The sequence below is a fragment of the Trachemys scripta genome, chromosome 2, assembly GCF_013100865.1.
Source record: "Trachemys scripta elegans isolate TJP31775 chromosome 2, CAS_Tse_1.0, whole genome shotgun sequence".
Classification (NCBI taxonomy): domain Eukaryota; kingdom Metazoa; phylum Chordata; order Testudines; family Emydidae; genus Trachemys; species Trachemys scripta.
In genome coordinates this window covers 207,513,095-207,585,183 of record NC_048299.1, presented here as the reverse complement: position 1 = coordinate 207,585,183, position 72,089 = coordinate 207,513,095, and the positions used below count along the sequence as shown (strand labels likewise).

Below are 72,089 nucleotides of genomic sequence, written 5' to 3'. Positions count from 1 at the left end.
AGCAGCAGGAAGGCAGTGGGACACTACACTACTAAACATAGCAGTGAAGATGTGGGAGGCACCACTCGGGCATGTAGAGAGCTGTGTAGAGTATATACCAGGGTTCTGTGTGTCTGTACTTTTCTCATCTAAGCAGTGCCTCAACATCTACACCGCTATTTATACCATTGCTAGCGGGGTGAGCAGTGCCTTACTCTGCATGCCACCGTAAGTGTAGACATACCTTAACAGTCTGGTTAAACCTGGACGCTCAAATGACTTATTCCTGTATCTTCCTTTTCTACCCGTCTCTCTCTCTCTCACTCACACACACACATATGTGCGTGCGTGCTTTTGGTATTGCTATTCTAAGTTTGCTGATGAGTCATGTCTGCTGGTCCGCATCTTTTAAAATGGTCATTAAATAGGAAAGATTCTGCATTAAATCTTTCTCCCTACACATATAGAAAAGCCACATGAAATTAACTGTAGCTCTCCCACAATGTTGCTATAAGAGTCCAGCTGAGGAGAACCCAATTAGCCAAGTAGACAGCTCTGACCAGAGAGAACACATAGCAAGTTGGCAGCCTCCATTAGCTTCTAAGCAGCTTCAATCACAATTTGAAACTGTCCTCTCCTGGTGGAACTCCAAGGGAAACATGAGGTGTCCCCTTCTAGGGTGGATCCTTCTGCGGCACAGCGACTCCTGCTGGCTCAGGCAAATGCAGCCTGCACCTCCTGCCACCAGCAGGGTGCCTCAAACGCCATCCTTTGTTGAGAATTACATTAACCTTGCAAACTAGTATGAGAATAAAACAGTTGGGTCAACATTTGAGCATTAATAATCCTTAGTTCAAGCCTCAGCTCTGGCCAAAATATGATCTGTTCTGCAGGAAGGTAGGATGGTAGATGAAGCTGTCTCTAGGCCTGTGACAGAGTGAAGGGAGTTAGCAGGTGAGCCTTTACTCTGATCCCTCTGACACCCATTAGTTCCCCCAGGGTAAACTGATTAGCTAATTACCTTTAATTTCCACACTCAGGCTGGAGGGCAGGGTGAGTGAATGAGCCAATTAGCCCATCAGCTCCAGACGGATAAGAGGCACAGGAAAGAACTGCAGAGGGAGCAGGTAATAGTGTGAGAGGGACCCAGTCTCACGGAAGCCTCTTCTCCTCGCAGGTCCTGAGGAGAGGGCTGAAAGCATGGGACCGTGAATGTGTCAGTGGAGGAAACTCAAATAAATGGCACAAAGAATACAAAGCCAGTAGAGCCTAAGCTGGTTTCTGAGGTGTGAAAAAGGGAGGAGCAGAGAGGACCCTGCTACAAGGCTACATTTATGTTCTCTAGATCCTGGGATTGTCTGGGGGCTATTCCAATATCCAGTGTAAACTGGGGCAGCCTCAGGGCTGTGTATAGTATGCCCAGATACCCATGGCAACTAGGGGGATGTTCTAACAGCTGCTGGAATTCTCCAACCATGCCCCATCTCCTGGGAACTCTCCCGCTTGGCCTGGTGCCCTCAGTGAAGTGGTCTGAAGTAGAACTACTTTGCTAAGTCTATGGATTACTTTGCTAAATCTAAAGGATTCCTCCTTTTACCCAAATGTGGTCTTCAGACAGCTGGATAAGATGGCTTTCTAGCTGCTTTGCACCACTGAAAGGTACAAAGCAACAAAAGTGTGCCTAAGACAGTTCCTATTCATAGACATTCTACATGTGTGTTTGCTCACATCTTTCACCTAAAGAAACAGTTTCCTATGTGTTTACTTTGGAAACCATCAGATACCAGCACACACACACAAAGTGCATTGAGCGCTAAATAAACAGAACAAGTTTTTGATAAACAGGAATTTAAACACACACTTACAGTTATAGTATTTGTCACTCATTCTGAATCTCTGCTTCCACCCACATGTCCTACTATTATGTATGTCATTCACTTACTCTGGTTATAATGGTTACTGGATAAACTGGACAAAAGTTAGGTGGATGGATTATAAATCAGAATGAACTGTATCAATTTTCTGCACAGTACAAGCCTTCTGCTATTTTTATAGCAGATGGGAATTCTACCTAGAGTATACTATTTAAGATCAGGCAGCATCCAGAGACTGATTCTTGACTTCTGTACCAAGGATTGCTAGAACCTTATAACACCATCTCTGTTGACAATGGAAAAGATGTAATGTATGTGCATAAGCTGAATCTTTAAATAAAATTTTACTGTAAACTATAGCAAAAACATTTGGTAACATTCATTTCTGGTATACCTGCATTGAATGTAATGGTATTACACCAAGCATGATTTTGACCTTTTAATTTTGTCTATATTAACTATTCAGAATTGGGCATTGAATATATTTGCATATCTGTTTTCTAACTAGACAGTCCTCTAATAGAAAGTCCTAGAAGAATATGAAACTGTTCCATATAACTAGGCTTTGTTATAAAAGTAACATCTGTTGCAGTTTTAGGTTTGCTAAGAAAAAATCAATACAGTGAAGATTTGACAGGTATGGATTTAATTAGACTGCTGTCATGCACTTGGCCATAACAGGAATTAATTATGGTGAACAACAATGAATACTGCAAAATGATGCTTGTTACAACAGAACAGTGTCCTTTATTCCAGAATGTGGAGGTTTGGGTTTTTTATACCAAGAATAGCACAATAAGTCAGACATAAGCTCATTATTGTACATCAGAGCTTTGTGTTGCAGAATTGCCCCATTTTCTCCTCTTTATTTTCTAATACTACCCTTGAGACTCTGCTTTGTTGTTGTAACACTGTTGAGAGGCACCAGATGGCACTATTGCAGTAACCTGGCTTACTCAATGGATAAGGAAGTAGCTCATGGGAAAATATTTTGTCGGTGGTGATGCACTTTTTAGATTTACTGGTGAGACACTCTACGATCTTTGATGGCTGAATCTATGACAATCATTTTCTTAAGTGCAGAGCTACTCTCTATTGGTAATACCCACATAAACAACCAAAATATTACATGTTGCCAAAACATTATAGTGGTGACCACACCCCTCCCTCCTCAGAGGCTTGTCCACATCTTTCTTATTAGACAGTCATCAGTCCTCCCAGGATGCTAAACCCACTGCTGGATTTGAAGACACCCTAGTAGTGATATTTGGCACCACGGTTTCCATTTATTTAATCTGTGAGCTGCAGCACCAGAAAAAAACTATGGGGTCTTGTTTGTGTCAGTTGACTTAAAGAATCACCTTTATATCACTCTAACTGAGCCTTCTCACTTCTTTATTGTGAGGCACTCTACAACACAAAATGCTGTCATAACAGCCTAGAAGTCACTCCTTAGGGACTCAACATACTGGTTCTACTGCACACCCAAATACAGAAGTGATGTCTGAGCTTTAAATAAAATTTTACTTCCCCTGACTGCTACTAGGTCACCAAGTCAGCCACTCTGCAAGATTTATTTTTTAACATGTTTGGGGCCCAGATCCTCGTGTGGAGTAAGAGTGTAGCTCAATTAATGATAATGGAAAACACTGATTGTAGCACCATTATTTAACTGTACATTTATTCTAGCTAAGGATCTGCCTAAAGCCTTTTCTTGTATTTGCAGAACAGCCAGCTATGGGTAAGATGTGTGACATAAAAGAATTCCAACCCAATTGTCAATGTAGCATCTCAGCATCTCTGAGGCAAAGACTTAACATTCTAGACCTCTTCAATAAGCCAACCACAAGTGTTCAAAAGTCATTAATTGGGCCCCAAAAAGTTTGGCTTAAATCATGAGGTTGTTTAAAGTGTTCTTTGTTTAAATGCCTTCTGCTTTTTGAGCCTTTTGGGTGCTCTCACTGTGTTGGTAAGCTTTTCTCATCAACCAAACGACTTGTTTCAATTAAATGTTTTCAGGCAATCTCTGGATTCAAGCAGCTGGGTCTTTAACAAAGATACCAACCACCATGAGACTGGCAACAAAATAGTGAATTGGCAAAACTATTTTGACTAATTGTCCCCAAGTTTATTAGCAAATGCAAATGGAGATGTGGTGTTTGAGAGGCTTTGATCTGACTCAATGGCATAGGTTTGAAAACCAACCCAGGAAAATTTGTATGAGTGGGGGTGTGATTGAAATCAATTCAATTCAATGTCTTTTTCCCCTCCATTATACAGGGAGAGGCTTTTCAATTTCCTGGTGCAAGCCAGAATGGAGCCAGGATCAGTGGAGGCTGTACATGAACTCATTGTCATTTTATAAGAGTCCATGAGTCAGGATCATGATGTGCAGGGCCGGCTCCAGCATTTCTGCCGCCCCCCAAAAAAAAAAAAAAAAAAAGCCGCGATCACAATCGGCGGCGGCAATTGGAAAAAAAAAAAAAGCCGCGATTGGCGGCGGCAGTTCAGCGGCAGGTCCTTCGCTCCTAGAGGGAGTGAGGGACCTTCCGCCCCCGAATTGCCGCAGGTGCCACCCCTCTCCCTTGGCCACCCCAAGCACCTGCTTGTTAGGCTGGTGCCTGGAGCTGGCCCTGATGATGTAGATGGTGGAGAACCAGTGTGACACCTTCTACCATGCAAGCATGGCGGTCCTGAGGATCTGCCAGGGTGTATGGAACTCCTTTGAATGATTATAAAGGGTTTACACCATTTGGTTCCTTGTGTCTGCTGTTTAATTCTAAGACACAGTAATAGAGGACAGAGGGAAGATAACCCAGCTTTGATACAGTTTTTCCTTGCAAGGAAAACATCAATATCCCTTGTTTCAGTCAGTTTTCCCCAAAGATACTGCCATGGTTACAGCAATTGAAAAGATGCAATGCATTAGAATTGTGAAATTCTAAAACTGGATAATGCAATATGCACTTGAAGGCCTCTCATTTCTTTGTGCCTATTCTTGCTTTGAACCTGAGATACAGTATCATAAGCTTTCTACTCTGGATTTCTCATTTGTGACACATTAGTCGTACCACTTTACATTTTCTATTAGCCACACACACGTATTTGTATTATATGTACTGTAATCATGTCCTTCTACAGTCACAATCCACAGAGTAACTCAGGTTAGAGACCTACAGCACAATATTGCTACACTCCTATTGAGTCTCACTGAAATCCACTTACTCATGCTACGTGACTAAGTATCTCATCCCACCATTCCCCTCAGTTTCATTTATAGACACACTCACCTATTAGTTTGCATATATAAAAACAAACCTAAACAATGGCAGTATGTATGAACTGTTGTCTTAAGTCTAAAACCTTTAATAACAGAACAGCACAAGCAGTACATAAGAGCACCAGCAGCTACCCATAGCTAACTGTACTGAATGTGTTCGCATTTGGTTCAACCAAAAAGTGTTATGATTCACACAGATGAAAGTGTGTGCTGTCCTTAAGGATATTTGAAATAAATAATTGCATGAAGGTATAGAGTTAGATGGGACACTCATATTACAGGTGCAAGTACATTACGGAACCTTTTGTTTCCTACCAAACATCGCTCCTCACTTCTAATCCCTCACTGCTTCCTGCTAGCAGTGCATTGTTAGCCACACAAAGGCAGAAACTGAGCCACTAAGCTTCTTACATATGTCACTCGTGTAGATACATCTCTGCAAATGAGCCCAAGCAAAAGCATGTACAGTCTTCGGTTGACATCTCTGAAATCCCAACTATGTTAATGACATTTAAAAAAAAAATTCACTCCATTTCATGTGTTAACTTATACTACACCCACTCGTTGTATAACATAGTCTCACTCTGAGCACTTGAAACTACCGCCTCCCCACCAATACCAAAAAACAAACACTTAAAGCAGTTCTCTTTCCCTTACTACCAAAAGCTATCAGAGGTCCAGGCTATCTATATTTGATACAGAGCATTCCAGAAGGCTTTATTTGGCACATATCCTCATGGAAATACAATTGCTTCCAATTGGATATAGTTTTTCACTCCAATACATTGTCTTGAGGCGAAGTCAATGAAGATGAGAGAGTTACAAATCCAATCTTTCATTATTGGTCATTTCCAACAGTTTGCTTCTGCCTCTTAGAATTCTCCTAGTAATGTTGGGGTTTCTATATAAGTCATGCTCACCTGCAAGTTACACTTTACAACATTACGACATCATTAGCACTGCCCACATCACATCCTCCTTTTTTATTTTTAAGGGGAAATGAATTCTCTGCCTCACATTTTTTGTGTGCCCAAACTAGACAACTATTATAGTATTGTTCATATGGGCTGAGGCTAAATGCTACAATCAAAGAATCTCTGATGAGGTACTGAACACAGACGCACACACACAGCCCACCCAGACTTCAGTTGGAGATGTGGGTGCTCAGCACTTTGGAAGTGAGACTTTATGTATTGCTTTTCCACAATTTCCCTTTTTCCCTGGTTTTTCATCCCCTCCTTTCCTTCCTCCAGCATGTTCCATGATGTTTGACATAATGAGCCAAATTCATCCATCATGTAACCACGTTAAAGTTAGTGGAGCTACACGGGCAATGAACTTAAACTTCTCTAATTTAGTTGCCAATCCTTAATGGGATCCAATAAGTCAGACACTTACATCTTAAATGATCCTTTGCGATGCAAATGCGTCAGCATTAAGGGGTCCTCATAAGGTACAATTCTCATGGTAGGCACCATGGACAGAACACAACCTGCACCAGTGCTAGAACCAGTAAAAGCACTGGGAAGAGGAACATTGGGCCTATTCCATTCTGCAGCTGATCAGGACTCTGGGGCCTGCACCATTGCTGTAGTGACTCCAGGACCACTGCAGGAGTGCAGAATCACTGGGGAGTAAGAACACCAATGGCCGGTCACTGCCCCAAAACAACACTTCCGCTTCCTGCCTGAAAATGCCCCCTATGTTAGAGCACCCTGAGGGCAGGAGTCAGGCAGGGAGCTGAAAGATAAGGCTCTTGCTCAATACAGGGAATTTCTATTCTGGGGGAGAGTTTGACACCTAGCCTACAGTATAGTTGGCACAAAAGGGACTGTAGGACAAGTATGAACACCATTTTTTTCTTACTTGTGGTGCAATAAATAATTTTATTAGATTATTGAAGCCTTAACAGACCTAGTCACATATCAGAAAAGCATATTTGTCCAATAAGCTTATTCAACAAACATTACTATTATCCCTGAATAATTCATTCACTCAGTAGTATTCAGTCAGCTACAGAGTTTATTGAGCATTAAAAAAATAGTTGAGTAAATTAGTCAATGAAAATTTTTTGTTGAAAACTGGCCAAACTCTACTTACAAATCATCTTACAATAAAGATCTGAACTCTATTAGGATACATTTTGTCAGACAAATAGATACAACATATTAAATATCTGGGGCTCAAAGTATACTTGTTTGTGACTTTAAAAATACTAGTTGTGCTTCTCCTAAAATATATTACCGAACAGAATTTATACCTAGTATTAAAACAATATTTTACACTGAAAGAGAACAACTCCTTTGAGAATATCATTCCCATATAAGCAAACACATCCTTTCAAAGTCAGTTTCTAGCCACTTACTAGCTCAGAAAAGACAGAAAATAGTTTCCATTCTAAAAGTGAACAAGGGCATCTCTCACCCAGGGTCATAATAACTCACAGACCAATTGCTTTCACGAATTCCTTGTAAATGCACAAAGGGTATGTCTACACTGTAATTAGACACCCATGGCTGGTCCATGCCAGCTACCTCAAGCTCGCGGAGCTGTTTAATTGTAGTGTAGATGTCCCAGCTTGGACTGCAGCCTCAGCTCTGGGACCCTCCAACCTCACAGGGTCCTAGAGCCTGGGCTCCAGCCTAAACCCAGACATCTACTCTGCAATCAAACAGCCCCATAGCCCAACCCCTGGGAGTCAGAGTCAGCTGGCATGGACCAGCTGCAGGTTTTTAATTAGAGTATAGACATACCCATAGCCACTGCCTGCATTTGGGATGGAATGTGTGAAATGGCACTAAACTGAATGCTGGCACCAACTCCCCACAAAGGCAGCACCAAGTAACTCCTTTTAAGCTGTGCTGTCTCCCACCCGCTGAGCCAGGTGGTTGAAGGGCTCAGGCCACGACTGTTCTCTCACTCTACTAGAACTAGTAAATTTTCCTATCAGAAAAAGATTGATTAAGATTAAAATTCTGTGTGAAAGTGATTTCAACATTTTTCAATTTTCTAACAGGAAAATTCTAAACTTAATTTTTTTTGACGTGTTCCAAAAGTTTTCTGTGCAAAACCAAGATTTTTCAACTGAAATTTTTTGAACTGGGTGTTTTTCCTCCTCCCTCCCAGTACAGGAAACATTAGGGGGTTTCAAACAGCTTTTCCTGGTACACTCTGGGAATCTAGCATTGCTAATTTGTGCTAGAGCATTATGTCCTTGTGTGCCAGGCCTCTGGCAAGATCCCTTGCGGCTTGATCCCTTCCTCATTAGTTCATCCACACAGGATAAGGAATGATCTAATCATATAGAAGAAACAAAATGAATAAAGATCAAGCCCTGAGAAAGTAAATGGAAGTACTGGGTTTTTAATAGTTTTTTTCCTAAATGAACACCCCAAAAATCAAAGTTTTATTGATTATAAATTTCCTCTTTTTACTACAGAGGACTGAGTTTGATGGAGGTTATTTCCCTATTTTGTGTTTTATATTTAGTAGAAGGCTTAATCTTTTGGGCTGTCAGGGGACAAGCTTCTGGATAGTTTGAATTTTATTTTGGTTTTTCTAACTGGTGTTCAGGGTGCCTAGGACATTTGGATAGGTGGCTCTTTTTTATTATTATAAAAAATAAAAATAAATCATCCATATTTTTAGCAACATCAACAGGAACATTACATCAGCAGAATTTGGAAAGCTTAAAATGATTTACCTTGATATCTGTCCAAAAATGAGCCCCAGCTATTTTTAATGTTGGTTCTTTTCCGCATCTGTTTTGTAGGCACGAATTATCAATTTTTTAGCTTCAGTATTATTATACCGTATATTTGCCCCAGGGTATCAACTGAGCTCTCAGGAATTAGCTTTTAGTGAAGCAGAGTGTTGTACATCACTAACATGCATACAATATAGAAAATAAAAAACATGAAATAAAAGCTTCTTTTTGGTGCCACTGAGAATACTAGCCACCATAAAAGGGGCAGGGAGAGGTGGGATCATGGTCCCTTTCTCTCAACACACTAAACATCAGAGTTGGCTAGCTGTAGAAGTGAGCACACATTGCAGCACTTAAAGGAGCATAACAGCAGGCAGTGCTCTCACTATGCACTAGGCAGGTCTGAATGGTGTTACTGCTTACCTGAGGCACCCTGCCTCCCAGAGCTCCTACTTCAGAAGTAAAAAACAACAGAGGGTCCTGTGGCACCTTTAAGACTAACAGAAGTATTGGGAGCATAAGCTTTCGTGGGTAAGAACCTCACTTCTTCAGACTTGCATCTGAAGAAGTGAGGTTCTTACCCACGAAAGCTTATGCTCCCAATACTTCTGTTAGTCTTAAAGGTGCCATAGGACCCTCTGTTGCTTTTTACAGATTCAGACTAACACAGCTACCCCTCTGATACTTCAGAAGTGAAGCTCCACACCACCTCTAGCATAGGCCAGTGCCTTAAAGGCACAACTGAGTGGAGGAGGCACAAAGACTGAAGGGGGAAAAAACAAAACAACCCACAACTGAGCTCTTCTTTGGTGTTGACTTGTTTAAAAATAAATGGTTTAAAAAGCCCTACGGGAAAGTGGAGCTTCAAAGTCAGACAAGATATTTTCTAAAAAGCATAATGAACAAAAACACAGCTTCTTTAGCTAGATCTCCTCCCTGGTTTCACTGGAAATGTTAAAGATCTGTTACATGAAAAAAAAAAAAAAAAAAAAAAAAAAAAAAAAAAACCTCGGTCAGCTCAGCTCTTGCACAGTTAAGAAATAAACTACAAGAGATAAAAATCTCCAGGGGGAGAAATAAACTGGATGAGAAGAGGGGAAAAAAAGAAATCAAGTCTCTTCTAAAAGCCAAAGGCCATACAAAGACTCTGTAGGACCTGGGAAGAGCCTAGTAACAGAGACCCTTAAAGTAAATAAGCAGATCCTATTCTTTACAGAAAAGGGTTGATTCAATTTGGTATTCAAAATCTTGGCATATCCTGCAGGCAACAAAATTGATCTAAAACTAAGTGTTTTAAATACTCACTTATGGTTAATGTTACAACTAGAGCTGGGAGAAGTTTTTCGGACACATAGTTTATTTGCTGAAAAATGCAGTTTCGGGTTGATCGAAAATATTCACCAGATTGATAGAAACTAGTTACAAATTTTGGGTTCAAAATGAAAAAAACCCCAAACAGACAGAAGAGTTGAAGTGAGACATTTCGGCATTGATTTTAGGGGTTAGAGAATGTAGGCAAAAAAACCCATCAGAAGTAGGAGGTAGTACTACTCTTATACTCAGCAGCTCAGGGGTTAGGGCATTCCAGGAACTGGAACCCAGGTGAGTGCCTTAACCACAGGGCTACTGGGCAGCTCTTCTGGGGTGAGTCTCATTTGTTCATGATTTTTTTTAAAGGGCTCATATTTGTTGCAATGAAGAATACAAATAAATTTTGAAACCTAAAAATTGGTCATAACACATAATTGCTGCATTCCAGCCAGCACTACTCTTGAGCAGACAATGCAGTTGGAAAGGTCGTGTCAGAATTCTGATCACTACTCTGGGGCCGTCCTGGTCTCTTGCACAGCTAATGCAGTTGCATATTATTTCTGCACTGGCGAGTGCCAAACATTTCACTTTGGCATCCATACCCTCTCTGCCATCTTGTGTTTAAAAACATGAATGAATGGATGTATGCAAAAGCTTCCATACAGGGACTATGTAGTTTAGAAAAAGTGCTAGGCCTATGTAGTTTAGAAAGAAAGATAGATAAGTAGTAAAGGCATAGAAAATGACTGGTTTACTTTCTCTACATCAGGTTACTCCTTTTTATGCTCTCCCCCAATTCAAGAACAAGGGGCATATAAATTGAAAGACAACAAATTTTAAAATTAAAAATGGAAATACAATTTTTACCATGTATAGTTAACCTGTAGAGTTCCCTGCAGTTACACTAGTTAGAATAAAGTTGATAAATATAATCCCTCATCTTTCACATAAACCCTGGCTTCCTGGGGTTATATTTCCTTGGTACATTCCATTGATTGCAGTGTGGAGGACAATGTGCACCATCCCTGCCCCCCTACATCAAACATGCATCGTCTCCTGGGAATTGTTGCATCAGCCAGTGACCACAGTTGATGGCATCACACTAAGAATCATATAATGAAATTCCTGGATCTGGCTCAATCCTGCGAATCCATGAATTGGTGGGGTGGCCCATGGGTGACATCAGGGAAGATCAGGATGTGCGCCTCTTTGCGCATCAATGGAGAGTTTGAGGGAATGGTGTGCTGGGGTGTTTTTGTCCATCCTGTCAACATGACTGAAGAGCATGCAACCTTGCTTGTGAATATAATGAGTGATTGAAGGAAGGATGGACAGATTTTTGTGAGACTGAGACATTTGGCACAAAGTCAAATCACTTTATGCTCAGGATTTGACACTGACAGGACATATGGTATGCCTATAGCCATTCCAAGTCTGCCTATAAGAGGGTCCAGGCTTCTAACTCATATAGCAATATAGGTAGTACATAGGTTTGACAGATCCTTAACTTTGTCCTAGCAGAAAGACATTACCCTGGCCTACTATCCCCCAAGCCAATCAAGTCCTGGTCCTTTTCAATCTCTTACTTGCAGAGGACCCTTGAGATCTGGGAAAGGAAGGGAGCTGTCACCCTTTGTTGCAGAGTAAAGCTCTTATCAAGATTATGGCCCAGATTCTCTGATTTAGGGAAATGGACTGAAAATACAGGAACAGAATTTGATCCTTTCTGGTCAGAAGTGGATCTTCCCAGGATGTGTGCTTATGAGGGGAAGGGGAATTGGGTTAGAATACACTATTTTCAGATAGATGCCATGTGTGTAAGAATCTGTTTGCCAAACTTGGGATAATATATTTTTTTAATCTTAATAAAACAGTGGCATAGCCCTTCTTAAAAACAGGTCTTTCTTAAAGCTCTTTATCATTCAGGGCTCTCTTTCAAGCCACAGAAATGAACATTGCGGACTGACAAGTCATCCTCTCTTACCGAGTATACTGAAAAAAATAAAGAGGTTTCCAAGCAGAGTGGTTTTTGGATGAGCAGTTCGTGAAGTGGTTACTATTTCTGATCATTATAGCTCTCAGTTTTGCAAAGAATCCAAACTGAGAAACTTTGCAGATCTCCTGTTCCTCCACGGTAGTTTCAAATTGCAGATCTCTGTGTTCAGACAATATTTTCACAAGCTGAAAAAGAATTTTACAGGAGTGCTTATTTCCTTGAGAAAAGTGGATGTACACCTCAATGCTAACCCCTTTACCTTCTCATTGAACAGGTAACCAGATGCTGCTTTCCCCTCTGCCCCTCCTTCTCCACACACACTGCAGGCTCAGATGCTCTTGAACTTTGTTTTTATTATTCCTTCTGTACTATTTGCAAACCCTAGGATTGACATTCTAATTTACGGACCAAATGAGATTCTCAGTATAGTACAAGCAAAAAAGTTTCAGGTTTGTGTTTGACCAGCCTCACAAAGCTTTCTTAATACTTAATTACTTTTCTGTTCCTTTCAATTCTCTGCATACAGCAAATAATTATTTAAACAAACCCTATCTTAATAAACCAAGTACCTTGTATTCATGTAACATTAAAATACCAATTAGATTCAGCATATAAAGCAGAAGGCAAAAGAAGAGACATAAATAAGGAGTGAATCTGAAACTACTCTTTAATAAGTTTTATGAAGAGTATTTTCCCCCTCTAGAGTGGTCAGGACTCCAGAAGTATTGACATGATACAGTCTGTCTCCCCATATGTGATTGTAACGAACTTTTGCCCATGTGTCGGGTCCTGGGAGATACAAGTAAATCCAAGTGTCAAATAGATCGGACACTTTTTAAGGCCATTCAGCCATCGCACAGACTGAAGATGGATATTGTACACTATTTCTGACTAGTGTCAAATCAACTCTTGCATTTATAATTCCCATCATCAATGCAATATTTTTAGAATTATACTTGAATATATCTGGACTAAGTTTCTGACAGCAAATGACATGAGCTACTCTAAGGTTCGGTACACACATATTAAATCAAAGTGGAAGTCTCCAATTTTGCTTCTGTCATTGGAAGATGCATCTGCACAATTTATTGCATTTAATCAATTCTACCAAGGGCAGAGCAGAATAGCAACAGTTTACTGAAGTGGGAACACCACTGAACAATACATTCTCTCTGTGCGCCAGCAGCCATGACTAGCTACCACAATATGAATATCTTTCTAGTATTGAAGTTAGATTAGCCATGTCTATTTTAGCTGTTCAAATCACTGAGCTCTAGGATGCATCTCTACAGCAATGTATGTTTATTGATCTTATTTGCAATCTCACCATGGAGTCTCTGAAAAGATTATAACATACTGTTCCAAACCAGATGAGAAAGGGAAAATCTGTAATCAAAATGTAGTAATCATAATTCATTTTTTCCTGGTGAAGTGGTATGCAATCGTCCATTTTACATTATTAATATTTTCTTGTGTAAACTTTGTTTTGTTTAACCAAATTCAAATAGAGCAGATTTCTTTAACTGAAATCAAAACTTTCTTCCCTGACCTATAACTACATGGAATTCTGTTGGTAGATTAATATTTTCCCTTTGTGAAGAAAGAATAAGAACATAAGGTCAGCTGGTGTAAACTCAGTATGGCTTCATTGAAATCAATAGTCCATTTACACCAAATGAGAATCTGGTCCTTTTTTTTATGCATGGTGTATATTAATGCCATTGAATATAAACTGGAGTTTGAGGAGCACAGACCAAAGAACCACATACGCCCTTCTAACTTTAACCTCTAGTTTAGCTATAGTGTATTTAAATGTTTAGCTGGTGTTTAGACTGCGTTAGGTGTCAAACAGTGGTTAGGTTAGACTAGTTTAACCAGTAGATGGCAATATTGCTTATTGCAGTCTTTCCTACTTTATGTTTGGCCGGAATTTGTGAGAAGTATTTCTCTAGTAATGAGAGCAGATACCACCTCAGCCTTAGGAGCAAGCTTAAACTTTTAGCATTGTTCTGCAATGCAAACTTGTCTCATTATCCTATTATATGTACATCAAGGTGCTGCATCACAATATTGCATGTCATGATGCAATGTGATAATGTTCCATAGAAACCTTGTCATGTTGCAGATCAATGCCACATTTTCATGATACTGTTTTGCTACACAATGATGTTGACCCATCCCAAAAGACTTCAAGACACTTCAGGTGATCTTGCTTGCACTACACAGAAATGGCAGTCACTGTGCTGAAACTGACATAACCCTGCACAACTCAGTCAGAGGAAACCCTACTCTATATGCTTCCTAAATGACAGTATCTTTGGTGTATTTATTACTAAAAGGATAATCCCACATAATTAAAAATGTGACACTGACCCAAACATCAAAGATCTGCAAAAGGTTGGGACTCAGACATTGTTTTAATCTTCATATGTCCAACATTTCATATTCATTTACAGCAGCAGTTCACAGCCTGTCAGTTGTGACACTTAAGGTGTTTAAGCAGTTATCTGTGGGTCATGAACCTGCTCCCTTTCCCTGCCTCCAACTTTCTGCTTAAGTAGATTTATTTGACACTTGTAACCAGTCCTGTAAGGCCAAAAGCACCCCAAGAGCCATTGTGCCAATTACTGTGGTGCTTCCTTTAAAGAAAACAGAGGGTCATGGTATTAAAAAAAAGTTGAGAAACTATGATTTAGGGATTCATTTTCATGAGTGCCACTTTATCTTTTCTGAAGGTCAGAAAAATAATAAAAAGCTTCTACGGTATTAGGCTATGAGCTAGCACTTATCTACTCTGGAGACAGTGATGGAAGGAGAGAGGGGAGATAAATCAACTCCAAAATGTTTTCTCTTCTGAATTTTATAGTTAAAAAACAGTGTTTGATCATTTGTGCTACTTTGCCTTTCACTGAACCTTTTTGTACTTGCAGTTCTTTCATTGTGTGGCAAGCAATGCACAGGAGTTTAGCAGCTAGAAGTGCAGTACATAGATTTTTCATGTAAATTACACAGAGATCAGCTGCAGGCAGGTTGTAAATCATTAGTGAATAGAGCATCTGATACTATAAGCAACAATTTGATGACCTCCTCTTGTTTCCTATCTTTGTCACTGAATATATGTAGCACAAGGAACTTCAATAGGTGTCAGACATGCCAGAAAAGAATCATCTAAGGAAGTTTAAGTGGAGGTCAGTTATAATAGAACTTCCAAGATCTCATGAGAGCTTCTAAAATACCAATTACAGTAGTTCACTAGAATTAGCAATACCACAAAAATGCACAGTGAACTGATTCATAGTTGCCAGACACTGTCTTGAAGTTCATGTGTTCTTGAATATGAATTTCCTACCAAACCAGTTTAGTAATGCTTTAATACCCTTGATTGCTCATTACTGGGTACTTTTTCATTCTTCTCCTTCCCAAGGCCCTTTAAAATGAGCTGGAGGAAAAGGATGGGGCCAGACATTCTGTCTAGGTCCTCACAACCAGGCTGTCTAAACTTTGCAGATTCTTTCTGCACGGTATCTCTAAGATACAGTGTTTCCTATCCCTCCACTCGGCTAAAACTCAAGTTATCATCATTATGATACTTTTCTAATGGGAAAAAAACTACCCTGTTTTCATACCATTGTTTCAAACAGAACTATGCTAGTGTGCACTGGGTAGCTTTTAGTTTATGCCAGCAGAGTCTACATGGAGTAGTTATAGCGCAACATGTTAGAGCACTCTACAACTCACACAACTCTTATTCACACTGTGGCACCATGTCGACTAGCCCTTAGCCTGAGATATGTCTAATAGAACCTGGAAAATCTAACTGAAAGAGATAATACATATATTAAATACTGTTCTTTTTAACAATGCATCAATTATTAAAGATCTTCAGAATTTCTATGCCAACAGCATACTTAACATTATATTATTCCCAGATGAATTTATTAAGGGGAGCTGCTGTTTCTCTGTTATACATTAACTAACAATGACTGGACATTTAAAATTACACTACTGGAATTTAAAAATCTAACATACACATTTACTTGCAGAAATAGAATAATAAGAGATATTGTATATCCTGGTTTCAGAGTAGCAGCCGTGTTAGTCTGTATCCGCAAAAAGAAGAACAGGAGTACTTGTGGCACCTTAGAGACTAACAAATTTATTAGAGCATAAGCTTTCGTGGACTACAGCCCACTTCTTCGGATGCATATAGATGTATATCCTGGGAATCTTCATTTAGAAGCCAAACATTAACCATTTCATTTTTGGCCCTCTTTATCAGCCAAACCATTGTCATGAATGTTTAGAATTACAAGCTACAGGGGAATTACACTCAAATGCCACCTAAGTTTTAATGCATCCTCTTTTATAAAGAGAATAGCGTTATCCTACAATGAAAGTTCTGAAACACTACTGTTGATAGTAGTGTTACAAGTAGTGTTGGACCCTTAGTGAAGAACATTATAGTATTTTTCATAATAACCAACGTAAAACACAGTAGGTAGTAACTGAAGATGAGAAATCAAGAACTCGGAAGTTGTTACTCAATTACTGCACTGCCAGATCTTTTGAATGAAATGTTCTTTTTTTTTTAAAAGGAGCGAGTAAGATTGGACAGGAGAGCTTGTAATTTCTATGAGGTTCAATGCTTCCAGGATGCTATCTATTTAAATGAGGCTAATTGAAGCCCACAGGCAAACAGAAACACAGTGCTCTTAATTGAAGCCACTAAGCCCTACCCTCTTTGAATGAGACGTTCTGAGTTGCCTGGATAATGTGCCCCTAGGACTGTAATGCTGGAAACTTGGGTATTAGAAGACCAGAGCTTGTTTTACACTCAATGCTTCCTAGTGCTCCCTCAGCAGCTCCACAGAGTCACTTACTCTACCCTGTGCCTAACAGGTATGATCTAACCCATAGTGACGCTTACATTCATTGGTCTCTGTTTAGGTAATGAAACATAAGCAAAACATTCCAAAAAACCAAAATAATAAACAAACAATCACCTTACTCCTCCTGTGCAAATGAGAAAAATTTTCAAGACAAGAGCTTTCAAAAACTTTGAAGCCCAATTGCTTAAAAATGTCATTGTTATGAATCAAGGAAGTGTCCAAAATAAACCACTTTTCTAGGTCAAACTTTTTGAGGTCTTCATAGGATAAATATGATATAACATGAATAAATTGAGCAACCAAAGAAACTTTCTGAAGGCACTCAACATTCAGTTTCTATGCAACATGGGAGGCTAAGAGGGACATTAACATTCTTAACCTGAATTGCTGCCTTCAAACAAATCTTTTTAATGGGCCTGAACCTAAGACCATTGAAGTCAATGGAAAGACTTATTTACTTTGATGTTCTTCAGATTACAGTCAATTAGTGGGCACAGGAAGGAAAACAGAGGTTCCTCATCATAACTATGACTTGCTCATCCTTAGCAAGATATTTGATTTCCTGGGAGCACAGCCAAGGTACCTTTAATGGCAAAGTCATCCAGATATCTCTTTAAATCAGAGTTCGAGGCTGTGGAGAAGTGTGTGAAGTGATGAGATGCCAATATTTTAAAGAGGACACCAATACAATGTTCCCCCTTGGCCTGCAACGGAAACCTCATATCCCAGGAACATACATCAGTTTGTTATTGCAGTAAAAATATTGGGTCAGGTTCACAGAGCTTGCAGTCAAACAGTAAAGAGAAACCAGCTCAGAGTGAATCTAGGCTTATCAATATCAAAAGGTAACAAACCAATCAAAGCAATTCGTGGAAAGGAACAACAGAGTGAGACACGATCTTCAAGAGCTGAGCTATATGGTTCCTTGTGATATTGAGGAGAATTAAATCACCACTTGCCTTGTCTACACTACAGGGAAAAGTCGATCTAAGCTATGCAATTTGAGTCAAGTGAATAGCATAACTCAGGTCAACTCAGATTTACTTACTACTGGGTTCACACTATGCAATGTCGACGGGAGACGCTTTCCAGTCAACTCCCCTTACTCTTCTCGATCCAGTGGCGTACAGGAGTCAATGGGAGAATGATCTGTGGTCAATTTAGTAGGTCTTCACTAGACTCGCTAAATTGACTGCTGAGGCATCGATCACCATGTGTCGATCCCCCAGTAAGGTTAGACAAGCCCTGTGTCTCACTTGCATAGAGGCAGGAGTTCTGATTTCCAGTTTTCTCACATTGCCCCAATCACTGCTGCATCACAGTGGCATCCAGGCACAAGAGACAACTAGACCCCTGAGAAGAACTGAAGAACTCCTCCATCAGCTGGGTGACATTCACCTGGTTAGCTGATCAATACTCAGGTTAGAACAAGGTGGGGATCAGACATTAAGCACCAGTTAGGAAACCACCAAAATCAGTAGCATTCAATAGTCTCCTGTTATCTTATTTAAAACTACTTTTTATACAGATTATAGTTTCACTAGACAAAAATTTGCTCAGCTTTATCTCCAAACAATACTAGGATCCTTACAAATAGAATTAGTAACTATTGTATTCATTCCTTTATGTTAAAAAGTGGAGAAAATCCTTGCTGAGAAAGTAAAAATTACTTTTTACAATGAATTTTATTTTTCTCCCTGAGTTCCCACATTTCCTCCACCAGCATCAGCCCATTTCATTAAGTTGCCTGCTGCACTCTCTTTGGTGGGAAGAAATAGGTTCACTTGAATGTACAGTCCTAACTGCAGATCACGCACCTAATTAGCCATTCCCACAGGGAATATGTTCAGGCAAGTAGATGCAACAGTTAGCCAGCAATAAAATGATTTCCAAAGCGTTCTCAGCATCTCTGCTGCAGGAATCAATCAAAAAATGTTTCAGAAGAAAGTGTAATTGCTTTCAAGGATTAAAATTTTAATCATGAGTATTCAACTAGCAGTTAATGTTCAGATTCACAGTTTAGATTTTTATGCAAATGTGCCCATTCTTATACAAAGACTTAAAGATAAAGGCAGTTCATAGGAAATGCAACTCTATGTTTCCGCTCAGCAAGTCACTGATAATTTACTTTGTGGAATATTTTGCACCTATGATGACATATGAAATTGTGGAAATAGTTCATTTATGTCTCTTCTACTGAAAGTAATCTGCTTTGCATTAGCTGTGTGAAGCAACTCATAGAACCAGACTGACTGCAACAAGTTGCCTGGTATGAAGTACAGGATTTCTTTTCTTTCTTTCTTTTTTTTTTTTTTTTTTTTTTTTAAAAGTTACCTTAAAAAAATTAGATTTGATAACATTTCACATTTTAAAAAATCCTGCTTTTACTGATGTAAATTTCTCCCATTGCTGTTGGTGATTTCAATGGGAGCAGGATCGGACCACTATAATGTATATTTTTCTACAGTCTCTCCAATCTCAAAGCAATGTGCGCCAGAACCTCAGCTAGTTTAAACTGGTATAGCACCATTGGTTTCAATGGAGATATGCTGGTTTACACCATCAACCAAGGATCTGGCTCTATGCATAGATTGAAACCAACGGGAGTTATGCTATTAACCGCAATAGCAGCAAGATCAGGCCCTAATTCTTCCCATACTACAGAGTTACAGTCAAGAAGAATGACATAAAATAATGAATAGTAATACAGCACCATAAATACCTTCCTCACTTTCTCAAAACTTCTTTGTTGGCTAAGACTAAGGGCTAGATTATGATTTCATTTGTACATTGATATATTTGGAGCTATTCCAGAATTACACTGCTGTAACTGAGATCAAAATACAGCCTTATGTCACGTGATATGACTGAGCTCATGAAAAGATCTACTTTTCCTTTTGTTGTCTTTTTAATTAGCAAAGTTTCCATGTATATTTGCATATTTTATACTTGACAATAGATTAAAAATCTACTAATAAAAATCACCCAGTAGGATGTATAAGTTTACCAGACTGTGTTTTCTAGCTTCCAGGCAGTTCTTTGATTTCCTGATTTATCTTTATATATAACATACTGTGTGTGTGCACGTGCGGGTATAAAAACATGCACACATTATATACACACACACACAAATAATCATACAGTATGATATCTAGTCCTTGCAGTACAGAATTTACATATTGGAAAAAATAGAGAAACGGATAAAGAATTGGATTTCTGATCATAATACTGCAGACAATGACTGTAATATATGTCAGACAAAAAGTTATCTTTTGTAGAGCTATATACAAATGGAGTTTATTCAATGAAAGGACTCCCATTGATTTCAATAGACTTTAGAGCAGGCCCCTAAGTGCTAAACAATACTTAAATATGCTAGATTCTACATCTTAAATTATTTATTAGGGCTGTCAATTAATTGCAATTGACTCAAGTGATTAACTCAAAACAAATTAACGCAATTAAAAAATAATCTTGATTAATTGCAGTTTTAATTGCACTATTAAACAATAGTAGAATAACCATTTGAAATTTATTATAAATATTTTTGGATGTTTTTCTACATTTTCAAATATATTGATTTAAATTACAACACAGAATACAAAGTGTGCAGTGCTTACTTTAGATTGTTATTTTTTATTACAAATATTTGCACTGTAAAAAAAGATAAATAGTATTTTTCAATTAACCTCATACAAGTACTGTAATGCAATCTCTTTAGTGAAAGTGCAATTTACAAATGTAGATTTTTTTGTTACATAACTGCACTCAAAAACAAAACATTGTAAAACTTTAATGCCTACAAGTCCTCTCAGTCCTACTTCTTGTTCAACCAATCACTAAGAAAAACAAGTTTGTTTACATTATGGGAGATAATGCTGCCCACTTCTTATTTACAAATTTGACACTCTATATCTCGGGGGAACACCCTACACTCCCTGTTAATCTTTATAAAATGATTGTGTGATATCCAATGCAAAGTTTGTCATGTTGGGTGTCTTCAGAAGGCTCATAGTGCACTGAGCATGGTCGTTATAGTGATGATGTTATAGTAAGGCTATAGGTTATGATTTCATGTATATAGTTATGAAGCTGAAAATGTGTCCTCATGGCTTAAAGCAAGCCCAGGCAAAAACTCTCCAAGAACAGAGAAGCAGTTCACACCTCATCAGGGCATGGATGGGACAAACACAGCCCAGCCTCACAAGAACAATGGACACTGATTTAGGTAGCAACAAAAGAATCTGTTAGACCCTCGAGGGAGTCATCCCCTTCCTTTGGGCAGTTTGGGACTGTGATGAGGTAATGCTGACTTGACTTTGAAAGGGGTGGGGGCAAAGCCAGGAGGAAAGAAAGGACATGAGAAAAGGGAGAGACATTTAGCCTTGCTCTTTCTCTTCCACCTATATCTACAGACACCACCACCACCGAGCGAATGAAATGCTGATCAAAAGGGAGAGCCTGACTGAAAAGTAACCAGTCAGCCTGTGGTGAGAAGCATCTAAGTTTTTAAGGACATTGAAAGTGTTAAGATCAGCTTAGAATGCTTTTTGCCTTTATTTCATTTGACCAAATCTGACTTGTTATGCTTTGACTTATAATCACTTAAAATCTATCTTTATAGTTAATAAATCTGTTTATTCTACCTGAAGCAGTGCATTTGGTTTGAAGTGTGTCAGAGACTCCCTTTGGGATAACAAGCCTGGTACATATCAATTTCTTTGTTAAATTGACGAACTTATATAAGCTTGCAGTGTCCAGCAGGCATAACTGGACATTGCAAGATAGAGGTTCCTAGGGTTGCATCTGCTACCGCAAATATTGGCTAGTGTTATTTGCTTGCAAGTAGCTGGGAGCAGCTTACATGCCAGAGGCTGTGCGTGAACAGCCCAGGAGTGGGGTTCTCATAGCAGAGCAGGGTAAGGCTGTCTCCCAGAATCAAGGATTGGAGAGGCCTAGTAGATCACTGGTCCAGATAACATCAGAGGTGAACATCTCAACAATGTCATCTGAATGAGAACAGGTGTTCTCATAGCACTGTTGTAGCTGGCATTGCAAGGTATTTATGTGCCAAATATGCTAAACATTTGTATGCTTTGGCCACCATTCCACATGCTTCCATCTAATGCAGCAAATGAACCAGACTTACTGTGAAATTCAGTCAAAATTAAGTTTTACCATTCAAGTGTTTGTACTACCTTGTTAAGCTTGTATATGGGTGAAAGATAGACTGCTGGCTTTTTTGGGTGGGGGGAGAAGAGACAAATTATGACACCAACATTTTGAAGATGTAGGGTCAAATTCTGACCTCCGGTACATATACATGACATCCAATGAAGAAGTTCATGGGAACTTCACACACAAATGAGTGCAGTGTAGCTCTCTGATGTCAGAAAAGGCATACAAACAATTTCCCACTCTCCTTTCACATGGATTTGGAAGTAGCCAATTGGTATAGCAAGTCCTGCAAGTATTTTAAGAGCATAAACACTTAGGAAGGACCTTAATTGCTCCAGGTAGTATAGGTAGATATAATTAGGAGTAATGGGATGAAAATTTAACAAAGATAGATTTAGACTGAATTGCAGGAAATATTTCATAACAATGAGGTCTATTAGATTGGGAATGGTCTCCAAAGGGAAATAGTAGATGATCAATTGCTTAAGTAATTTAAAATGGATTGGGGAAAGTACAGGAAAATATGCTCCAGGGAAATATCCTTTGCCAATAGGAGCACGGAATACATCATCCTGTACCTTTTTTCCATCTCTGAATTTCCATGGATCTGTTCCTTGAAAATTGCTAGGAGGTGCTAAGTGACGTCAAACCCCATTGAAGCTATGGACATGGAAGAGCTCAGCCCCTTGCAGGAGCAGGTTCTACTATTGCAGGAAAAAGGATGGAAAACTAGTTTAAAAGGCTCTCTGCTACTTTGCTCATACTATTGATGTAGACAAACGTCAGTTTGATTAATGACAGGTACCTTATTGAAACCTAGAAGTATATCTATTCCGTGCAAGAATAATTGATGTCTTGTACATTTGTATATCTTGGCTGAATGACATTTTTTAAAAGAAAAATGTCTTTTCAATTTTTTGTGTGTGAAATTCAGTCTACACAAAATCCACTGTACCAGGTAGTGTGCAAAGATATGAGAATTTGGTTAAATACTTTAGTAAACCTACATTTGTGCATATTGAATTATACTGCACGTGTAAGACGTTTGCAGTTGTGAGTGCTGGTCCTAACAAAGGATTTGCATAAACTAGAATGTATGAAATTTCACTTCTCCTCCTCCCCATTTTTTTCTAGATATGTTTAGAAGAATGAAATTAAGGTTTTTGTATATTATAGCCTTTAAGTTTAGGTTGTTTTTAATCTGTATGCATGACAATATCAGTCCAAGTGATTTCTTGACACCACAGTGGAGAGGCATTGAAGAAATTAGAATAAACTGAACACTGAACAGAACAGTCCTCATGTTCCTCTTGTATAATCAAATACGCTCCTAGCCCCAAACATATAACTTTAAAATCAAGGGCAAGCCATAAAAGCAATGAAATTCAGGATTGAGGCTGGAAATCTGGGATCGCTATATTCTTAGGCCACCCTACTGTGCTCACTTATTGTAGACAAAGTAAAATGTACTTTTATTAATAATATCATTACCATGCCTCCTAGAAGACCCAGTCAGGGACTAGAACCCTATTGTGCTAGGCACTGTACAAACACAAAACAAAGAAGTGTCTCCTGCCTCAAAGAGCTTACAATGTAAGCATAAGGCAAGAAACAATACACATCTGCAGAGAGACCAATGGGAAAGTACAAGGAAATAATGAGGCAATATTTTCAAACAGTCAGCATGATAGGCAGGGGTATCAGCACACCGGTGGCCTAACCATTTTCAGGTATTTTTCGAGGCATCTTGCCAAAGGAGAGTTAATGAAGTGGGTGATGGAGATTGGCATTATTGGCCTAGCAGAGGCAGGAGTTCACATTTTGATACTGAATGAGATTATAGGTGGAATGAGGATAGGCTGTAAAGGGCCTTGAAGGTGGAGACAAGCAATTTAGATGTTTGATGCATAGAGAAGGGAAGCTAGTACAGCGATTCAAAAAAAGGATGGACATGATCAAAGCTTCTTTCACAAACTAGACTCCTTCTTAGTCTGGGCCCAATCCTTTCCCCGGTACAGTTCTTGTTAGTTCCAGCTCAGGTGGTAACTCGGGGATTTCTCATGACTGGCTGCCCACTTTGTTCTGTTCCACTCCCTTTTATAGCTTTGGCACAAGGCGGGAATCTTTTGTCTCTGAGTCCCCACCCCTCCTTCTAAATGGAAAAGCACCAGGTTTAAGATGGATTCCAGTATCATGTGACCTGGTCACATGTCCTGTGAGACCTCATTCTTCATTACCCACATCATGTGCATAGGAAGGTTTGCAGGTAAACAGAGCCATTTACAGCCAATTGTCTTAGTCAATGGGAGGCATCAAGATTCTAAACCACCATTAATGGCCCACACTTTGCATAATTACTATAGGACCTCAGAATTAATTTCATATTTCTGGTTTTAGATACAAGAATCATACATACCTACAAACAAATAGGATGAACACACTCAGTAGTTTATAAGCTTTGTAATGATACCTTACAAGAGACCTTTTGCATAAAACATATTCCAGTTACATTATATTCACATTCCAAGGATATTTTCATAAACTATATAGAGTGCAACGTCACAGTGTTGTATTATTTTCAATGGACAAAACTTGCCCCTACCATATGGCCTTTGTGACCCTAACAGAATACCAAGGCCAGAGGGCAAGGGGACCCTAGTAGTATCTAGCAATGAGTCTTGGCTGCTGTGACCAGCTGTGTGTACCCCAACTCACTGTTAGAATACGTATATAAAAGGTGCCATGTAAGGTATCATATGCAAACCAGTAGCATTCTGGTCATTAATCTTAATGTGTGTGGTATATGGGTGATATGTGAAAAATTATAAACGTGCTGGAAATATGGATTCCATTTAAAAGGTGTCTGGCAAATAAGTTGAAGTCTCCCTGCCCTAGACAAAGGAACGTGGTCCTGCCTGCTTCAGTGTGTCTCCCATGTAAATTGAGTAAGGAGTGTCAATGCAAGTATATTTACATAAAAAGGTAAACAAAGCCATCAAACTAATCAGGGACATGATTGAGGCGATCTTGAATGGGGGAGGAGACTGCAAAAAATTAACATAGCATCAGCTCGCTGGTGGACCCAGTGAGCTGAACCCCCAGGAGGGCTTTCTGACTTTTGAGGAGATAAGGAGAGAGAAAGAGCCATTTTGTCACCCTTCACTTGAGGAGTTAAAGAAACCAAATACTTTGAGCTCCATGCGTTGGGTCCTGGCTAAAGAAAGTGGCAGCGGCAGAAGAATGACTGTGAGGGGAAATTTTGAACAAAAAAGACTCTAGTCTGTTAAGCTGAGTTTTAGTCTTAGAAGCATACTTATCTTTTGTTTGAAACCATTTCTATCCTTATTCCTTACACTTGGTGACACTCAAACCTGTCCTTTTTGTTAATAAGCTTTTGACTTTTACCATTAGCCAAGTCAGTGCTTTGACTGAAGTGGAGGGTTTGTCAACCCCAATTAAGTTAATAAACTGCTTTATAAGTAGCAGTAAACTTGATAACATTTTGTGGGCACTAAGGTAAGAGGGGCCGAGCCGTACAGCGTAAGATTTTTGGGGACAACTTGGGTATGCTGTGAGTGTCAGGGTTTTCAACCAAAGCTGCACAACTGAGAGGAACCCTCAGTTACAGGGCATAACCTCTTAGTGATCTGTGTTGAACCCCAAGATGTGAGAGCCACATAAGGTTCTGACCTAGCCAAAGTGGTTCCATTCATTTGTAGAACTGGTGGCAAGATTTAGGGGGATACAAGGTTTTCTAGAGGTTTGTGCTTGAGGTGGACTATTGGAGTAATGGCAGAGCCAATGTATCAGCAACCATGCTGGTCCGCTAACCATTCATCACATATGGTTAGAATTTATCAGCAGTGCTGACTGTTGAAATCCTTATAATTGTTGCCATTATGTAGTGTACTGGAACTCTGTGCCCTGGAGTGGAGGTTTCCTTCATGCTATTCCCAATGGAGATCTTAAGCACATGACCCGACACTTCAGTCTGTGCACAGACTCCCTCAACTGCCATTTGGCACAGCTGCAAGTCATAACAGTTCCTCTGAACATTCTTCCAGGACCTTCCAAGGTCTTTAAAGCAGACAAGGAATAGAATGACTGTTACATTCAGCTCTTTTTCTTCCCTCATTTGCAGACACTTCTTCAGATTGTCTCTCCGAATGCTTTCTCTTCTTGCTTTAGATGGTAATCTCTGGGATGACAACATTTTTAGGAAAACTCACTTGTTCTTAGTCCTCCATGCACTCGCAGGAATTCAAAAAGAATTTTGAAGTTATAATTCATATCTTTGCAGGCAATTTATAGACAATTAGTGCATTGATTTTGTAAGCAGTCTCTGGTCAGTTGCCACATGAACAGTGAACCTGTATTATAGCAAAATTGTGATTTCATAACATGCAAACCTGATTCTTGTATAGTTAAAGAATGTATTGTGAGCATTGTCCTTTGCACTTGATATCTGGCAGAGCCTTTATAAAGTATATTTAATTTGCTGAAGTGCACTAACAGAGAATGACACCAGCTTTACCATATAAAAATTGATTTTAATGTTTGCGCCGCTATATGGCTGAAGGCCATACTGCTAACTTCAGAGTTTTTTTTTATTGCTTATACAGTGATACTACAATTTAATACTGTACCAGTAACTCAGTATTTTTTATTATATTGTATACAGAGTATCTATTCCATAGAGTGTAAATATAAACAGACATAATAGATCTGGTTCCCTCAATGTTGGTAATATTGTAGAGTCAATTGCTTGACCACACTTAGGTTCATTATGAAATATATTAAAAGGGACCAAATAACCAATATCAGCTAGGTTTATTGCTAAAAGTTAATGATGGTATAGTACAGAAAGAAAGGTTCAGTTTGATACCAGGTTCCAGGAAGCTGTTTCATGCAACATTGTTAATTTCATCTTAATTCATGTGTACTCCAAGTTGCACATTTCATCCAAAAGTATTTATAGGATGATTTTACAAGTTAAAAATTGTGTACACATCACTAAAAGCCAACTCATCTGTTTTTTTCCCAGTTCCTTAACTTGCTATGTACCTTTCATAATCTTTGTTTTGGACAGTAGTATTCCAGATATTGGTCCATGAAGGTACCTCTGCAGCTTGTCATGGGGCAGAACATTAACGTATTTTGCCTTTGACAAGTTTCTTCTTTTCTAATGCCAAAGCTGACTTTAGCTTTGCAAAGTGTTATGGGATATTTAGCACAAGTGAACAGGATTATAAAAAGACATAAGCCAATTTAGGCCAGGTGAATGTTTGAAAAAAATAATTGCACAATATGTTATATTGATATTGTGTGCTTAATGGGGGTATCAGTAATACATATTGATGTGGGAGATTATATATTAGCCTACCATATTTTAGTTGAAACAGAGAAACTATTATTTAGAAAGTAAATAAATGTATTTTGATATAAAAAGAAGAGTTACTACCTTATGGTAACTAGTTATTCCAGATGTATTGTCAACATTGACTTCACTCTGGATCACGTGTACCACAAGTGCATGAGATACAATTATTTTTATCGAGCAGTGTCCATGGGGGCTGTACCTGCAGCCTGGATATCTTTATGTCCTACCTCCCCAACCCAAGGCCGTAACAGGCCCAACCAGTTCAGTTTCACCAATCCAGAATCCAGATGATTCAAGACTCCACAGCTGTGGGGAAGACAAGTCGGTCATGGAAGACAAAGGACATCACATCTCAAAGAGCTGCAGTTACCATTCTTTCTTTGTGGTATGATTGTCCACACGGTTTCCAATTCTGGTGACTCGCAGGCTAGGAAGTGTGTGCTAGGAGTCCTGTTTAAATAGCGATTGTAAATAGTGATTTACCAAATTTGGCATCAACCTCAACTAAGGAATAGTGTTGTGGAGCAATCAACACTTTTGTCCAGGTAGCTGACCTTCACATTTCTGAAATCGGTATGCTTCTCAGAGAAGCCTCAGAGGCTGCCTGAGTCTTAGTGGAGTGGTCTCTAACCTCCATGGGTACATCTAAAGTTCCCAAACTTTAACAACCTGTGAACCTCTTTCACGAAAATGTCAAGTCTCGCGAACCCCCTCCTAAAAATGAATATTTCCAGGGATTTTCTCCTTTACCTCAGTATAAATTATAAAAGCAGTGATCTTGGAAATACACAAATTGTTTTTATGACATGATTATTACACACTATTATTATTTATCATTACAGTATTTTTATTACATTATGAAAACAGCAACACTCTTCCAAGATCTCACTTTCATAGCTTGTATCACTTTGAATAAGCCTGTTATAAGACAAGGTTCCTATGTTTCATCAAGGAGTATCAGATGTGAAACAGCAGGAAAATATTTAAGAAGTCAACTCAAAGAGTTCCTCCTACACAAGCATTCAGGTCTTGAGCAGTCCAGACAAACAACGCAGTTACAACAAAGCTTAAACTTGTTCATAATAATAATTTTAAAAACAACATTAGCTGCCTATTTCATTTTAAAAACAGCAAAAAATATCCACCTCCCTTTCCATTTCTTATAAGGAGTCTTGAAGTTTAAATCTCCTCAGTGTGATAGATAGGCTTGCTTTGATCTGCTTAGCTCTTGGAAATCCAGGGGCTCTGGGCTGCTGGCCCGGTGCTGCCCAGGATTTTTAGGGACAGCTCTGTCCGCCATTAGGGATTTCTTTCTCGAGAACCCCCTGTAACATTTTGTGAACCCCCAGGGGTTCACGAACCCCAGTTTGGGAATCACTGATCTAATCTAATAATTTGTACTTAATCATGCTTTGAAGTAAGTACCCCTTTAGACAGTCTTTGGTCAGCTTGGGGGAGCTCCTGAAGGCTCTTGTTTGGCCAATGTTAACATTAAAGCGCCCTAAATCACATCAAGGGTGTGTAGTTTGGCTTCCTCCACTGGGAAGGGAATTTAGGAAAGAAACCTGTCAGGTGGATTCTCTTATTTAAATGAAAATCAGAAACAATCCTTGGTAAGAGTCACCTTTTTTTCTTGGAACACCACATAAGGTGGATCAGCAATGAAGAACCAAGTCTCCTCAGCTCTTTAACATGATTGTTACTAAGAAGACCATTTTCCTAGAGAGATGGTATAGGAAGCAAGTTGCTATGGGCAATGCAGAAATTCCTGAAAGGTTTTGAAATCTTCAGGTTGAGGGGAAGCAAGGGGTATTACTGCCTCATCTGATGAGAAAGAGGAGCTCGCTGCTGGGGGTAGATACTAAGATGAATACTCACTAAGATCCCATAGTCTAGTTTGATGACTATGGATCCTAGATTCTCCCTCAGACCAGAAAGTAGTCATATAAATGATTACAAGGAGAGTGGGTCAGGTAATACCTACCTGCCCCCCAATATAAACAGCTCTGAAGGAGAGGCAGAAAATGAGTACTCCTCCATTAATAGTGGTGTTACACTTAAGAGTCCTACAGTGAGCTTGAGTCTCCCTTCCCGCTGCTGGGAAGGTGACTGGTACCATGACTGTACTAGTTATTAGTACCAAGGTACAAGGCACGATTGGTGGAGGAGTCACTGCAAGGTTACTCAGTATTAAAAATCACTTTAGTGCCAAGCAAGTCCGTGCCAAGAGTAGCTGCACTGCAAGGGTGGCAACAGGGTCAGTACTGAGAGCTTGGCTGCTGGGCAAAGTGCAGACTGCTGCCTGAAATGGTCCTTTGTGTTCTTTGATTGGGTCATACTGAGGTGTCAGAAGGACCCAATTTAGGCCATGAACTACCCTTTGCTGAGTAGCTTGAGGAGCTCTATGAATCCTTTACTAGGTTCCAGAGAGGGTGACAGAGGTGTGTTCTCTCTGTGGGAATGATATTCCTTCCCATTTCTTTCAGATGATTGGGTGGAGGAGGACTTAGCTGCTCTGATGGGTCCTCGAGAAGTGAGCCCAGGAGCTCAGAGTTGAGCTGTAGCTTACAGGGGCACTGGCTGAGGAAGCCTTTCTAGACCTACCAGGTCTTTTTCTCTCCACTTCTGAGAAAGCTCCTGTTCAGGAGAACGAGTTTAAGATGGATCTCTCTCACCTTCTTTGTCCTCTTTACTAAAGAGCAATTTACTGAGTAAATATCAGGAATATTCCCCTCTGAGGGGTTAAAAAAAAAAAAGAAGGGGGGAGGAGCACCTCAAATACCATCACTAAGTGGAATACATCAGCGGAGGTACAAGTTTTGAGCTCCAGGGACTTAGTTTTATTAGTCCCTCTTATAAGGATTTAGCCATTATCGCGGAACCTAAACTTAATTTTTTTACATCTAGGCAATTGGCATAAAAAAGAAAACACATGCTATACTAATATCACTGACATTACACACACACACACACACACAAATTAATAAAGAAGTGGATACAGAAGGGGTTCATCTTACTGCTCCAGGCAGTAAGAAAGTACTGAAGGGCAGTTGGACCCACTTTACCTTGTGTGGCTTCAGGTGGTAGGAAGGAGTCATGAGGGCCTCTACGGTACAAGGACAGTTCCAGTGGACACTGCTGGACATAAATAATCCAGTCTCACATGTTCAGGGTGCACCAGAATGGAACTGATGTGGACAATCACTTGAAGAATCACGGATGTTAGTGAGAGAACAATTAGGTCCAGCGTGCGAGCGCCTAACATATGGGACCTAATTCTTCACTCCTATACTGGTGCATGGCAGAGCAATTCCATTGAAGTCAATGTAAAGTAGGTGATAAGTTAATTGGTCTCTTTAAAAAAAAAAGCTATTACAGTGACACATGAAAGCTAAAGAGTTACAATGTTTAGAGTAAGATTTCATATTTTATTTCCTTTTTGTAAAAAGGAAGTAAATTTCAAAAAGGGATTTTTTAAAAAAATATGACAACTTTCCTTGACACTTAATAGGTATAAACCTACATGCGTTGTTCTTTTGACTGTCACCATTAGCTCTGTGACAGTCACAAGTTGGGATTTCTAGATACAATATAAAAATACAGCATTTATTCAGGAGTTCTAGTCACTAACCATTGGGCAATGATTAATCAGGAGATGTAGCTAGTGAGACTAATACATCCCAAGGTAAATTGGTAAGGAAACTTGTTCATTGCATTTGACCTAACTAGCCACACCACAAGGTGCCAATGTAGATTCCTAGAGATACAGTTACAGGGTCACTTCTTTGGCTATGAACGAACAGTTGACACTTTTAAACAGACATTTTGAAGGTGCTTTGGGCATCTCTCCTGTTTCAAGTCTTTGAAGACTATTCTTTCCCTCCCCCCCCCATCCCCTCCCACACCTTTTTCATCAGCAATTTAATAACTGTGAAACTTCCCTATTTCTCTCTTCTTTTTTTGAAGGCTAAAGGGTATTTTAGTAATGTGTTTATCTGCAGCTAACAATCATAATTAGCTTCAGTTATGGACTGTCCCAAATACATGAACTATAAACTGCTCTTCTGAAGCATAGTTTGTGCAGCTGCTATTCTTTTAAATATTTGCAGAAAACATGATATGCATCATTTGCAAGTTACATAAACCTTTAGTAATTATGGCCCAAGGTATTATCCAAAAGTTATTTAAGTAATTCCCAAAGATTGTTTCTCAGCGCACCAGGCATTAATCATCTGTTGTGTCTCTTATAAATGCAAAAGCAATTAAGAAGATCTGTGGTGAGAATAGGTTATTACCACGTGTATACAGAAGCCTTTCATTGGTGCGGTTACCCATGAATAATTTTTTTAAAGTAGTGGAAAATAAAAATACTGCATTATGCCAGAAATGCTTGGTTTAAAAAAAAAATAAAAATAAAAAAGGTAAATTATTCAGCAGTAAACTTTTGTTGACAGTTATATCACAATCTGAAAAATTAAGAGAGATTCTAATTTCATTTACAACAGCACAAATCTGGAGTGAATCTGTTGGCATCAACAGAATTACTGTAGATATACATAGGTATAGCAAAGTAGAATCTGGCCCAAAGGGTGGAAAAGAAAAAAAAAAAATCTACTCAACAAGTTAATAAATTCCTTCAATATTACAAATATAATATGAATATAATCGATTTCACAAACGCTGTACTGGATATGCTCACGAATTAGGCAGTTGCATAATAAACACTTAATATGGTGTGCAATTACATATTCAGTCAGTAACATCTGAGGCTAAAACTTGCAGTTCTTATTCTGTCAATCCACTGAAGTTAAAGGCAATTTTACTTATCTGTTATGCAGGTAAACCTATTGCATAGTCCTGTTTGAATAGGACTAAATTAACTCAACCTTTTAGTTTGTTACCACCATCCATGTAGGGGAGTTACAGCAAGCCCAGAGTTTACAGTATATTTTTTCATGCAATATAAAAATCTCAGAAGTGATTCAATTTTTAAAAATGTTTGTCTTACTAAAGGGAAGTCTATGCTCTGTATTAGGGACAACAGAACACTCACCCAAACTCTGGACTTCCACAACTAACTGGACTGTTTTACTGTCTCTCTCTTTGCTATCTCTTTTCACAATCAATCCCAAGCTGAATGTAAATTCATTTTTGAGATGGTCATTCAAACAAGGTAAGAATTAACAAAAGTGAACATGTATTACAAAATAGGAAAATTCAAGTACCCCACAACTTCTATCATTAACATGGCACCCAAGTTTAAAGAGGAAAGATGGTTTTGTGGTTAAGGCACTGGGCTGAGATCCAGCAAATGTGGGCTCAGTTTCTGACTCAGATCTTAGACAAATCACACTCTCCCTTTATCCCAGGTCCCCATTTGGGAAATGAGAATATTTCTCTTTTTCCTTCGTGTGTATCTTGTCCATTTGGACTGTGAGCTCTCTGGGTCAGAGACGGTCTCATACTATAGTATATCCATACACTAGAGCTGGAGGTATGATTTCCAGCCCAGGTAGACAGACCTGTGCTATCTCCGATTGAGCTAGTGTGCTAAAAGCAGCAGTGTGGCCATGGCACAGTGAGGTGGCTGTGACAGGCTGGCTGCCCCAAGTACCTATCAAGATTTTCAGTTGGGATTGTGCTCAGGGCTATGCTGCTATTTTTTAGCAAGCTAAGTGGATCAGAGCTAGAGGGAGTATATGTATGACTTGGAAATTACATCTCCAATTCCAGTGTAGACGTACCCTATGTGGGCCACGCTGAGATTGCTCAATTAGGGCCAACTGCAAAGAATGGGGCAGATAATTCTTTGCAGTTGGTACTAATTCAGCAATCACTGGTGGATAACTTATCCAATCCTTTAGGACTGGTGGAACTTTTTATATGAACAACAAGATTTTCAGTAATCCTCATCATATTGGACTTGGCTGTCTGGGTGGGAGCACAGGACTGGATAGCTTTAAGGGAACTGTGTTTTTAGCTTCTGGGTAAGCAGTAAGGTATTGTAGAAGCTGTTTTGTTGCTGGCTTGGTGAATCTAAGGCTTGGTCTACACTAACCCCCCAAATCGAACTAAGGTACGCAACTTCAGCTACGTTATTCACGTAGCTGAAGTTCGAAGTACCTTAGTTCGATCTTACCTCGGTCCACACGCGGCAGGCAGGCTCCCCCGTCGACTTCGCGGTACTCCTCTCGTCTAGCTGGAGTACCGCAGTCGACGGCGAGCACTTCCGGGTTCGACTTATTGCGTCCAGACAAGACGCGATAAGTCGAACCCAGAAGTTCGATTGCCAGCCGCCGAACTAGCGGCTGGGTATAGACGTACCCTTAGTATTAGAATAACCACCAGTTTGGGGAATTGTCTCCCCGTTATTTGTAGTTTGCCCAGTGTGGCCCCCCTGGGACCCTAGTCATACCCAAGTCTTGGTTGAATCCACCAGGGCACACTACAGTAATGTAAATAATCATAAAGTTTCCTTGTCCCAAATAACTTTAAATTAATATGAGTTTCTAATACTTCATTTCTAGACTAAGCAGCAATCTCCTTAAATGAAACAATCTTAATTGAGTCCACTTCATACTTTAATCCCTTATTCAAAATTACTCAGGTTGTTAATTTTCCTGAAGATGATTAACTGAGTCTCCTAGCATGGAAGTCTTGGGCTGTAAGAATCCATAGTTATCCATAGGCACTGCAACCTGCCTGTTACCGGTAAAGATAGTTTTCAGTGAGATTTCCTTAAACTCTTCACCAGGCCATAGCCCGTCCCACCAATACACCAGAATGCAACTGGAGGGCTGCATTTTCAAAAGGTGGCTTATAGTTCCCCCTGCTACAATTCCCTCTAGTGATTCAGAGTGATAATGTCTGCTCTTAGCTACTTATGCACACATAATCCCTCCAGACAGCCCTGTTTAAATGTAGGAGGAGGGAGGTACAACATTCATTGGGACTCCAAGAACCAGACTTTCGCATATGGGTTGGGGGAGAACATTTCTAGGGCAGTAGATAGGATAGGCTAAGACTGAATAGGCTTCTAAAGTCTACTGGTAAGGATGTATTGTTGCTGATTCATATCAGCACTAACAACACTGTATCACAAGATATCTCATAGATGATAGATTACGTTAGGCAATGCGGAAGCATGCTGAAAAAATAAGATCCAAGCAATCTTCTCCGAGATCCTTCCTGTTCCATGAGCAAAGGAAGATGGAAGGCAGAAGATCCTGGAAATGAATCAGTAGGTAGGTAAGTGGTGTAGGGTGGAGGTCTTTTGTGGAACATTGATTCACTTTCTGTAATGAGAGGCCAGAGGGAGCTGCATAGTTTGGCTCTCCTCCACTGCAGTAGAAAGGGGTCCAATTTTCTTGGTGACAGGTTGGCTAGAGTATTCAGGAGGAAGTTAAACTAATAGCAAGAGGTGGGATTAAAGAGAGGAAATATACGAGAATTTAGCACAATAGTCAAGCTGTTAACAACAAGAGAAAATGAAGAGAAGAAATTCTTGAATTGCCTATACGCTAAATCATATCACATCACAGATGGCCTATAGTACAATAGTGAACCATGAACCATCCTAAATTAACATGGTTTTCCCAATACAATTCTAATTCATACAAAAATGTTAACTTCCCACAAAATCAAACACTCAAAGTTACAAAATGCCACGATTAAGATCCCTTATTAAACTTTAATTCAGTCCCCTTGTTTTCTGTGATAAAAAAAACTCTGATAAAAAACGATGAAAATCTGTTTCCACAATTAAAATTAAATGCTGAACTTTATAGTTTCCCTAGCCACAATATATCAGTTGAACACAATGTTTTATTGATATATTTAAAAATTTTAAGTATAAAGCCTACCAGTGCTATCAATCATTATAGTAAAATAAAGTGAATAGAATGATCCAGTCACAGTGCATTGTTTCTTTACTGTTGTTGATAGCCCTGCTGTTTCAGCCTCGTTTTCATTTCTTTTCATTCAGTTTATGTTTAGCACCTTTTAGGTGTTCTACAATTGTCTGCCTTTGAATATAATCTACAGCCTTGCTCTAATACAGTACAGAAGAGCACATTACAATCAACATGAAATTTGTCCTTGCCAAACTCAATGACACCGTTTTAGGGGTGATTTTTAACATTTTCGCAGTCTTTTCATAACTAAATTACTCACATTTGGAGGCTGAAGTGAAATTTGAGATGCATTAAAATACAAACCTCTATATGCTAGAAGCAGTTTATTGGAGTGTTTAGCTATGTAAATTTAAAGCACTTTTTTTTTTTTTAATAGAGGGGTAGGTGCATGCTTTAAATAAGCAACACTGGTACTTTCAGTAAAAATTAGTTATATATAGGTTTTTATTTTTTCACAATCTGTAAAAACTAAGGATTCTCTGTAAAAATGCAAAAATTTCATTTGTCCCATTACAATGAATTTCTTGGATCCCTACTTTGATATACCATAGCTACACAATCATATACTGTTTTCCTACAGTACTCCGGGCTCATTTAGTGAACAGGACGTACAAAGCACACTGAATGTGTAGCAGTTCAATATTTCTTTTTATCCTCATTCAGTGTGTGGCCCCAGGCCTTATTTCCTGTACATTATTGAAACCTTGCTCTGAATACAGAATTTTTTTTCCCCCCTAGGATTTTCTATGGTGCTTATCATTAGAATGTTTAAGTTCTTTACAAACATTAATGGATTTATCTTCACAACACCTCAGTGAGGTGAGGCAGTATTATCCCATTGTACAGATGTGGAATAGAGGCAGAGCGATTAAAGCCAAAATAGTCAAACAAGTATCCATTACATTTGGGTGCTTACCACGTGACTTAGGGTCTAATTTCAGAGTGTTACTTTTAAGTAAAAGCATTCCAGATGTTCAAAACACAAGTTCAAATAATTTCAGTTGCAGTTGTGAACACATAGCACTTTTGCAAATCAATCCCCAGATGTCTTAAATTGGGTAATTAAAAAAAAATGAGTAAAAGTTAATGGTCACATGTGAAAAGTTTGGTTTCCATCACTTGCCTAGAATCACACAGGAACTCTGTGGGAGAGAAAGGGATAGAACTTGGTTCTCTGGTGGCATTCAACTTCCTTAAACACGAGATCATCTTTTCTCTTCCTAAAATTCCCTGCCTCATTCACTACTTACCTTCCAAGTTTTGCAATAAATCAAACAGGATCCTAAAGACAACAGCCTTATTTACTACATAGTTCTGCTTCCTTCCCTGAATGCTATCCATTCTCTGCACTGATTAAGACAGAGATCCCAAAGAGGGTAGTGGGCGAAGCATATGATCATGTAATTAAAGACCATCATCGTTATATGCATTAAGGGACCAAATTAAGGTTGAACAGGCAGTCTTAATTCTGGAACTTCCTAACTTTTGAGTGCTTGACTTTGAAATCTTATTTAAAAAGAAAACCAAAATAGGAAATTATACAAAAAACTAAAAAATAGAAATTCCGTTTTGTGGGATTGATTTCCACCCCCCCCGCAGGAATAGAACCTTCTGATCCAAAGCACTTTTGAGCTCACAAAGTAACTTGTGATAGTAGAAGGTTGTTTGTGTGTACCAACCACTAGAGGAGGAGGAGACACCCTTTGCCACTGAGTTCCATAGGCATTTGCTCAAGAATTGTGGGCTCAGTTTCAGGTTCTGGAGCGAAGTGTGTTCTACATTCTTCTGCCCTGTCTCTTCACACCTCTCCCCCCACTCTTGTACTTGTTCTCCATCTGCTCCTATTATTCCTAGCTTCCTCCATCTCTGCCCCCCACCCTCCCAGCTCCTTCAGCCCTCTGAGCATCAGCGTTGAGAGCACAGGACAGTCTTTCTGCTCTCAGCTCTGGCACCACTACACCCTCTAGAAGCCAGGTGGAATGGCTGCAGGAAAGTTCTGCTTGGCCCCTGCAGCCCTGGTTTGGAGTATGGCTAATGTTGATGGAATCTTCAGAGTTTTGCTGTCATACTAACAAACCTCTAGTAAGCATATGCACATAGCAATGGGCAGAGGCTTAAAAATCCACCCATATTTGGCAGAATTATATGGGGACAGCAAAAGGCTTCTATCTAATTCCCATGGGGACTCATCCTTCTCTCTGCCTGGCCAAATTTCAAGTCCATATTCCAAAATATGGAAGCCTTACAGATTAGTTTGGAAGTCTTGTGTATATGTAAATAAAGTGCCAGTAAATGGCACTCAAGAATATAGAACACAGTTTGTGGAATTTTTACAACCCATAAAGCTTGAAGCCATCCGCAGTGCAAAATTTTTGAATAGCTCCATACATGCAGCTCTTAATGGCGATAATATTTTTTAAATGTTCAAAGTTTTTACCTCACACCCTTTGCAGAAATGGGGGAACTATTTTTTACAGAGCCTTTCCAAAATAATTCAACATGAAGCAGATGCCCAAGATGGAAAATTTCAGATTGAACAGTCAGAGTTTGGCAAAGTTGTAAGTAACAGAAAAGAGGGTTTTAAAATAATAAGTGTTAAACAACATTAAACTACAAGGCAGAGCTGGCATCTCTGCCTACCATGCATATAAGCTAAAGTCAAGTGTGTTCCTTCCGGTTCCAGTCACCTCTGGGATCACAGTCCCACCATTCAGGGCCTGATCCAGGGTTTTTGCTGCCCCAAGCAGAAGCAGAAAAAAAAAAAAAAAGAAAAAAGAAAAAGCCGCGATCGCGATCAGTTCTACCGCCCCCGCTTCAGTCTTCGGTGGCAATTCAGCGGCTGGTTCTTCACTCCAAGAGAGAGTGAGGGACCTGCCGTGGAATTGCTGCCGAAGAGCCCGACGTGCCACCTCCGTCCTTTGTCCAACCCAAGCACCTGCTTGCTGGGCTGGTGCCTGGAGCTGGCCCTGCCACCATTCATTAATAAGCTGTTCAAGGTCTTGAAATCAAACTAAGTATAAACACATCTCAAATATTTATCACACAGTAGAAAGTCTGCAGTAAGCTCAAAAGAGTAGGATTGTAGGGGGCATTAGTATGTTTTTCATTAAAACCCTTGTCAGTACAGAGTCACTCTTAGATTTGACATTGCACATTGTTCAGACACTGTCTAAATCAAGAGACTCGAGCTTTTTGACAAAAAAAGAGTTTGATTTTATAGATTTGCACCTAGCAAGCTTGACAAAATATGACCTGATTCTGAAAACCCCTACTTGTTACAGTGCAGTAGTTGCATTGACTTCAACATGACTACTTGCATGACTAACAGCTTGAATAAGTAAAGGCTTGCAGGATTTGACCATAAGATGCTAATAGTAATAATTAATAAGAAGAATAAGTAATACTATGGTAGCCCCATGCAGATATTGGAGCCCCATGGTAGTAGAGTCCCTATGCTAAAGGAGTCACAAGCTAACTAGACAAAACAGAGTGGGAGATACAGAGGTAGAGCTATGCAGAGAAAGTCAATTACATTTCAGAGGACTTAGAAATATCTTAATCTTGGTTTCACTCTAGGTAGGACCCTAAAATTTCCAACTGTGATGCAGTCTGCCTGGCGCGGATTCGAACCAGTGAGCTGACAGGTAACCAGCCGGTTTTGAAATTTTCCTGGCAGGCATTGGAACCCTGCCTGGTTTCCTCTGGAACTTTGGTGAAGTTGAAATGTCTCCATAAAATGATTAGATTTTGATAAAAAGTAAACCTGTTTTACAAATTCAGACTAACACGGCTACCCCTCTGATCCCTGTTTTCTTATAATTTTACCAACCAGCTCTAGAGAGAGGCAACGTGACTAGTTCAAGGTGTCACAGCAGGTGAGTGGCAGAGCAGGGAATAGAACCAAGGTTTCCTGGCTCCCAATCCAATGCCCTGCTGTTTGGGGGGAGGCGGGGGAAACGTGACAAACTAACGATATTTTAAAGGTACATAATCTTATTACCGGAGTCTTAAAATTCCACTTACTCTGCAGGGTGAATCTTTCAAGCATCCGGTTCCTGCAATTCACTACATGTCCTGCAGAAAATGAGAACTGTAATAAGCTAGGATTTCTGATTAGTAAAATCATTTTTGCATCAAACTCAAACCAGCTTGTGGCAAGATTCCACTGTAACTGCTTTAAAGTTTAAACAATTTTTTCTAGCGCTAATTAACTCTGTTTTGTGGCATCAATTGCATTTTTTAATATAACTTTGTTTATGCATTTTATTTTTATTTGTAATTTCTAACAGTTTATGTTCACATAATTAGTAACGGCAATACTTCTACCTAAAATTAGCATTTAACAGCAGTAGAAGGGCTGATGTGTATATTATACTTAATTGCATTCTGTAAGCTTAGCTAATTTTGTGGGAAATAATTCCAATTAATTTGATTTTCTCTGTAGTTATTAAATTTACCAAAAATAATAAAAGGTAAAAAACAAACAAACAGGAGAGCTGTGGGAGTTTGCAGATAACAGACTACAAGCTTAGCAAGCTTCTAGGAAACTGTTTGCAGCTGTAAAAAAGTCTGCTCAACTTTGATCTCCACTATAGCTCATATAGATGTAACCCTTCGCTCCTCTGAGTTGGCAGCAACAAGGGCTGGGTTCAGTATCTAGGGGTTCCGTTTCAATAACGCAATGCAACACTGGCTCGAGCCCCCACCCAGTGACCTGGGACAATTACATGCCACACCCCCCACCCCCCCCCGGGCGCCTCTAGGAGGCAATACCTCCCCTCTCACAAGCATGGAGTCCGAGTGTAGCAAAAAGTCTTTTAATAAAGGAGGGAAACAATGCAGCATTATGTTGGGGAAACACCACAAACAGGATTCATAACACAAACCATGAGCATAAGACCCACCTCTAAGTAAGTTTGGCAGTGTCCTTTTCCCCTCAGGGTCTTAAGTCCAATCACCCCAAAGTCCAACAACCCAAAAGTCTCTGTCCCTGGTCAATGCCGCCCCAGAGTTCAAAAGTTTATCTGCAGAGTTTTACCCTCCCCCCCCTGGGGTAAATGGGTGGAAATGGGGGGAGCACACGGGGTGTTAAAGGGCACCTTATGTGGTCCGGGGCCGACTGCCCCGCCTCTCCATGGAGTCCTGCTGCAGCCTTCACCATGAACAGCTCTGCTCCACCAACCACTCCTCCAGCCGTCCCGTGAGCCGCGCCAGCCGTTCCCGCAAACTGCTCCACTCCACTCGCTGTTCCATGGGCCATTCCAACCATCCCACAAACTGCTCTGTACTGCCAGCCGCTCCACTCCACCAGCTGTCCCATGAACCGCTCTAGCTGTCCCATCAAACTGCTCAACTCCGCATTCCACTCCAACCATCCCGCAAAGTGCTCTGCTCTGCCAACCACTTAGCAATATATCTTCAGGCTCCCCCACTAGTTAACATAGCACTCAGTGATCTCAGCTCAGTAGTTTTAGCTCTTAGTGATTTCAGCTTGTAGTAGGGGAGCCCCAGTGCTGGTGCACCATTGGCCCAAAGTGAATTCAGCTCAGCAGTCTCTAGCTAGACTCTTAATGGAATCAAAATTAGCTCTGCTATTCAACAGTGGAGAGAGGAGGCTGTGAAACTGGTGTTCCAGGCCCTCAAAAGGGGCCCATACCATCAGGTTACACATACCTGCCCCCAACCTCTCTCAATTCACTGGGTTTTGGAACCCATTTTCCCTTGTCTAGCGAGTGCTACTTAGCTGATCGTGAGACCCTCTGTCAGAGAACAGTTTCATTGTCCTTGACTCACAAAATCAGGATAACACCAATTTATTCCTCCTGCCCCAATAACAGAGAAACTGGGGATCCCACAGCAGCCAAAGTGACCATTTTGGGCTGCCCTGGGCTCATGCTAGGTGGGGCGGGTGTGCCTATGCAAACAAGATCAGCCCCTGAAGTTCTTTTCCACACTAGCCACAATTCATCACCAGATGTCAGGGTAGAGCTCATCTTGATTCTGCTTACATAGGAAAAAGCTAGAGAGGCTTTATTTAAATTCCTGTGGTACCATGAAGGTAGGAGGAGAAAAAGCTTAAAAAAAAAAATCACTGTTATTCTTCATGTAGTCCCCTTTGGAAATATTGTCAGACAAAATTAAGGCTGAGCTATTTAAATAGTCATTAGTCATCACACTGCAGCACTTCCAAAGCCTCTCCCATTCAAGACCAAACTGGAAAGAGTGAGGTCACTGGAATAGACAAAAATAATAGCACCATGGTAACACAGATAACAAGGCACATCACAAACCTGACTTTGTTCTGAAGATCCTCAGTGATGAAAAGAATACAAAAGAAATGAAAACTTAGGCTATGATAAGTCAGGGAGGAAAGAGAGAACCACAACAATTCCAAACAACATTTCAGGTTGGTCGTCATTTAACCTAATGGGATTAGTCTCTTTAGTGAGAATCTGTTTGGCAAGAAAAAATTATTCTGTTTGAGCTGTGTACAAGCCTGAAAAAACAATCAATTCAANGAAAGAGAGAACCACAACAATTCCAAACAACATTTCAGGTTGGTCGTCATTTAACCTAATGGGATTAGTCTCTTTAGTGAGAATCTGTTTGGCAAGAAAAAATTATTCTGTTTGAGCTGTGTACAAGCCTGAAAAAACAATCAATTCAAAAGGTAAGGAAGTGACACAGAGTAGTTGTAAAACCATCATAGCCAGACACCAGAGGATTGTGCCTCCAGTGGCAGAAGTCCTAATTAGTTTTCCTTTCTCTTTGCTTCTGACTGTTCCAGCTACATCCCCTCAGAGGTCCTACGTTCATCCCTCTCTATCATTTGTCTCGTTAGGCTGCTAAAAACTGGTACTATATAATAGTGTAATTTACAGCAGCCTTCAAGTTGCTCTAATGTATGTCAGGACTAGCACACAGCCACCCCACAATAGAGGACAGCATTCACCCCATTTTTAGCTTCACTTTGTGCTCTCCAGCTGTAGAAGAGGTTCTGGGGTCTAGACTCTAGAACAGGAAATGGCAATCACAACAGCCATTTCAATTCCAAATCAATTTGTTTTAAGCATGTTTGGATCCCATGTTATTCTCTGCTGAGGAACCAAGGCTATGCATCCCTTTTCCCACTAGTTTTCACAACAGGGCCAGCACACTGCAGGGAAGAATCTGCTCCATACATATGCAAGGGTACATCTTCACTTACCGGAGGGTCCGGCGGCAGGCAATCGATGTTCTGGGATCGATTTATCGCATCTGGTTAAGACGCGATAAATCGATCCCGGAAGTGTTCGCCGTCGACGCCGGTATTCCAGCTCGGCGAGAGGAGTAAGCGGCATCGATGGGGGAGCCTGCCTGCCGCATCTGGACCCGCGGTAAGTTTGGACTAAGGTACTTCGAATTCAGCTACGTTATTAACGTAGCTGAATTTGCATACCTTAGTCCGAAGTGGGGGCTTAGTGGGGACCAGGCCTAAGAGGCAGCACCTGATGAGATTACACACAAGGTATAATCTCTGGTTTAACTCAGGGATGTGCAGCTTTGCATTGTCCTGTATGCGGGGTTGGGCTTTAAAGCCTGCAATCCAGTTTAAAGGGATATTCATGTTTAATATAATATCTGATGGATTCTTTTTTTCTCCATAGACACACCTTTTGTTAACAATGGCTTTGATATTTATTCAGAGCTCCCCACAATAAGTTAAATGGAACCACTGACTTGCCCCTCCATTGTTTCATCTCCCGCAGACAAACTCTTGCTCTCAGGAACAGGAAGCCCCCAGTTGCGGTCACTGGTGCACAGGGGATGCAGGACCCCCCCCCTTTTTTTTTTGGCAAAGACTCCCCCTGTAACAGAATCCCATTGGACTGCAGTATGGCCGCTACGGTCAGGGGTCTCCATTCCTGCAGAAGTGACAAGTGCTGGTGGATTCAATGTTATCTTCAGCTACTTATTCTCCACAGTAACCGCCACAATCTCAGACTGGTAACTATTGCCCAGTAGTTAGGGGGGAAGTTGCCATATTTTTGCATGACGGGCTGACTTATTTCAATCTAAGAAAGAGGGGATTGATTCGTAACATTGTATTTTAAAGAAGATACTTAATTTTACACAATGTTTACACATGTGATATTAAAATTGTCTTCCGTAGGGTAAGTTGAAAACAGGAATGAACCATGAAGGATCTCTATATAAAATAATTCAAATATTTGAGCGCACTACAAAACTTTTTTTTTAAATAGAACATATAATAACCTCGCAGGACAAAAATAAAATCAGTTAGATCAGAGCATGTTCTCAAATAGAATGGAGTCATTCTGGCTTTACACTAGTGTAACTTAGGTCAGAATTAGGCTCATCTTTATGCATGTGGAACAGAAAAAGGGAAAGTCTAGCACCAGACAAGTCATTTTCTCAACCCAGTTTAATGAATTATCAGATGATAGGGAAACACGATTGTTAACTTGGGCCAGTAGGCAGCCGTAGCTATCGCTGTTAGAATTCGAAAGCTCTCATCCTTTTTGTGATGCTGTTGCAAAAAAAGCAAACATGATTCTGGGATGTATTAACAGGTGTGTTGTGAGCAAGACATGAGAAGTCATTCTTCCACTCTACTCTGCTCTGGTTAGGCCTCAGTTCTGGGCACCGCATTTCAAGAAAGATGTGGAGAAATTGGAGAGGGTCCAGAGAAGAACAAGAATGATTAAAGGTCTTGAGAACATGACCTATGAAGGAAGGCTGAAAGAATTGGGTTTGTTTAGTTAGGAAAAGAGAAGACTGAGAGGGAACATGATAGCAGTTTTCATGTATCTAAAATGGTTTCATAAGGAGGAGGGAGAAAACTTGTTTACTTTAGCCTCTAAGGATAGAACAAGAAGCAATGGGCTTAAACTGCAGCAAGGGAGGCCTAGGTTGGACATTAGGAAGAAGTTCCTAACTGTCAGGGTGATTAAACACTGGAATAAATTGCCTAGAGAGGTTGTGGAATCTCCATCTCTGGAGATATTTAAGAGTAGGTTAGATAAATATCTATCAGGGATGGTCTAGACAGTATTTGGTCCTGCCATGCAGGCACGGGACTGGACTCTATGACCTCTCGAGGTCCCTTCCAGTCCTAGAATCTATGAATCCTTAGATTAGATAGAAAAAAACCCTCAAAAACCTCTCTCAAATCTGGATTTTTTTTACCAGTCTTATCATAGCTACTTTTTTACTGGTGGTTGTCACACATCCATCCCTTACTATTAAAATTTGTTGATAGAAATCCATTAGCCTACATTTTTATTTGTGCTTTCTTTAAAATGTGAGTCTTACTAGGAGAACTCCCTATCCTTCTTAAGGATTTCACTTTTTGTTAATACTGGAAAAAAAAAAGTTATGCTTGTGTGACAAAGGTTTAAATAAACTTAAAAACAAGGTGGTGAGGTAATACCTTTTATAGGACCATCTTCTGAGCTTGTCTCTTTCACCAAACAGAAGGTGCGCCAATAAAAGAGATTACCTCACCCACCTTGTCTCTAATATTCCGGGACCAAACACAGAAACACTACCACTTTTAGCACACATGTATTCAATGGTATGTCTACACTGCAGTAAAAGACCTGTGACATGGCTGCATCTGGCCCAGATCAGCTAACACAGGCGCACTGAGATCAAGATGCAGGGCTGTAAAATGTATGTAGATGTTGGAAACCAGGCTGGAGCCCAAGCTCTGGGACCACATTAGAGGGAAAGGTGCCAGAGCCTGGGCTCCAGCCCAAGCCCTGTGAACCCAAGTCAGCTGACCTAGGCCAACCACTGCCATGTACAGGTCTTTTATTGCATAGTATATGTACTGTAAGTGACAATCTGTATGTCCAACTAAGCAGTCAGATATACCTATGCATATGTTTGCAATTTCCCCACCTTCCTACCAATGTACAATTCAAGGGTGACCATATTCAGCTGCAAGACACACAACACAACACATTGGAACAGACACTATATTTTTTCTTCTAGTTTTAGTGCTAAAGTAATATCTTCTAGGTCTGTGGTTTTCAAATCTTTTTTGTACTGGGCGTAGAGGTAAAAATCTTGAGGCCATCTTGAATCCTCTAAAGGACAACTAGGCATCCATTTTTGTAAGCCTTTCTTATCCCAGCCTCACTCTGAGTTTGGTGCCTTTTCCTTTTTAGGCAGGAAAAGATTGACAATAACTATCAGCTAATTTGCCTAGCAACCCTATGTCTATATAAGGTGGTGCTCAGATTAGATCAGAACTGCCCGCCTGAGTGGCAGTCTTGTTGCTGTCTGTTTGAGACAGATCAAGTGGCTGAGGGTTAATAGGGTAGGCCATTCACCCCACAAGGGTCATCTTAAGCAGGGAATATACTTACCTACACGCACCTGATCCGTCTCCTATAGTGATCACTTGCTCCACTCACGACGAAGCAGGTAAAGGGAGAGGGAGGGATTTAATTACCTGAATACTTCCATCTTACCTGAGAAGACATTCATCTGGTTCTGCCTGGAGGTCCTGTCTCCATCTGAGGAATCCAGCCATCCTGTCGTGCTGCATCCATCCTGAAGAGAAGACACCATCAAATCAAGCTGCCAGAGATGGTAGGGTCATTGTCATTTTAATACTCATCTATAGATCCCTATTGATGCAGCCTACCTTGTTTTATTAACCTGAGACCGAGACTCCCGGCCATTGCTAATTTTAGCTCCTGTTTCGGTCAACATGGGCATCCCTCTCCCCCAAAATCTCCCATCTCATCCTGATGGGATCCAAGTGGGACCCTCTTCTATTTTAGCAAAATGGAAAGGGCAGGATGGTTCTGACATCCTAAGGCAATGGTGGCAACATGCAGCCCATCAGGTTAATCTGATTGCGGGCCGCGAGACATTTTGCTTACGTTGACCATCTTCAAGCATGGCCCCCCCCACAGCTCCCAGTGGCTGCAGCTTGCCATTCCCAGCCAATGGGAGCTGCAGGAAGTGGCAGGATGCAGGGATGTTCTGGCTGCTGCCTCCCGCAGCTCCCATTGGCTGGGAATGGTGAACCCTGGCCACTGGGAGCTGAGGGGGGCCATGCCTGCAGATGGTCAACATAAGCAAAATGTTGCGCTGCCTGCAATCAGATTACCCTGATGGGCCACCTGCAACCTGCAGGTTACCCACCACTGTCCTAAGGACTGGATTTAGGGGCAAATGACTACCCGGGATGCCGGGCTTGGGATGCCGTTTTTGTTGTTAGTGACAAAAGGGAAAATAGAATGTTTGACGTAAAATGCTTCCTGTATTCCGTACGTGGATTCATTTTCCCCTAACTTGATGTTCTGGACCTTTGTAGAAACTCACAGAACTTTCCAGACTTGGAGAATTACATTTTCCTTGAACTCCTAGAATGTTGTCAACCATGCCTGTGCGGGTATATAAGGGGCAGGATGTCAGTCAGTCAGTCATAAGAACAAAGTGAAGTGAGATCCCAGCTGTGATATTGTGAATCTTGTATTATTGTGCAATTGTGAAAGTGTACTTGTGTTTTAAGACTTGAAGAGTGTAAGTAGTGACTAATAAAAGGACATATTTAATGAGATGTCAGAGGTAGCTATTGAACCCCTAGCTATACAATATAAAAGCAATAGTTACTTCTTTTGCCATGTTTAGCACGTAATGTTGGATACCTTTCTAAGACTGCGGAATATAGACTTTTGATCTTGCTGATACTGTCTGTTTCCGCCACTACCACCCCTGTAAAAAATAAAAGATGCCATCAAAGAAGCCTTCAGGAGATCAGTATAGGCAGCAAAAAGGTCAATTGCAATCTAGTTTGCTGCAAGGGGCTTTAGGCAGTAGTGATCATCCCAGTGCAGAAGAAATTGAGGAGTGAAGCATAAATGATAGAAGTCCTATTAAGGAATTAACAAGTTTACTGGAAGATAAGGAATAGAAATGTGAGGAAAGTGATGGAGAATCATCCAGTTTTCTTGGCAGCATAAGGGAGAGTGATGATAATGAAGAACGTGGCTCATGTGAAAAGGAAAGTAACGGGGAAAAAAATCTGGTTTACAGGAAATTGAAAGAAATGATAAAGAAAAATCAGCCTTGCATGATGACAGAAACATCAGTGAGAAAAACTGCACACTACAAATTGATACATCAGATCCTGTTTTACAGTTGGCAATCCTAAACTCTGCCAATATTGATTGTATAATTTTGAACGGGCTGAGCAAAAATCGAGGATATGATGTTTCCAGGAAACAAACAGAAGTGACATCTCAAAAAGTCACACTGCAAAGAGTGCTCAAGAATGGTGAGAAACTGAATGGACGTTGGCTAATTTACTTGAAATCAACTGACAACGTGTTGCAAAATATTGGACAAGAATGCCAAATCGTTGCTTGCACTTTCTGGGTACAGTTACTGGCATAACTTAGCTGATGCTCTGAAGCCACATGAAAAGTCAGCTGGCCATTGTACAGCCTACTCCAGATGGACAGAGGTCGAGTCCAGGCTCAAGCTGAATAAATGCGTAGATGCAGTAAATCAGCACATACTTATTGTAGAAACCCAGCACTGGAGGAACGTGCTTGAGCTTCTGATCTCAAATCACTCACTTCCTTGCAAAGAATAATTTGGCTTTCTGGGGATCATCAGATAAGTTGTTCACTGAACAGAATAGTAATTTCTCGGTTTGCTAGAGTTCCTTGGAAAATATTACTGTGTCATGTGTGAGCACCTATGTCAAGTAGTTCAAAGAAGCTATGGACCATTACTTCAGCAAAACAATTCAAAATGAATTGGTTGACCTAATGACAAGGGAGGTGCTTAACAATTTTGATATGACTCAGCAAAGTACTAGCCCGTAATAATGGACTTCTCTCCCAACATTAGTCACAGTGAAAAGATGTCGTCATTTACAATAAGTTTTGTTGATGAGGATGACTGTGTCCAAGTAAAGGAACACTTCATTGCTGGTCTGTGGATGACTCTACTAGAAAATGCCTAACCTGACTGTTTATGAAAGTTTTGAATGAGAACAACACACACTTTGAGATTGCTGTGGCCAAGGCTATGACAACAGCGCTAACAGGAAGGGAAGAAATAGTGGAGTCCAGGCAAGGAACCTTGCAATGAATCTAAGAGCTTTTTTCATGCTTTGTCACTGCCATTCCCTCTGCCTGGTTGTGTCAAATGCAGCAGCATCTTCTTTAGTTTCAGTATATCTCCTCGGAGTACTGCAAAGGATATATGTCCTCCTTTCAGAATCATCAGGTGGAAGATCCTCACACAAAATGTTACAAATCTGACTGTGAAGCTGCTAAGCAATACTCACTGGGACAGCTGCATTTACAGCATAAAACTAGTGAGGTACCAAGTGATTGAGATTTACGACACCATGATGGAACTGGTGCAGTCGAGTAAAGCAGGGGCCGGAGTCTGACATGAGGTGCAAAGTCTGGAAAACCAGATCACTGACTCCAAATTTCTGGTCTCAGCTGTGGTTTGGCATGGTATCCTGTTCCAAGTAAATGTTGTAAGCAAGGCATTACAAACTCAGTCAATGGACATTGCACACTACTACTTTGATGAGAAGCTGCCTTGATTTCATTGTGGCCTACAAAGACAACGGATTTGAAGATACCATCACTTTATGAATTTCCTTGAAGACAAACTCAACTCCTCTCATCGGAAGAAGAAACAGTTTGGTTATCCAGGCAGAAATAAGGTGATGGAAAGTGCAAAAGAAAAATTCAAGAGGGAATTTTTTTGCTCGCTCGTTGACGTTGCTTGAGTGTCCATCAAAGAAAGGTTTGGACAAATGAAGCACCATGAAAAGGCCTGGTGCTTACTACGACCTTAGTAAGCTGCCAACAGACAGGAAAACACTCTCAAATAGTTGTATGGACCTTCACCAGATTCTGATAAATGAGGATTATTTGGATGTCAATGATAAAGATCTCTGTCAAATTAGATAACATCCTTCACATTTTGAAACATGGGAAGCTCTGTCCACTCAAAGTTCTCCCCTTCATTTATGATGCATCGCTGAATGACACGTTCTTAATGTGTGGATAGCTTTGAGGATTCTGCTCACGCTGCTGGTCATAGTCACGAGTGATGAGTGCAGCTTTTGGAAGCTCAGGCTCATTAAAACATGTCTTTGATCAATAATGGACAATGAGAGACGGACATCGCTTGCTATTTTATCACTTGAAAATGCCATTAGCCAGTCTTTAGATCTCTCGGATGCTGTGCTTCAGTTTGCGAGGGCAAAGGGGAGAAAAGTGACCTTTTGAATTTAAGGACTAGGGTTAACATTCTGAGTCTGTCACCTACTGCAGTGGTCTCCCAAGTGGGGTGCGCAAGAGGATCCTTGGGGTGCTCAGCAGGAGGAGCATTTTGTTTTATTTTCCTTCGTCTGAGCGACCTTTACCAAAAATAGTACAGCCGGTGCGACACGGGGTGATTGCTAAAACATTTTTTACTGAGTGGGTGTGTGATCAAAAAAGTTTGGAGACCACTGACCTACTGTAAGACTATTTTATTCTGGTCCACCCAATTGTATTTTCCACTGCGTGCATCCGATGAAGTAGGTTTTAGTCCATGAAAGCTTATGCACAAATAAATTTGTTATTCTCTAAGGTGCCACAAGTCCTCCTTGTTTTCATTACACCATATGTTTCCATCTAATTGCTAATATTCCCTTTTGATCTCTGAATCAATAGAATATAGTAACAGACAGGAACCGAAGTTTAGCATCTACAAGCTAATCTGGTTACATTACCTATATCATGTTAGATGTTAACAAAACTCAGACAAATACAACCACTATCTTCTAATTCTCTAACAATACAAGTTTAGAGTAGGAACTTTGTCACAATACTTTTAAAATAGGTCTTTAAAACGTTCAGTTTAATTTAGCCTGCTAGTTGCTAAACCTTTTCTGGCTCAATGTCACACACACACACTTTTTTTACCATGAAAATTCTCTAGGTTTCACCGTCCTCTTTCTGACAGTACAAGATTCTTGTTTGATGTGCTCCTCTGTTGATTATGCTTTATGCCCTTCTGCTCTTAATGATAGCCTGAGAGTTGTAGTCATTAAGTTACCAAGTGTGTTACGGGAGTTCAGTCAAACTAGCGACTTGCAGGTGAACTTTATGACTTCTAGAACTGAATATAAATGTACCTTTGTGTATGAAGATTGGACTAAACAAAACAAAAAAACAAATACAGAATTCAAGTCTCAAACCTCTCTCTTTTTAAAGCTTGGATTGATTCACAGAAGTATAACCACCTCCATCACTTTAAAACCCAACTGGCCTCCTATAAGAACCATTTATATGGTCTTAGTAAATATTGTAATCCATGCCAAACTGACCATTGTTTACAAGTCTCATTGATAAGAAGATGGTGTAAGAAACCTTACAGGACAGATGTGGGATCATCTGCTCCCCCCTCCCCCCCGGAAGTTTTCATCCTAATCCCTTGTAGAGATTGTTTTAAACCATGAAGAATGAGATTTTATATTGCTTCTAGACTTCTTAGTATTAACTATTCAAAGTGTGGATATTCCTGTTATCCATATTCAGTTCCAAATTTTTTAATCTTTATTAAATTCTTGGTTTTAACATCCTGTGACAGTGAATTATGCTGTCTAATTCATGTTGAGTGAGAAAGTATTTCCTGCTGCCAGTTTTGAATCTGACATCTTTCAATTTCATTGAGTGTCCCTTTGTTCTTGTGTAACAAGAAAGAGAACAGAAGCTTCCACTCTCCTTACCTTAGAACATTCATTGTTTTATATAGACCCCTTTTGTTTTTCTTTTCAGAGGTAAACTTAAAACAATCCCAATATTTTCCACAATCTCTCATTTTAAGAATATTAAACACAGGACTTAATATGGACCCTGGAGGCACCTTACCGTTAATCAGCTGCTACAATAAGAAAGTTGACCTTTTATTCCTGGTCTTTGCTTTTCAGTCTCTTAACCAGCTTTTGATCCATGCCAACACTTTTCCTATCACTATCTAGTTTCTATAATAGCTTCAGGGCTGGGAAAGGCCTTTTGGAGTTTTTTTTTAAATCTACTACTTTGCTGACACATTCAAAGAATTCTAGTAGATTATTGAGACGTGATTTTCCTTTTCAGAAACAGAGTTATATCTTAATGATTAAGTGCAACCCCCCTAAACATTCACTTCTGCCATTTAGATGCTCATATACAAAAAGTTAGTGTAAATCAATACATCACATACTTCTACCCATTCGTATCATGTTATCGTGTTGAATTTAGGCTATTGTTCAGACAGGTAAAAGCACAATCCTTTCCCTAAAGTGTTATGGCAGGGTTCACTCACCCTTGGGGCACCCCCTGGCATCAATGTGGGATGTTGCTAGTATCTTTGGCTCCAACACCCTCTGCAGGCCACCTGCCTCTGGCTCCAGGTCTTCTATAGCTCAGCTCTCTGGCCAAGTCACGTAAATTCAGACCCCTTACCAGGGTCTGAAAGAAATTCAAATGAAACAACGTTTCTTCTGCCCTCCTGGAATACCAAAGTCTTCTCTACTTACAAATCCTATCTCAGGGCTTCCCCTGAATGAATCTATGCTGCCTGATGGTGCACTGCCTCCATTATCTGTAGAAATGAACAGGAGTACTTGTGGCACCTCAGGGCTTGTCTATACTTACGCGCTGGTTCGGCGGCAGGCAATCGAACTTCTGGACGCGATAAATCGAAGCCAGAAGTGCTCCCTGTCGACTCCGCGTACTCCTCGCGCCGAGCAGGATTACCGGAGTCGACGGGGGAGCCTGCCTGCCACATCTGGACCGCGGTAAGTTCGAACTAAGGTACGTCGACTTCAGCTACGTTATTCACATAGCTGAAGTTGCGTTCCTTAGTTCAAATTGGGGGGTTAGTGTAGACCAGGCCTTAGAGACTAACATTTATTTGAGCATAAGCTTTTGTGGGCTACAGCCCACTTCATCGGATGCATAGAATGGAACATATAACAAGGAGAGATATATACACACACACACACACACATACAGAGAACATGAAAAGATAGGAGTTGGCCTACCAACTCTAAGAGGCTAATTAATTAAGAGAAAAAACTTTTGTAGTGATAATCAAGATAGCCCATTACAGACAGCTTGACAAGAAGGTGTGAGGGTACTTAACATGGGGAAATAGATTCAATGTGTGTAATAGCTCAGCCATTCCCAGTCTCTATTTAAACTCAAATTGATGGTATCTAGTTTGCATATCAATTCAAGTTCAACAGTTTCTCGTTGGAGTCTGTTTTTGAAGCTTTTCTGCTGCAAAATTGCCACCTTTAAGCCTGTTACTAAGTGACCAGAGAGGTTGAAGTGTTCTGCTACTGGTTTTTGAATGTTAGGGTTCCTGATGTCAGATGTGTGTCCATTTATTCTTTTGTGTAGAGACTGTCCGGTTTGGCCAATGTACATGGCAGAGGGGCATTGCTGGCACATGATGGCATATATTACATTGGTAGATGTGCAGGTGAACAAGCCCCTGATGGTATGGCTGATGTGATTAGGTCCTATGGTGATGTCACTTGAATAGATATGTGGACCAAATTGGCATCGGGCTTTGTTGCAAGGATAGGTTCCTGGGTTAGTGTTTTTGTTCTGTGGTGTGTGGTTGCTGGTGAGTATTTGCTTCAGGTTGGGGGGCTGTCCATAAACTAGGACTGTCTCCCAAGATCTGTGTCTGTGTACCATAACCCTGGGCATCTCCCAGCCAGAGAGACCTGTCTCTTCCACAGTCTCTTCCTCAAATGAGCTCCTTCAGTCTACTTATCATGGTTTAGCTCCATGCCCTCTTGCCAGGACCTAATTAGCTATTCACCTTTCCAAGTTCAAAGCATGACTAGTGGGTTCACTAGCCTAACTGGTTAAGCCCCATTACAGGTGCTTAGCACATTTTGGGGTGTAATAATTGTTATCCTAGGTAGCTCTAGAACACACAAGAATTGAAGACAGTGGAGAATCAAAGTACAGCAAAGATAGCGCCACATGATTCCCTGATGAATATCCTAAAAAAAAGAAAATTGAACCTGTTTAGGATTGATGAAAAAGATGGGACAGAACCCAAGCCTCTCTTGAACATCAGAAAGAAAGTGGTGGTGTCCAGAGGATGACGAGAATTGTGTGTGCAGGGAGAAGGATCTGGTTAGGCTGAGAAGAGGAAGGACTTAACATAAAGAGTAGAAGAGAATGGAAAATAGCAAGCATGGGATTGTTTCATACATAAAGCAAATCTGAACTTTAAGCCTATCCATATGGAGTCTCTGAACCTTGTCTGTTGGCCTACCATCTGTGTTGACTGTTCCCCCTCCACTGTGAAAAGACCTGTCACCAAGCCTGGTATATATCCCAGGATCTACAGTAGTCCAAGGTTAGATGGTGGGAGGTGATGCAACAAATGTGACTCAGCCTCTGTTCCATGTGTGGACTGCAGAGGATCCTGTCAGTTCAGGAGATCTAAAGTTGGGAGATAATTTGGGCCAAAGTAGGTTTTCCCTTAATTTCCTGTTTCCTAGTCCCCACACACAGAGATGAAAGTATGTAATCTGCCACAGGATAGCAGAAATACCACTGTGAATAGTATCAGAATACCTTCTGATAACTATCATTTCCTATTTTTTGTTTGCTGCATCTCCTTGGAGTTACTGTCGTTCATAAAAGGAAAATACATATAAAAACCACACACCTGAACACAGTTTAAAAGAAGAGTATGATTTCCATATTAACTCTAGATTAAAATAGAAGAGAGCAAACAGTAACTTTTAGCGTAAATATTATTAGAAATATGTTACATGTGTTTTCAGAACATAACCCCAAGAGTTCTGCATGCATTTGGAATGACTAAATTCACACAAACAGTAAGGCATTAATTAAAAAAAACAAATTTAAATTGTGTATTATAGTAAAATACATTTTGAACAGTTTATTATCCATTGTCAATACAAAATATTATTCAGAAGTAGAGTTTGGTGGAAAGTTTCCATTGAAATACATTTTAAATGAAAAATGAAGAGACAAAACTTAAGGTGTGGGGATTCCCCTTCCCCATTCCCTGAATGCAGTTATCCAAAAGGAATTTTATCTGAACTTTGTTCCAATATTAAATGTTCTGGCTGCTGTCCAAATGCTAAACTAAGCCACTGAACCCAACACTTCTCATTACATATCAGTTTCCTGTATTATGCCTTTTTATTTTTACTATGGCTAAGAACCTCAGTCATACAAATGGATATTTAATACATGTGAGTTTTATGCTTCAGGTTTAGACAGATCAGTTTTCCTTAGCTTAAATTAATTTCAATGATTAAAAATCCCCCAGTGATCTGGGAAAATGAAGTGACTCAATTTCTTGAGCCCACATCTGTCAGGACAAGAGGTCTAAGGTAGGTTTGACCAATAATTTTTGGATCAGTCAAATGCGCTCCTGACCACTTATATTGGTCAAAAGTGACCAAATATTTTGAAGCACTAATTTAATAGAATAGTAACAGTAACCAACAACAACAACAAAAAAAAGACTTTTTGTCTCCAATAGGCTTAGCCTTAGATACTTATGTCAAATTACAAAACAAAAACTACATCAATTAACTGAGTTATTTTAACTCAGAAAAATGTGACAATGAAATAAAGTTCTAAAAAAATGAGGGAATGGCACCATGATGCAGTCAAAAAAAAAATATAGGCTGCTGGCTACATCAGAATATTTGTGCTGGAATATTAGAAAATATTTAACTGTGGACAAACAATTGGCAGTCAATTGACTGACTTGCCAAACCGTAGTCTAAAGGGCTAATATTGCTGATGTTATTTATGATTGGCATAGTAAGTCCAGGTCTTTGTCATTTTCACACATTAAACAGTTAGAGAATCTAAAGTTGGAATTGAATACTAAATTCAAACATAAAAAAAAAAGTTATTGAGGTGAGGGAGGTGGTTTTGTGAATTTGGTTATGGTCTCCAGTCATCATTAGGTGTGAGGGACTGTTCAAGAAAACTTCCAGAGACAAAAAACAAAGCTAAAAGGACAAAACTCAAGCTTGATGTAAATGGGTGCACTCCATTTTTAGAGAACAAGATCTCTGGGATATATACTATACTATCCTATTTGTGTAGCACCTAGCTCATTTTGAACACTATTAGAATAAAAATACTAATCTTGCAGTTCATTGTGTTTGTGTGTGGGAGAGAAATCAAGAACTAAAAGCTTCCCTTTATTAATCAAAGTCAGTTCTGTACCTTATTATGTCAAAGTCAACCTGGCTTTGGTACTAGGGATTTAAGATTACTTTGCAGTAAGCATGGCCTTAATTCAGCAAGTGTCCTTCTCCATAAAGCAAAACAAACATGTTTAAATGAGCTGCTAAAAGCAGGGATAACGTACTGAAGGGTTTCACATTAGCAAGTGTTAAGAAAAATAAAATAAAATAAAAAGTCAGCTAATGGGCCAGCTATAAGGCTTAGTGAGAGAATATGAGGAAGCTCCTTTCCTCCTCTCCATCACAACTAGAAGAGGCTAGGCACAATCATCCTTTTACTCATGGGCTAACACTGCTGCCCCTGAGGGCTAACTGAAAAACAGCAAAGAAAGGTGGGGAGGGGATGGGACTATGGCCACAATTGCTTCTGATCCACCTGTACTATCCAACTGAGCTGGCATGGCTTCGAAGGGAGTGCTGTACTCTCCAGAGACTTTGAGGAAAGATGTATCTGTACAATTCCAGCCATAGTTCCTATTGAGGACTGCTTCCACTGATTCGAACAACATCGTTTCCGTTCATATCCATAGTAACAGAATTGTGACCTAAAGGCCCAATCTAACACGCTGAAGTCAATGACAGTATTTCCTTTTGGTGCAAGTTTAGGCTCTAACTGCACAACTGCTCCCTTAGCCTAGTAGATGTTCTCCTTTTGATGATACGCTCAAGTCCTGGGGATGATGGTTTGTGGCTTCTTACTGCTGTGAAGCTGAAAGTATTTGCACCTCTAATTCTACCAGAGACTGAACTTCAGAAGGAAACAAGAGCAAGTTTTCGATACTTTGCCTATAAAGGAACATTTCTGTGATGTTACCAACTGAGTACAAAATATCAATTCTAATGTACTTAATAAATCTTCCTGCTGGTGCTTTAATAGTTATTGGAAATGGAGTTACGGCCTCTGCCCTTCAAAATAAGGCAGGGGCGGGGACGACCCATTGCATTCATGCAGTATATAGGTTTGTCACGGTCATGATCAAATCTATTTGAATGTCTCTAAATCCAAGATGTTCAGAAATTTTACCAGCATTTTGCAGCACTCTTAGCTTTAATGTATATACAAACTGTCAAATGTACAGCTAGGCTATTACTTGTTTAACAGCTTTAATTACTGAGTGCTTCAAACATTCCTGTACTATGCCATCTGGTGCACAGGAACCTTAATGAATTTATAAACGTAATGGAATATGTCCTGCATTCGGAATGTCTGAAAATTAGTTGCTAACCACTAGTAAATGACAGATTTATCAACACAAGAAAAAGAAAATCAGTTCTTTTCTTTGGGTCATTAAGGAGCCAACCAATTGTTAGCTGCTGGTAATTATTGCTTAAATGTGTAGTTTGAAGTTTATAAATATAATACAATTTATCCTACATTTCCCAGTTCTGAGGATTATTTCTCATATAAGCTCCAACTGTGTTAATGAAAGCCTTTTTGAATGAAAAATTGCTGTTGAAAATTTCTATTTTCAGCCTATATTTATTTTTGTTCCATAAAGGCCTTTGTAATTAGACTCCAATGACAGGTGAAGTTTTCCAACTAGAATGGAACCAATATGAATCTGAAACACACAAATCAAATCTTTTCTAAGGTTGGGGAGAGTGCCGTAAACTTTAAAAAGTGATCTTTTCTTTATCTGTGGTTTTGACCAGAAGTGTAAATACCAAAATATCAGTAGCAATGATTTTAGAATCAGTAAATTAAACTATTGTAGATCTCACTTACACCAGGAAGGTCTAGAAATACTAATATAATTTTCTTTTTTCATGGTATTTCTAGATAGGAGCCTACTCCTGCTCATGTAAATAAGCTTGGACAATTCAGTAAAATTTGCTTCTTCATGTTAGCCATTTTTCTGGAGGGGGGGGGAACCCACCTCAGATGTATTCATTACTGAATTTTTTTCCAGAATGATATTCTTGGTCTGTAGCTCATTTATGAGCTGCCAATTGTGAGTGTTTGAAATTCAAAATTCTCTCTCAGTATTTATCCATCTGTATATAGAAGTTAATAGGAGCTTTTCCATTAATGATATATAAAATGCAAAGTGATGATCTGTGAGATAACAATCAAGTTTTCAACTATGACTGGGGAGGAGAAAGGGAGGCTAGCTTTGTGACAAATGAACTAACTGCAAATGATGATTATCTATAGAACCTATGCAATGGGTATTGGTTATAAACAAACAATGTTATAATTCAGAGCAAGTTAAGCCAATTGAAGAGGATGGCTATAATTGACTTCTGAGGGACAATGCAGAAGAAAAAGATGTCTATAATATGACTGTAGAAATATGCATATCATATAGAGCAAAGGCCAAAAGACAAGACAAGGAAAATATCCTTCAAAGCATATTTCTTGGAGGTCTGCCATAAAAGAGGACCCAACACAAGAGTATGCTAAGTCTACACTGAGTAAGAAAGTTATGTGAGCCAGAAGCCAAGGCAGGAAAAGAGAGCATCCTTGAATAGCACATTATGCCCTCAAAAGCATTACAGCATTTGCCCTTAAACACAATAGGAGCTGTACACTCATATCAATGGCAAACCTTGGTGCAGTATTAGTTCAGCTGAAAAACAGCATGACTTGATTTACAAGAAGAGATAGGAAGGACCTAAAGTTGTCAGAAAGAGGAAGTACAAACAAATCTGAGCCAAGCACACATGAAGTCAACCATGCAAAAGACAGATTATTGAAGGACCGAGGATACACTTTCTTGTAAGACACTCAGGTCAGGACAATAAAGAAAGAAAAAGCAAAGACCAGGCAAGGCAAAATGGAAATCTGTTTAAGCTGAGAAAGATTGAGGAAGCAGCATGGGAGTTTTCCACTGAAAACTGTTTATCTGATTTAGCTACACTGACTTCAGTGGTGCTACATGGATTTACACCAACTGAAAATATGGTCCCCTTTGTCTATCATTCCAGAAGAACACAGAACAAAGGGTGCAGTCACATAATAGACCATCCAGCCGGATATCAATTTCACCTGCTGTAAAAATATTGAGGATTTTGATCTCTACGTATGCTTCTCCCTGCCCCATCCACACCCTCAACCTCGTCCCTTGATTTTCAGTGAGAGGTGTTGGCAATTTAAATATCAGGCCCCCTGGTACTTAAAGTCAGTGTGTGGCCTAACTTTCAAAGTTTGGGCCCGACTAAATCAACTATTTGTATATGCCCATTGGCTATTTGTGTGTATGGGTTAGGTGCTCTCGAAGGCATATTCACATGTACCAAACATTAAAAGAAGTAGAAATGGAAGTATACTTATTAATTTCACAAAGCTATCATTAAGTTTCTGACTCCACAGAAGCCCCAGAGAATGTGTAAGGTTTTGGCTAAGCTGCGCTGATTCATTTGTACTCACGTGATCTTGCAAGGTTTCTGCTCCTGACCTTCTATTCACCCTAATACACATTATTCATCCAATAAAACAAGCATTATAGCCTTGCATTCTTTCACTAATGCGGTTATCACTAGTGCATGCCTATCTTGTGTTTGGAGTCAGAAAGGAACTAGGAACATGATTCAATTTATTTGACCAAAAAAAACAAAAAAAAACACAACAGTCTGTATTTAATAGTCAAAGTAATCAGATAAAAGCTTTTATTGTACCCCATCTCGTAGGTATGATGGGGAAAGGTTTTTACAAGTAATACATTGGTATATTAATATTGATTATTCAAACAAAATATTTAAAATTTCTTGCAACACAAATCAATGGCAAGTGATTAAGCTGTTCAAAAGCATTACTATGAAGTCTATATTTCAGAGAAATATTTAGATACAAAACTGTAAAGCATCTGTCTAAATATTTATCAGAAATTCAAGAACACTATGCTACCCCAGCTTTTCAGAAGATTTAGGAGATTTCCCTCAAAATACGCTGGTATAAGCAGGAACCATGAATGTAATCAGGAAAAATTGGGATTATGGAGTATTTGTGGCATGCAGGCATGAACAATGGCTTATGAAGGAAAGGATATTTATACTGAAATGAGTTATTGCTTTGTCTTGAGGTAAAACATCCAGCTGGTAGTTTTTCCATGTTTCTATCTTAAGTCTAACAAATTTAAAAAGACACCAACACAGAACTGAAATTAATGCAATATAGCCCACTGGTAATTTCAGAGTACTGCTCATGTGCCAACGTTGTTATATTTAAACTGTGTTCCTGTACTGTGTCCCAGAATACACTTTGGGCTATGAGATCAGAATACTTTTATCTTAAGAGCATTGCAGCTAGGTGGTGCCAGCTATCTTTCATAAGTGTCTAGGTTTTTAAATATAACCCACTGTCTTCCGTTTGGAAAGATAAGCCATTGTTATCAAGGATAGCAATAGTTTCTAGGAAAAATAAATGCATATGCTAGTAATGCTTGAGCTATGCACTACAATGCCCTAGCAGCGAGGGATAACCGTTTCAGTACCTTGGAACACATCTTTTTATATTTTAGTGGTGGCAACAAAGGGCTGTTTTCAGTCTCTAAATGAAAACATGGGAGCTACAATTTCTTCCCTGTCAATAGGCCTTTTAAATAAGCTTAGACTCTGAGACAAACCTAACCTTCAAGTTTCAAAAACATACAGCTAATTTCCACCCCACCTTTAATACTCCCAGCAATCCCCACTTCCCAATGAGTAGCACAGCAAGCATAACAAAGTCCCTTACAGCACTTTTTGGTAACAATAAATTGTAGTTCCACTATCAACATACAGGTAATTAATGATAGCACATAGAGTACTCCTGTTGTTTGTATAAACAGCACAACCTCACCGCCTGATTCTAGGAGCAAGAGGATTAGAACACTGATGCTTCCGATTTATTTGCATTTTCAGAGGCTATTATATATCCAAGTTATATTGAATGTGCTTCAAAATAAGCTTACCTAAAAGAAACTAAATTCAACCCCTAAACAGAATCTAATGCCAGTGTTACTTTAGCACAAATCAGATACTGGAAGATTGTACAGTGCACATCTCACACTTCTCAATCCTAGTGGAAAAATTGGACCAAGGAAACCAAGGAACTACAAGAAAATATTGAATAAAAGGTGGTTCACCAAATGATACAAGGAGAGGTCTAGTCAGATTGTGTGTTATAGAAAACAAGAGAAATATTTTTCCAATACTATATCACAATGGTGTCAGTCCAAACTGAGATATAAATTAAAAAAAAAACCCACATACAATACTTTGATCTTTCAAGGATAGTGAAAGCAACAGTATCTGTACAGTTCTGCCCTGCCCTGTGATCTTCTATAATGGCAAATATTTCCTTGGTAAATAACAGGCTGATGGATAAACAGTATTTTTTCCATTGAAAATTTGGCACGTCTTTTCCACATTAAATGGATGACCTCTCCCCTCAGAGAGAAACAAAAACAACAAAAATAATGTTTTTAAAGCTTAGGAATTTCCCAGAAAGTTTGTGTCCGTAATTACATCAGTTGCACTGGCAATAATTTAAGAATAATGAATGATAGCAACATTATATAGAGTCCATGCTTTGGACACAAATATTAATTACACCACTATTTTCCAGCACACCTGTATTTAACTTCTCATTTCTATTTCTTCTGATTACCTTTGAAGAACATAATGCAGGTTTCCTTCACATCTAGTCTAGGTTACTCTATTGTTGCATGAGATTGAGAAATAATCTAAAAACCATGGCATAGCAGTACGTTATTACAAATTTGAAAGCAACTCTAGGGCCTAACAACTGGAAGCATAACTACTTGGTAACTTACTCGGCAATGTTTTTTCTGTAGGCATCCTTGAGCCTTTAAACAAAGATGTAATGGGCCAGATTATCAAAGAAAGCCTCCAATTTTGTAGGGTCTGTTTTGTGAGTACAAATAATTGTGCCACAATTATACCAGGGGTGTAAAGAAGTGTCTTACCTTTCTAGCATTACTCTTTAGTTTCCCACAAGTTCATCCTTTGTTTTTTAACTCAAGGCAATTTCCTTGTTGCAGTTTGCCTCAGTTTCTCTTTTTGTACAATATGATTAGGTCATCCAGCCAAAGCATAAATTCTCCCCTCTATAGGGAAAATAAAAAAATCCACACTACAAAGTAATCCTTTAGATCTCCTCAGGCTCAATAGTCCTTCATCCCCTTTGAAGGGGATTTGTTCAACAGTAATCTTGATTTACCCTCCCAAGGCTAAACAGTTGCTTCCTTGACTCTCCCTGGGCCACAGGGTTGGGGCACTCACTTGCCATTCACAGCCTAAACCATTTCTTCACCTATTCCAGGCTTACAGTCTTGAACCCCATTGATGAAAGACTTCAATAGTCATTTAGCTTACCTAAACAGCTCTTTTAGTGAACAGTTCAATATTACATAGCCTTCCCATAGTTAAACCTTTTTAATTCTTGATGCTGGAGCACAAAAGAAGCTTTTCTGCCTCCCTCTCTGGAAACACTGGACTTAGGCCCTTAATTAAGGACAGGTGAAACTATTAGGCCTAAAGCCCAAAGCATTACTTTAATTGCTCCAAGACTTTTTTCTTCAGTTGTTCCCCCCCTTTTCTATATCTAGGCTTCTTCAGAAGCCATTAGTGACAACCTTTTTGAGGTTGTTTCCCCATTTCTCTTGTAGAGACCCTTAACTGTTTTCTGGTCTCTAACCTTTTTGAGGTTCAGGCAGCTCTTTTGTAATCCTGCTGTTACATGAGATGCACACTGCCATTAGTCCCTGTAGATGTATTATCTTTATTTAGAGATTACATTTAGGTTGGCCATACTTGACTTCTAGTCTTCCTTAAAAGGCAAGTGCGCACCCTGTTAGAAGGTGACAATGACAATGTTTAGACTTCCAGCTCTTGCTGTGTCCTCAACCTCAAAAATCATGATTCAGACCACAACAAAACATGATTATCCCCAAAATTATGCTTTTAAAAAATAATTATAGTTTGGTTTTTCTGGTCTGAGTCTTAATTTTTGGACGACTCCTGCCCATCCAGGGTGTGCTTGATAATTAGTTTTGCTAGCTCTCCCAAATGTATACAGGCAGGTGAGTCTGCTCCCAGCTGCTGGTGCCCTCACAGCTACCTGAGGGTGAAGAGTTTCCAGCTTCTCTCCCAGCCCCAAATTCTATTTAATTATATCTGTGTTCTTCCCACAGCTGCCTGTTCCTTAGCCCATCAATTAGTTATGCACTCCTCAATCCCCACATCTCCCTTGTCAACTCTATAACCCTAGCTACATATCTGCCTGTTTTTTAATCCATCCATTAATTCTGCTCCAGTCCCTCACCTGCCCATCCCCCAGCCTATTAGTTAATTATTCACCTCCAGCCCCCACATCAATTCTTCACCTCTACAGCTCCAGGTGGAGGTTCTGTGGTATGAAGCCCTGCACTTTAAGTTGCCCAAGTTTACAAAAATCCAAATAAGCCTGTTACATGACATTGTTTATAAAAATCAGCAAAAGCTGGAGACAAATGCATCATTGAAATCCCCCAAAACTCTGCTCACCTACTATCTAATATCCCACAGCACCTAAATTTCTACCAGTGAGCATGTGCCCAGCTGCTTCAGTCTAGGTGCCTAGCTCATGCCTAAGTCCCAGCAGGATCATCAAGCTAGTTGGTTTCCTATTTTTTGTCTGCAGAACCCACACAAAATGGAAGAGGACTCTCTTATAACCTTTTGTCTAGTGGTTGGGGCACTCACCAGAGAGGTAGGTAACCCAGGTTTAATTACCCCTCTGCTTGATGTGGAGAAGGGTTGTGAACTGGATCTTTCACTTCACAACTATGTGCCCTTTCACTGGGCTTTGGGCTAGGGTAGCATAACCCTCTCTCAGTCTCTCCTATTGAAGCTGTTCCATTTTGTGTAACTAATTAAATATACTTTGGGCTAGAGGGAGACTGTGAGAATCACTCTATAGTCCTGTGGCTACATCACTCACCTACCCAGTGAAAAACCCAAGTGCACATCAAGAGGAAGGGGAGAGAATCTCAGTCTATTACATCTCAGGTGAATGTTCTAACCACTGGGCAAAAGCCTGTAAGACAGTCAAAGCTGCAACTCAGAGTCAGCACCAGAGACACAAGGTGCATTTTCTGTCTTTGCAATTCTTTTCTCTCCCCTTTTGTGTGTGTTTGTCTTGTTTTGTCTTCAGAAACAGAATTGGACTTCAAGAACAAAAGCTCCAGACCATGTCAACTAACTTCTGTTTCCCCCCAAAAGGACATTTATTACCATCTTTAATATCACCTAATAGACTGACAAACGGGGTTCATAGAACCATAAGATTAGAAGGGGCTGCAAGGGTCATCTAGTCTAACCCCCACCAAGATGCAGGATTTGTTGAGTCTAAACCATCCAAGACAGATGGCGATCCAGCTGTTAGGGGGCTTATTCCTTCACCCGCTCACTTCCTTAGTCCTTCTTGCATGAACAGAGAGCAACAATACCCGGAGTCCGAAGGTGCAAACAATTCTATGTTTATTGGGGTGAACTTCCAGCAAGCATGATTCCAGTTTCCTTCCTCAGTGCCCTCCTTCCCAGCTCTGACACCACAGAGCCTTGCCTGTGTCCCTGTTCCCATTTCCTCCCCCTTAGCAAAACATGATTCCCATTCCCCGTTCCCATTCCCTCCTTACTTCCTGATTGACTGCAGACTATATAGTAAAACTTGAGTTCTGCTTAGCTATACCTTAACCAATCATTTTACTGAAATTTAACTAACCAATCCTAACATATTGTAACATGATTATTTAACCAACTATATCCCACCACCTTAATTGGTTTATACCCAACAAAATTAATTATACAGCAGACAGAAACAATCACAGAACCAGACAGAGATTATGCAGACAAACAATAGGGAAGTGGAGACTACAGTGATAGAACAATACAGACATGAGGATTTCACATCCCAGTTATTGATAAGTGAGTTCTTGCCAGACAGGGTGCTATCAAACTAAGTTTCCTTTTACATCTTCTAGGCTCTTCCCTTTCTCTGGAGGTGATAGGAATATCAGGACAGGATTGTTTTTCTAACAGCCCCATAGCACCTTATTTCAATGTGACTGGTTTGGAATGTGAGGCTGTGACCATACACTTCCCAGTTTATGGCTGGCCTCTGCTACTTAGCCGAAGGCCTTAGCCTAAGAAAAGGGCCTCAGACTGTCACAGTAAGAGAAGGCCCTTACACAGACAGACAGTGATTTTGATTCTTTCTTTTATGCCTCTATAACTAGCTAAGTGATAAGAATACACCTAAATTCTTAAAGTATAGGCCTTTACAGACAGGCCTGAATATCTATATCCTAACACTCCACCCCCTTTTTTTCTTTTTCTTTTGGGATCCTCCTGCCCAGGTATCCCTGGAAAAGCATAGGACATATGGCAACACCTTTCCTGATAGGGCCATGCCTCAAGGTGGAAGGTGTCGATATTCCATTTGTCCCACTGCCCCTTGTGTAGTATAGTGCTCTGCACTTTCTCTCGTACGGGCATACTACACCTATTCCAATTAGTGTTCCAGACTTCCCATTACAGTGGGCCCGAGAAGGTTGGGTCCGGGTTGTCTAGTACACTGCGGCGGGGGAGGGCTTACTACATTACTTATAGGTTATAATTAGTGGCTGTTTTCTAGGAGGTTGTGCCCCCCCTTGATTGTTTCCATATGCAGCGTAACACAAATACAGTTAATAAAACACCAGCTGCTATGACAATCCACAGCAACACAGAGTCCTGACCACTTCAGTATGGTCCAACATCCGAGCCACCACCAAAACACTGCCTCTCCTCCTTCGACAGGGTCAAGATCTTAATGTGTCCAGTTGCTGGCAGTTGCAACAAGCTGCCGCTGCAGGTTTTGCATGCTTTTGTCCAGATTATAAATCCATTGAATGTCGACAGAGAAATGGGTTATTGTCCAAACCAACTTAACCACTTGGTATGGAATCAAGCCGTATGCCCCGGTTTGATTATTCACAGCAATAAGATTTACAGATCCATTTGTGCACCAAAGTCCAGATAGCAGCATATAGATGTGTGTAGTTTGGTTAGGGGTTGGGGTAATTGTACCCCCTAGTAATATGTACATTTCCAGCAAAACACCTCATACATAGTACACCCAATTGTCCACCTCTTGCCATAGGCCCTTGATCCTGCTCCTCCATAGTCATAGGAGAGGGACACATCCAAACGTCTTCTCTGGATTTACACCATTTTACACACCTCTCCATTGATTCCCAGTGAGCTCCTCCCCTTCCCATTATTTCCATAGGGCTTGTGGGGCCCACCTTAGTTGCCGTTCTATTCCAGGCACCACGGTAGCTATTACACAGGTGCTGGCCTCCTGGTTGAGCATTTTGCATTCCCATACACATCTCCCCCTGCCCCCTCCGACCCCAGGTTAGCCTTTTGAAGCCATCCCCACCCACATCATGAGGTTTTTTGTTCACTGAAACACAACAATGCTAGCAACAAGACAAACACCACAGACAAACAACACAAAACATAGATCCATTGTATTCTGGATTATTGTTCCACTGGCACCAGCATGCTTGTAGAGTGTCTGAAAAACAAAAGAAACAATTTCCACCCCCCTGGTGAGGACAGATTACTGCTTAATAATAATACCAATTCCTTTTACAAATTTCCTTGCTAATTGCAGGAAAAACAGAAGAATTACCTCCAGGCTGTCCTTATTTTGTTCTATAGTCCGGCTAGCGAATTACCCCCACTCACTGGTCATTTATGAAATTCATGAGGTGGTGTACCTCAGTTTCCCCTCTTGTACAACAGACCAGGTTTGCAATAGTTTCTCTGCTGTATCAAGCTTTACGTTTATTTTCAGGTAATAGCTGAGAGACAGCTTCAGATTTCTGCTCTGTGCACACACACACACACACACACACACCTTAGGGTTAACGTGTCCCCCTTATTTTCAGGCTTGACTTGTTGATTCACCTCCCTTTTCTGGAGGGCCATAATCTGAGTCTTCTAGTAGCTTGTTTGCTGACCAGATGTATTCATTATTTGCAGGTTCTTTGTGCTGCTACTTATGGGCAGCTTCCTCCTTCCCCCATCAGCTAGGTCAGGGGTAGGCAACCTATGGCACGCATGCCAAAGGCGGCACGTGAGCTGATTTTCAGTTGCACTCACACTGCCTGGGTCCTGGCCAACGGTACGGGGGGCTCTGCATTTTAATTTAATTTTAAATGAAGCTTCTTAAACATTTTAAAAACCTAATTTACTTTACATACAACTATAGTTTAGTTATATAGTATAGACTTATAGAAAGAGAATTAAAATGTATTACTGGCATGCAAAACCTTAAATTAGAGTGAATAAATGAAGACTCGGCACACCACTTCTGAAAGGTTGCTGACCCCTGAGCTAGGTAATTTGCATCTACACAGAGCCTTTCTTGGCTTGCTTTTGGATCCAAAGCTATCAGCAGCTCAGAGACTGTCTTAAAAGGGACACATTCCACTTCCACCAGAGTTCTGCTTACTTTTCACTTTCATTTCCTGCTCCAAAACACACACAGATCTGAAAAAGAGAGCACAACCTATTGTGGCTCCTTTTGGAGCACTAATAGGATTTTAATTAAGTACCATGTTTTGTTTGCATTTCTTTTACCCCTTTTCCAATATACACTGCACACGTCCTGGGAAATAGTTTAACCTCCATAACATGATATTAGCCATATTAATTCTACACAAGGTATAACTGCCTCCCCCATGCCCGTGGAGTTTTCATGCACCTCCACCAAAGTGACAGCCTGATCCCCCAGAGCCACCCCAAGGCTCCACCACTTCCCTAGGCAGTCTGTTCCATTGTCTTACTGTTCTCACAGTTAGGAAGTTTTTCCTGAGATTGAATCTAAATCTGCTATGCTGTAGTTTGAACCCACTGCCTCTTGTCCTGCCCTCTGTGGGAAGAGAGAACAACTTTTTTCCAACTTTTTTATGACGGCTTTTCAAGTATGTGAAGAGGACTGTCATGCCTCCCTCCCAATCCCTTTTCCAAACTAAACATACACAGTTCCTTCAGCATTTGCTGAAGGCATTCTATCCCTGTTATCATGTTGTCCCTCACCTCTGGATCCTTTCCAGTTTCTCTACATCCTTTCTATACATTGGTGAACAAAATCAGTCACAGTACTCCAACTGAGGCCTAACCAGCACTGAGTAGAGTGGTACTATCACCTCCCATGACTTACATGCTTTGCCTCTGTTAATGCAACCGAAAATTGCATTTGCTTTTTCTGCAACAGAATCACATTGCTGACTCATGTTGAGGTTGTGATCCACCACATCTCTCAAATCCTTCTCAGCAATGCTACTGCCAAGCCAGTTATCCCCGATTCCATATTTGTGCATTTGTTTTCTCTTGCCTAAGCGTAGTACCTTATGTTTGTCTTTGTTGAATTTCATTGTTTTGTCTATAGTCCAGTTCTCCAATTTATCAAGGTCCAGTTGAAGTTTAGCTCTGTCCTCCAAAGTGTTTGCAACCCTCTCTAGCTTTGTGTCATCTGCAAATTTGATCAGTATGCTCTCTATTCCTACATCAAGGTAATTAATAAAGATGTTAAATAAAAGCAGACCCAGAACAGATCTCAGTGGACCCCCACTTGAGACCATCTTCCAATCTGACATCATTCCATTAATAGTTACTCTTTGTTTGCAGTTGTTTAATAAATTATGTATCCACTTAATGGTATTTCCACCAAGCCCATATTTCTCCAGCTTACTTATGAGAATGTCATGTGGGACTGTGTCAAAAGCTTTGAGTCCAGGTATATTATGTCCACCATGTTCCCCATATCCACCAAACCAGTTACCTTATCAAAGAAGGAAAGCAGGCTGGTTTGGTATTATTTGTTCTTAGCAAATCCATGCTGGCTGCTAGTGATGACCCCTTCATCCTCCAGGTATTTGCCACCTGAATGTTTTATACATTGCTCTAATAGCTTTGCAGATATTGAGGTCAGGCTGACTGGCCTGTAGTTCCCTGGCTGTTCCTTTCCCCCCTTTTTAAAGATAGGCACTATGTTAACCCCTCTCCAGTATTCCATGACCTCTCCATCATCATCCACGAGTTTGTGAATATTATTGCCAATGTCTCCAAGATTTCTTCATCTAATTCCTTCTTCACCCAGGGGTGAATAGCATCAGACCCTGCTGACTTGAATTCATTCAAGTTCATCAAAAGAACTCTTACATGTTCTTTACTTATTCTGATCTACATCACTTCACCTTTCCCTATAAAAGCTTTCTACAGCTAAAAAGAGAAAATAAGGGATATTGTTAAAAGAAAGGTTTCAGAGTAGCAGACATGTTAGTCTGTATCTGCAAAAAGAACAGGAGTACTTGTGGCACCTTAGAGACTAACAAATTAGCTCACAAAAGCTTATGCTCAAATAAATTTGTTAGTCTCTAAGGGTACGTCTTCACTACCCGCCGCGTCAGCGGGTAGCAATCGATTTATCCAGGATCGATATATCGCGTCTCGTTAAGATGCAAATCTATTTTTCATAGGAAGGGACCAGAACCACCATGAGCTCCCTTTCTTCCATGCTCCTGTTATGTAGACTGCCGTAATTTCTAAAAAGAAATCAGCAAGGAGCCCATGTCCGGAAGAAATCAGGGGCAGTATGCCAAAACTAAACCCAGGGTGACTGCATGTCATGTTTTCACACTGGAAACATTAACTCATTAATCACATCTTAATGGCTACCCAAAAATAAATCCTTAAAGATCTGTAGTTACTGGGACACAAATACTTCAAGTTTGAAAATCTTTGTTTATACTACATATCTTCCTCTAGGAAACTGGACTTTTACATCTGGCAACATTAGAAAGACTAATAGTTAAAAAGATGTAATTCTAACAATTTCAAAGGTATCTGGTGTCTTCTATAACTGTAGACCACTGTAGCTTTATTATTAATTATTATTACTTTACAATATGGGAGTGTACAAAATATGCTAGGCCCTTTTCATATACAGGAAATAATCACAATTTCCCTCCTATTAACATAGATTCCGAGATTATAAAGCGAGAAGGGGCCATTGTGATCATCTAATCTGACCTCCTGTATAACACAGGCCATAGAACTTCCTAAAAATAATTCCTCAAACAGATCTTTTAGAAAACTATCCACATTTGTTTTAAAAGTTGTCAGTGATGGAGAATCCACCATCACCTTGTTTTGGTTAAGATAAAAAAGATGGAGCTCCTTGATTCTATCATTATAAAGGCATGTTTTCCAATCCTTTAATCATTCTTGTGGCTCTTCTCTGAACCCTCTCCAATTTTTCCAACATCCTTCTTAAACTGTGAACACCAAAACTGGACACAGTATTCCATCAGCAGTTGCCAAATGCAGAGATAAAATAATTTTTCTTCTCCTACTTGAGATTGCCATGTTTATGCATCCAAGGATTGCATTAGCCCTTTTGGCCTCAGTGTTACATTGGGAGCTCACGTTCAGCTGGCTATTCACCATGATCCCCAAATATTTTTCATAGTCACTGCTTTCCAGGATATAGTCACCCATCCGGTAAGTATGGCATACAGTCTTTATTCCTAAATGTATACATTTACATTTAGCTGCATTAATATATATATTGTTTGCTTGCGCTCGGTTTAGTAAGCAATCCAGATTGTTTTGTATCAGTGACTTGTCCTCTTTATTATTTATCACTCCCCCAATAGAAATAGAACTGCTCAATGCAGATTTCCTTTTTACAATTAAATTTTGAGACCTATCAGCTAGCTAGCTTTTAATTCATTTAATGTGTGCCATGTTATAGCTCTCATTCTAGGTTTTTAATCAAAATGTGGTGAGTTGCTAAGTCAACCAAAGTCAAGTAAACAATAAAAAAGACAAAGATATTCCCTACTTCACAAGAGTGTTATTAGTATAAATATATTAGAGATTGTGAGGTGCTCAGGTACCATGGTAATAGGTCCGTATAAGTACCTAACATACATAAATAATGGGGTGAGGGAAAGGTCTATATCACAGAAGTAAAGTGATAAGGGTAATGAAAAGATTATATTTTATTAGTTACCTGTTTGTATCATTTTGTTTAAGTTAAAAACCTCAAATTCTCTTTCCTCCCTTGACCTCCACAATCCAGACCCTCTCACATTCCCCCATCCTGATTCCCAACTTTCCTCCCAACTTTCAAATGTTTCCCTCCATATGAATGAGCTGTTCACTCACAAGGTAAATAATTAAAATAGATAAAAAGACAAACCAACCTTATTGTCCACTTTTTCTTGTCACCAATAAAGTACATGGAGTTTAATGACAATAAAATAGATAATAAAAAGAGAGTATAGTGTCCTGCGAATAATCCCCCCAGATTTCTGAATCAAAGAAATCCAAAACCTCTTCCCTCCCTGAGAAGTTATTTCTCCAGATCTAAACTGCATGCAGCATATGTGGGGACAGGACTTTTGGAGGGTAGTCTGAGCTATGTACACTGTATACCCAGTGCAGGTAGTATTAATAAATCTTATAGTTATGTAGCATATTATCAAGTCTCAGTGTAAATTTAAGGAATAACTGGTAACTAGGGTCTCAGATTACAGTGGATACAGTTTTTGTGTCATGAATCATATCAGTTGTGAGATAAACCAAATAATAGAAAGTACAGAATTCTAAAGAGAAAATTATTGATGCTATAAGTCAAATGAGGTCAATATGGTGAAAATTCACAGATGGTCAGAGGCATTTTAGCCACAGTGTTCTTTCACAGTATGAGATAAAGAGAAACTAGGTTGTGAGATATCAGTGATAAATATCTCCAGGGAGAACAGTACAAAACAGACATAAAGCTCACACAATCACTGCCTTAGTATCATCCACAAATGTAATTTATTTGATGTTTACTGTTTTTTCTAGATAATTAATGACAAATAAGACTTGATTGCTGTAGTACAATTCAATACTTTGCCCTTTGTTTATAGTCCTTCAGCCAGTTTTCAATCCAAGTGTTTATTTTCAAATTGATTTGAATTAATGTTTAAAGTAAGGTTTTTGTGGCAGTCTCAAATACCTTATCTGATATATTACATTTACTGTGTTTCTCTGTAGAGCTGTTTGGAAAGCTTTCAATTGAATGTTTTTTCTGTCAGAAAAGGCTAGTTAATCAAAAGCAAATCATTTTGCCAAAAAGTATAAATTTTGACAAAAATTATTTTTGAAACACTCTCACACACCTTGACAGGAAGCATTTCAATAATGTTGAAGTGTTTCTACTCACCATTTTCACAATGAGGCATTTTTATTTTTCAC

General features: G+C 39.8%; 1 long non-coding RNA gene across 1 annotated transcript; it reads right to left on the bottom strand.

Annotated features, from left to right (window-relative positions):
* Positions 1-36,624: 36,624 nt before the first annotated feature.
* Positions 36,625-71,296, bottom strand: LOC117873439. The gene is made up of 4 exons (XR_004644730.1): positions 71,051-71,296; positions 45,988-46,069; positions 39,530-39,580; positions 36,625-36,648 (listed from the first exon to the last, which is right to left on the bottom strand). It is a non-coding gene; the product is annotated as an uncharacterized LOC117873439 (long non-coding RNA).
* Positions 71,297-72,089: the final 793 nt, after the last annotated feature.